Source organism: Syzygium oleosum, unplaced genomic scaffold (assembly GCF_021117445.2).
Source record: "Syzygium oleosum isolate NSW1041296 unplaced genomic scaffold, Sole_v2.1 Sole_v2.10, whole genome shotgun sequence".
NCBI lineage: Eukaryota > Viridiplantae > Streptophyta > Magnoliopsida > Myrtales > Myrtaceae > Syzygium > Syzygium oleosum.
The window spans coordinates 5,724,886-5,796,974 of record NW_026607494.1 but is presented as its reverse complement, the minus strand read 5'-3'; the positions used below and the strand labels follow the sequence as shown (position 1 = coordinate 5,796,974).

The 72,089-nt window shown below is 40.4% G+C and overlaps 2 protein-coding genes and 1 pseudogene across 2 annotated transcripts in view; all 3 read right to left on the bottom strand.

The window, feature by feature from the left end:
* LOC115662961 (wall-associated receptor kinase-like 1) overlaps positions 1–2,688 on the bottom strand; it is a 7,126-nt gene extending 4,438 nt beyond the window's left edge. Inside the window, exons 1-2 of the mRNA XM_056315500.1 lie at positions 1,710–2,688; positions 1,224–1,331 (exon numbers count right to left, since the gene is read on the bottom strand). Of these exons, the coding sequence (XP_056171475.1) occupies positions 1,224–1,331; positions 1,710–2,610 (1,009 nt within the window). The 5' untranslated portion in view covers positions 2,611–2,688. The remainder of the gene's footprint in view (positions 1–1,223; positions 1,332–1,709) is intronic.
* Positions 2,689–26,631: 23,943 nt separating this feature from the next.
* On the bottom strand, positions 26,632–66,690 carry LOC115663314 (wall-associated receptor kinase-like 1; annotated as a pseudogene).
* Positions 66,691–68,329: 1,639 nt separating this feature from the next.
* LOC115692430 (wall-associated receptor kinase-like 1) lies at positions 68,330–71,306 on the bottom strand. The gene is made up of 3 exons (XM_056315499.1): positions 70,371–71,306; positions 70,089–70,202; positions 68,330–69,460 (listed from the first exon to the last, which is right to left on the bottom strand). The coding sequence occupies exons 1-3, from the start codon at positions 71,248–71,250 to the stop codon at positions 68,397–68,399; spliced, it is 2,058 nt and encodes a 685-aa protein (XP_056171474.1). The 5' UTR covers positions 71,251–71,306; the 3' UTR covers positions 68,330–68,396.
* Positions 71,307–72,089: the final 783 nt, after the last annotated feature.

Here is a 72,089-nt window from a genome sequence, read left to right as displayed (position 1 = left end):
AGGATAAAAAGTCCATAAATTACTGTTCTATGTTTATCAACAACCAAATTTTTCCAACAGTTACTAGATTGAAACTTATATGTGATCATCACCAAGCAAACAAACTATCATGTTTGAAGTAGAGGTGAGCAATAGGAACTGCCCGAACCGGTCGGTTCTAGGCAGTTTTCAGGGCCACCATCCGGTTTCCGGTTTCACAAAATTTGAATCGGTAATTTTCAGTACGGTTCCAGTTTTAGGGATGGAACTATCCACTCGAACCACCCGGACCAAACTGGACCGATTATTTTTTTTTATGTTTTTTTATATCTTAAAAATCTTTAAAAAAACAGCAGTGATTGTAAGCCTAATCGCTCTTCCCAATTCCCTCTCACGCTTGCTTTTTCCCTCTCGGCTCTCACGCCTCTTTCACAATCGCAAATGCTAATCGGCTAATTGCTTTTTCCCTCTCTCGCTTGAGTCGCGTACCTCTTGCTCGACTCTCAAAAGGAGCCATCTTCTTTGTAGCGGTCGACGATGTCCTCCATGGTCTGGAAAAGGAGGACCTTCTCGATGAGCTCGGCGAGCTCGGTGTAGTGGGAGTCAAGGAGGGCGACGACGACGGAGTTGGAGTTGATCTGACCCCACGTGGAGTTGGAAGGGGGCCGGTGGGGCAATGAGGAGGAGGGAGGAGACACCACAGAAGCGAGGATCCATGATGGCTCGAGAGCAAGCTCGGAGCGAATTGGAGGTGTAGATTTTTTTTATCGTCTCTCTAAAATGTCGGCCTTGTCATGGTGGTGTTTGTGGAAGGAGGAGGGGAAGCAGGTTTGCGTAGAGAAGAGAGAGAGAGAGAGATGGGGACACGTGGGACCAGACTTGTGGGGAAAGAAAAGTAAATGCGATAGAGAGAGAAACTGAACACTAGTAAGAGATTTAAGTGGAGTTTAGGACATCAGACAGCCTGGAAGTGGGGACCCACCTGGGAAATATGGGACCCACCTGGGAAGCAGGCCGGTCCGATATAGTTTCAAGATCAGGAGGTCCGGTAAACCAAGAACCTGGATAGGACCGGTTCTCGATTCTTGGGTAAAAATCGAAATCGCCTTGAAAATCAATGTCAAACGAAGGATAAACTTATTTCTATACCTTTTCTAATCATAATTTATGAGAATCTGTTCTCTTTCTGTGGATATTCAAGAGCATGAAGTTGTCCAAAGTTCTAGGTTAAAAGATATACTTACCAATAAGAATGAATGTAGCTTTCTTTCTGCCATCGACGCATTTAAAGCTGCCCGGTATGTTGATACAAGTTCCAAGGCACCGATAGGAACCTTCACATTCGTCAATATCTGATGACAAATGAGAAACAAACATATTAGCAGCGAAACGCATCTCCTTGAGTATAATTAGCGAGACTAGTAGGTCTCATTTCCTCATAAATTGTTAATTCTATGGCTAAAATATTGTGCTTGTAACGAAAGGACTATCCCGTTCCCCTCTATTTCCAGTAAATTCTTATCAATATAATCCATTCAATTTTTTTTGTTTGAAAGTGCATTCACTTTGTACAATCTTGGGAAGAAGAAACGGAAAAAGGAGGCAGAAAAGCATGTATGTGATCATTAAACATTGTGAATGCATGTATTTCAGAGAAAAATCTGGGAATGAAAAAGCCATTGCGCTATATAGTATGTAAAAACGAAATGTGATAGCACAAAGTATAATACCTAGGCACCCTCCAAGAAGATAGGGGTTACCACGATAACCTGTTCCACAATAGCATTGCGTAAATGGCATTGTTTCACTTGAATGATACAAATTCTGGTCGTAGAGGTTGTATCCGGTACAGCTGAAATTTGCTTGAACTTGCCCGATAAGCTCAGGTGCATCTATGGTAGTGTTCGGAATCCCCCATTCCAACACCACTCGAACCGTATCTTTCAATCTCAAATCATATAAACCTGTCGAGTTAGATCTCAAGAACCATGATCTATCTGCCAAGAAAGCATAATTGCAAACCTGATGTCCACCTTCTTCCTTGAAATCTATACTAATGCTCTGAAGGCTAGAGGGGAGTGTAGTCTGGCAGCATCCGTCCCTGCCAGAACAAGCACTATCTAGGCTGATATTTGTTCCAGCACATTTCGACCTACAACCAACAACTGCTGATTCTGTACTATTCACTGTCGCCAGGGTGTTGCAACCAACCGATATAAAGATGTTCCATGTCTTGGAGAAGACAAATTGACTTCCTTCTAAGCTCACTGGCACGCCATATCCATCGCCCCCACAGCTTACATTTGAGTAAATTAAAGGAAGCCTCACGCTAATCATGCCGTTCATGGATCTATAGTAATTGGGGAGTGAAATGTTGAGAACTGGCAATTCAATCTTCTTTAGTATGGGAACCATGCCGCTTTGTTGGCAGTCAATCTCGTACCACTCATCCATGAAACACCCAGCTCCTATTCCGAAGGGGAAGGGAATGTTGATGTTCCCGCATGTATCATTGCAGCCAGGCTTTGCAAGTCCAGGTGCAGCTCCTGATGCTTGTACCGTGAGGGAAACCAGAAGTAAAAGAATTTCAAACACAGAGTTCGACATGATGTTCACGTTTCGTATTTGCATGAACCTAAAACCTTTGGAGAAGGGGATATGGGCTGAGTCCCTTGTTATATAAGTGGAAGGGAAGAATTTTCGTGTATTGTGGGGGTAATTTTATATCAGTTCTGTTACTTCCAGGTATATCTGGGGATGCTTCCTTGAGGATGGAAATATCAAAGCTTGATAATTAGGGGACACCAATTTAAGCAGCCAGGTGTGACTTTTCCCATTGTTGGGACTTAATGTCGTTATGATCTTTCTCATGAAAAAGACTTGCAGCATGACCAAATATGGATGACTTTTTAAGACCATTTCTCGTGAACGCGTTAAGCACATTAGAATTGAGCCAGAAATAAAGATGGTGATGCCGAAACGCGATAGAAAATTTGACTGAACAAGAAAATTCGACAGAAGAACAATTCGTCCTCCAAATATGATTATCAAATCAAAATATTCAAAGTCTACTCAAAGGAAACCCTAAAACAAGCTTATATATCCCCAAACCTAACCCTACTAGGATTAGTAAACATCAAAACGCAAAATTACGAAACTGCCTTCTTCTAAATTAACCCATAAAAAAATACTAAAAAAATAGAAAAATTCATCTAAACAATCTCGAATCGCGAAAATCCATCGTTAATCACGGCCAAAGGCGGTGAGTATTGATCAGCACGCCGTTTCGCTTCAGCCGACCAAATTTGAACTCAATCTAATATCGTTGACTTCAAACCCGCCGATTCGTCCAGTCGCATAACTGGTCCACCAGTCTCCCCCTAGGTGCATCATCCTCCCTTGCTAGAGAAAGATTCGTCCTCGAATCTGCTTCGCCTTCATTGTCGTCGTCAATCTCCTTAGGATCTTCTTCCTCTTCAGGGTAGTAAGGTGACAAATCTGCTACATTAAAAGTTCCGGATACATTATACTTACCCGGCAATTCGATCTTGTAAGCATTGTCACTAATTCGCTCCAAAACTCTGAAAGGTCCATCAGCTCTAGGTTGAAGCTTGCCAAACCTACCCGTTGGAAATTGTTCCTTCCTAAGGTGAATCCAAGCTAGATCACCTTCCTTGAAGACAACTCTTTTCCTGCGTATATCCACGTGTTGCTTATACTTCATGTTCTGCCTGTTGATCTGATTATGGACCTGGGAATGCAGCTCTTTGATATGCTTTACATGTTCTTCAGCTTCCGAACTTAATTACTTGAGAACTGGTATCGGTGTGAGATCTAAGGGAGTAATTGGATTACGCCCATAAACCACTTCAAAAGGAGTCTTGCCAGTAGTTCGGTTCTCTGACCTGTTATATGCAAATTCCGCCTGAGGCAATGCCAAGTCCCACTGTCGCGGATTATCTCCAATCAAACTCCGCAGCAAATTCCCTAAGCTTCGATTGACAACTTCTGTTTGACCATCAGTCTGAGGATGATGAGATGAACTAAACTTCAAACTTGTACCCATGTACCTCCAAAGAGTGCGCCAGAAGTGACTTACAAACTTCACATCACGATCTGAGGTAATGGACTTAGGAATTCCATGCAGCTTAACAATCTCCTGCAGAAATAATCAAGCAACATGTGAAGCATCATAGGACTTGCTACACGGGACAAAGTGGGCCATCTTCGAGAATCTATCAACAACCACCATTATTGAATCCTTACTCCGCTGCGTTCTTGGTAAACCCAAGACAAAGTCAAGACTGACATCCTCCCACGGCGCAACTGGAACAGGTAGAGGCATATACAATCCTGCATTAGTACTCTTGGTCTTTGCCACATGACATACCCTGCACCTCTCTATAAAACGTGTCACGTCACGCTCCATCCGAGGCCAATAAAAGTGTTCACTCAACAAGGCCTTCGTCTTATCCACGCCAAAGTGCCCAGCTAAACCGCCCGCATGTCCCTCAATAATAATAGATTCCCTCAAAGAACATTGAGGAATGCACAATCTGTTACCTTTAAATAGGTAACCCTTCACGATCTGAAATTACTGAAAAGACTCCGTTTTGCTCTTCCTCCAGATATCCCCAAAATGAGGATCATCAACATATAAATCTTTAAAAGTGTCAAAGCCTAGAACTTTTACCTGTATCGTAGACAGCAAAGAGTGTTTTCTGCTCAATGCATCTGCTACACTATTTAGCACTCCTGCCTTATGCTTGATGGAAAAACTGAAAACTTGAAGGAACTCCACCCACTTTGCATGCCTTGCATTCAATTTGTGCTGTCCATTGATATATTTCAAGGCTTCATAATCAGAAAATAAGATAAACTCTTTCGAAATAAGTTAGTGCCTCCAATGCTCCAAACTCCTCACAATAGCATAAAATTCTTTATCATAAGTTGAATATTTCCTTTTCGCCTCGTTCAACTTCTCACTAAAAAATGCCACAGGTTTACATTTTTGACTTAGGACACCCCCAATACCAACACCTGAAGCATCACAATGCACCTCAAAAATCTCATTAAAATCAGGAAGCACGAGAACAGGTGCTTCAGTCACCTTCTTCTTTAATAATTGAAAGGCAGCTTCTGCCTCCTTAGTCCACACAAATTTACTTCCTTTCAGACAATCCGTCAGAGATGCAATAATAGTACTGAAATCCCAAATAAATCTCCGATAAAAAGACGCAAGCCCATAAAAGCTACATACCTTATGAATATTTTTCGGAATCTCCCAATTTGTAATAGCCTCAACCTTAGCTGGATCCATATGAATGCCTTTCTTAGTTACTATATAGCCCAAAAAGGTCACACGATCAGTCAAGAAGTGACACTTCTTGGTATTAGCATATAATTTCTGTTCCCTCAATGTCTCGAACACCATTCTCAAATGCTGCAAGTGTTGATCAGTCGATACACTATAAACCAAAATATCATCGAAATATACGACGACAAACTGGCCAATAAAAGGACGAAACACCTGATTCATCAATCTCATAAAGGTGCTCGGTGCGTTAGACAACCCGAAAGGCATCACCATCCACTCATACAGACCATCTCGAGTTTTAAAAGCGGTCTTCCACTCATCTCCAGGACGCACCCTAATCTGATGATATCCACTCCTCAAATCTATCTTTGAAAAGATAGTCGCTCCATGCAGTTGATCAATTAAATCATCAAACCTCGGAATAGGAAAGCGATACCTGATCGTGATCTTGTTAACAGCTCTGCTATCCACGCACATTCTCCACGACCCGTCTTTCTTAGGAACCAACAAAGCTGGCACTGCACAAGGGCTCATGCTCTCTCGAATTGCACCTTTTTCTAATAGTTCCTGCACTTGCCTCTGCATCTCCTCATGCTCCTTAGGATTCATTCTATAAGCTGCCTTATTAGGAATAGTAGCTCCTGGAACGAGATCTATACAATGCTGAATGTCCCTCATGGGTGGCAATCCAGGTGGCAATTCCTCTGGTACGACATCAGCAAACTCCTCAAGTATAGGCAGAACTTGAGTTGAAATTTCTGGACTATCAAGATTCTGCTTCACGACTACGACAGCAAAAAGCTCTGGGGCATTCACCGCCTCCTCCTGGAACTCTGATTTGGAAAGCATATTACTTTTCCCTTCTTTTCTCAAATCTGAAGGACCCGGAGTAATGGTCCGGCCATCCTTCTTGAAGGTGTATGTATTTTTTAATCCATCATGCTGTGTTTTCCTGTCAAACTGCCAAGGCCTCCCCAACAGAATATGACAAGCATCCATTGGAACTACGTCACCCCACACTTCATCAGTATATTTCTTCCCAATCAAGAACTGCACTAAACACCTCTTGCTCCTTTTTACCTCATTCCCCTTCCTAAGCCATGACAGCTTATATGGCTGAGGATGTTCGACAGTTTTCAACCCCAACTTTTCTACCATAATGGTAGATATTACATTCTCACAACTTCCCCCATCAATGATCATACTGCACACCTTTCCCCCACTAGTGCACTTAGTATGAAATATATTATGCCTGAGCCACGATTCATTATCTACCTCAGCAATATTTAAAACCCGACGCACAACTAAAGACTCACCAGAATCGGCATAGACAATGTCCTCCGGATCTGGATCTGCATCTGCTTGCTCGCCTTCAGATTCATCATAAGTTGGGTCTTCATCAAAAGTTGGATTATCTACAAGTGTCACAAACTGTCGGTTCAGACAATTAGCAGCAAAATGCCCGAGTCGTTGACACTTAAAACATCCCTTGCTTGCAGCTCCTCCCCTGCTAGATCCAGCACTACCCTGCTCTCCTTTTGTTGCAGATTTTGAACCAGCGCCCTTAACTGCTGCCGGAGCTGAAGAACTCCCTGCTTTCCCCCGGGACTCTTTATCTGACCACTTGGAACTGCTGCCTGTCCACTTAGAACCGCTGCTAGACCACTTGGACTTACTGCTTTTTCTTTTAAACTGCCCCTCCACCTTTAGGGCTAGTCCGCACACATCCTCATATGTCCAATCTCACGCAATTGGACAACATCGTAGATCTCATATCGCGCCCCGCCGATATCGTGCAATCGTCTGCTTCTCGTCTTCCTCTGCCACATCACAACGCATCCGCAAGCGATCAAATTCTTCTGTGAATTCCTCAACTATTTTATCATCTTGCTTGACGTTATGATATTCGATAAACGCCTCTTGCCTATAATGGGTAGGCAAAAAAATTTTCTGCAATAACTTTTTCATCTTCTCCCAGCGATCCACCTTCGGCTTGCCCTCTCTAGCGCGTTGTTTTTTTACGTGTTCCCACCAAATCGAAGCATGTTTTCGCAGCCTGATAGCCACTAACTTCACTTTTTGCCCCTCAGTTAGGTTTTTAAGATCAAAAATCCGTTCTACCGTAAGCAACCAATCAATAAACTCATCAGGATGAGCCTTACCATTAAACTCGGGAATCTCGATCTTCATTCCGAAATTTTGTGAAGAACGCTGATTTCCAGGTCGTACTTCTTGATTCCGCCCCTAGTTCAGAACCCCGAAAGGGTTTACGTTCTCCTCTTCATCATCGGATGAATCCTCAGATTCCGCTCCTTCTTCGGATTGAACGCCCAACCTCGCCTCCGCAAGTTGTCGCTCCAAATCCTGGATTCGTCTTCTCTGTTCTTCAATTTCTACGTCTCGCAGATCTCTTAGACGCAGTTGGTCGTCTACTTCAGGAACGCCTCCATGCCCCCGGCCACCACGAGCCTGCTGGCCACGACCGCGATTCTGTTCAGCCATTGATTCAAGCAACATGTGCTGTGATACCAATTGATGCCAAAACGCAATAGAAAATTTGACTGAACAAGAAAATTCGACAGAAGAACAATTCGTCCTCCAAATATGATTATCAAATCAAAATATTCAAATCTACTCAAAGGAAACCCTAAAACAAGCTTATATATCCCCAAACCTAACCCTACTAGGATTAGTAAACATCAAAACGCAAAATTACGAAACTTCCCTCTACTAAATTAACCGATAAAAAAATACTAAAAAAATAGAAAAATCCATCTAAACAATCTCGAATCGCGAAAATTCATCGTTAGTCACAGCCAAAGGCGGTGAGTATTGATCAGCACGCCGTTTCGCTTCAGCCGACCAAATTTGAGCTCAATCTGATATCGTTGATTTCAAACCCGCCGATTCGTCCAGTCGCATAACGGGTCCACCGGTCCCCTCTAGGTGCATCAGATGGTGCTTGAGAATTTTTAACACTTGGAAGCAGAGATATGTTTAATAAGTTTGACTCTGTCAAGATGAACACAAAAATCGAATCATTATCACAAATGAACTTGGATGACCCCGCTCTCATATTCCTACTTTTTGTTTCTCCCTTTTGGACAGAGAATTATTTTCTACAATAGGAATCTCTTTTGGAATGGTCGTAAAATCATCCAACAAATTTATATGACGACAACCAAGATATTTTTCCTTGACGAGTGAAATGGGTTTTGGCATCTTTTCAATCTAGGAAAGTGAAAGCAAAGCTCACTTTCATTAAAGCAAAAGTGGTTACTTTCTACTTTCTTTAATCGTAGTGCTCATGTTCGAGTGTCGTAACCTCTCTCATTATTGAAGCAACATCAATTTCATTGTTCTCGAGTGCGGTACATCGTGTAACAGGTCCAATGCTTTATTTGCGCAAGCCATCAATAAAAGCACTTGGGAATATTGTTGGCCCCCCGTAAAAGAAGTGGAAGATGTACGTGAATCATGTGGCACGTTTTTTGCTTCCATAATGGAAGGGACTGCGTCCCATGCACTGGGATTGAAGAAAACTGAAAGATATTTTCGCTTCAAATGGTCTAATCAATTCACTAATCCTGGACTAAACGTGATCATGCTATGAAAAATATTCTGAATTCTTGGCACTGTTTTATTTCTTCGCTGAAAATTAATATAGCAAACTGTCCATGGTACCAACAAGGGGAAAGAGAGACTAGAGAGCCTATGTTTCGAAAAAAAAATTAGACCTAGTTTAATATCCCTACCCAAAGATATATTTGGACCAATATCCAAAGAATGTTCAGTCACCAAAATTTGTGCACTGTGAACATGAGTAGTCTTTCGCTCAAGGAAGGACATTATCAAACGAGGTATCTAGAGTCCATATCTAATCAGCGTTATCATCTATGATTTTTTTATTCCGCTGGTTTAACTTCGTACATAGGAAAAGAACTTGAAACAACAAGTTCGACACGATTTTCACGTTTGCATGTGCAGGGACCAAACCCAGGGAGACAGGGGAAATGGGTTGAGTCCCTTAATTATTGTTATTTAAGTGGAAGTGCAGGCTCATATGTATTCTTTGATGATGCACTTGTTCATAATTTGAGATATGCCTGAGATTGATTACTTCAATAAAATTGACTTCATCGTGTTTCTAAAAGTGAAATCAAATCACAGCTCTTTTCTGTTGAGAAAAATATGTGAGTAGTAGTTTATAGTTCTTTGACACTTTGACGGGTGATCGCAATTACTATCTTTAAGGCATTATTTGACCTCATTATTATTGCTGCTGGGTTTAAAGCATATATGCATCCAAGATGTAAACCAAAATCACAGAGAAACGAGTTCAATAATTATTCAATTTCCCTTTTAGAGTTTCATCTTGAATGTATTGTCAAATTTATGTGAGGAAAGAAAAGAAGAGAGAATGATGAATAAGAGAATGTTGTGAAAAAGAGAAAGTTGTTATGAACAACGTGTGATTTGGTTATAGATAGCCAAACAGCACATCTCTAGGGAATAGGTGCCTTATTGGGAACCATCACCACTTCTGATGATCAACGATCACTTTTCTTCATGTCAATATTCACTTCTTTTCATATCCAATTCAATCTCTTCTCTTAATTATTTATGGATAACAAATTATTTCGATATTTTCAACACTAAAAACTAACCAGTGAGTCCAAATGGCTAAAGGTTGATACAAGTTGGATGCATGTTCCCAAGAGTACAAGTGCAACCCTAATGTAATACTATTCATGGATCCTAAGCCGCGATAATCCCCTCATGGTACATGAACCGAAAAAAAAAAATCTATCTTGTTGACTTGTCAAAAAAGCAAGTTCCCCTTATTTGTTGACTAGGCCACGAGGTTTCTTCGTTCATCCCCCCTCAACGAAGAGATTGGCTTCTGTCCTGTTAAAGAGCTCAACAAGGACCCCTGCAAAGCTGTGCACGTCGCTTTCATCTGTAAATTTACTTGTTTGGAAGTACTCACTGGTCTGTGCATTTATAGCTAGAGGTTCCTGTGGGCGATAATGACGAAAGAGCTGCTTCACCATGTTTCAAGATGGGTTGAGTGGATGCAGATCTGCAAACGTAGCTAAATTGTAGTCCACAAAATAAGACTTGTTATATTATAGAGATATCAAAGTTTTGAGGACGTCAAGTCCTCATTGACTTAGAGCTAAAGAGCACCACTATACATATGTTTGATTAGATTTGGAAGTCATCTCTCTATCCCCTTTTTCCAAGAGCCTTCCTTGTGCCAGCCAAGATGTAACCCGGTACGTTTGATCGGTCATTTTAGAAGATTTCCACACCTATAGCATAGTTATGGTTTAGCAGGAAAGAAAATTAAAGTCTTATTATTAAGGAAAAATGACACAAATAGTTCATAATCTTTGGCTCAACGTGTAATCTCATCCTTGAACGTTTAATTTATTCAATGTGATTTTTAAACTATTTTTAAATGTTCAATCTAGTTCCTCAACTTTTTATAACAAAATCATATTAGTCCATTGGTACTATTCACAATTTTTCATAATTACACTATTGCCCAGATTTTAAGAAAAATTCAATTTATCTCCTAAATCAGCAAAAAAAAAAGGCTATCTTTTTATTACCTTTTTGGTGTATAGAAATATTACTATAGTGCCATTTACGTATATTTTAACTTATAATCTCGTGACAGTAAAAAAATTACCTCATTTAGAGTTATATCGAATTCATATTCTTATTATTTAAGAAATAAAGTGTTTTCATGAGAATTTAGTGACGATATAAATTATCTATATACTTCGCGTACTTCTATTAATCTAAATCGTGTTCCTTATTTTTTAGATAGATATAATTTTCAAGGTTTTGTATTTTGTGTTTTCTTAATTAAATTTAGTTAAATCTGTAAATTAGGAAATTAAAATAGCATGAATATTAACCCAATACAACCCTAAATGAGGTTCCACTTTTACTATCATAGAGATCATTAGCTAAAATATACTCACATGGAACTATTGTAATATTTACAAAGAACAAAAGGTAAAAAAGTAACAAAGATAGCCATATTTTGTTGTTGATTTAGGAAATGGATTGAAATGAAAAGATATCATACAATCCAGGCAATAGTGTAATTATGAAAACTTTTGACTTTTTGTGGAAAGTTGAGGGACATGGATTGAACAAATAAAAAGTTTAAGGACTAGATTAAATATTTAGGAATAGTTCAAGGACCACATTAAATGAATTAAAAGTTTAAAATGACATTGCACATTGGGACAAAATTTAGGGACTATTTGCGTCATTTTCCATCATTATAATGATCTTTATATTGTTATTAGTATAATACTGGTTTGAATTCTTAGTTATTGCCACAAAGCAAACACACATAAAATTAGATAGAGCAGTGCTAGGTAGTCGCATCACATGATATAAATAATGGGAAATATGTCAGAAAAGTCCTCAATCTATTACATTGATGCTAATTTAGTCCTAAACCTTTTGATATAGTGGCTAAATTTGACCGGATATTGCTGATATAACATCGACATAGTGCCAATTCAGCTCTCGCCCATGTAACATGGTCAGTTTGATTGGCCGGCTAATTTTGGCCAGATATTCTGGCTAATTTTTATACTAGCAGAAAGTAGCTTTTTCTTAAATGCTCTAACTAGCTTCATTGACCAAGGTGAATCAAAAGTTGTAGGTAACTCAAATATGAAATTGTTTATACTTGGTACTAGGTAATCTATGAATCAAACGGGTGATGCCCAACCGTACACATAAACCAAAACTTGGAGATCTTCCTGGATCCCCGTCCATTGGCCTAATATGCAATCACAGCCGGTGAGCAAGTGTGACTCTCGTATGGTTTCCACATGCTTAGCGGCTATGATGGATGGGGTCCATGTAGGACTAGATCCGAACAATAATTCTGCCCAAAACCTGTGGAAAATAGGTTAACTTAATTTTCCATCTATATGAAACCGACTTGCACGTAAACAAACTTGGAAAGACCGATCAGGTATGGTGCGAATCAATGGATAACTTGGAAAGAGAGACCACTGGCTCCGGTGATAGCACAGAGAGACTATTCCTTCGCTAATTACTGTGCTGAAGATGACTTTCCTTAGTCCACAAGCTTCTTGCGGATGTCCACTTCCTCATTGACTTGACTTCTCCAAAGAGCACCACAATACATTTTATTAGATTTGGAAGTCGTTTGTCTTTCTCTATTCTTTTTTTCCAAGAGCCTTCTTTGTGCTGTCCATTACGTAACCTGGTCAGTTTGATTGGTCATTTGGGAAGATTTCCACACCAATTGCATATTTTGGACTGAATTGTGTTTTAGCAGAAAAGAAAACCAAAGACTTGATCGTTTCTTTTTAAGGATCTTTATATTGTTAGTAGTCTGTTAGTGGTGAGTTCTCAGCCACAAAGCAATCACATATACAAAATAGATGGAGAATTGATGGAGGATGTATCGCATGATATAAATGATTGTATAATCAAACTAGATTTGTGGAAAGTAATTTTTTTTTCTCTGAAATCACTTTACCTTGATGATCAAAGTAGATTTTTAATAGGTAATTTTTCTGTTCCTTCCTGACCTCATAACGAGGAAGTCTTCCCTTAAGACAAGTATAAACGTAATTGCTTGGACAGCGAGATCTCCTTTGCTTCTGGGATTTGCCAATAAACATTTTGCAATTGATTATAACTGTGACAAGTTTTCCTCATTGACTCCTATTTTCTTTGAGTGAATTCGATCGCGATCCATCATTTCTTGTCCTTTTATTATGTTTCCTCGATTTTGCTTACTCAAAATCTTCATTTTTCCGAGTCTTCGGAACTTGTAACTTGCAACTTCAGCCATATCAAAGCTAATGCCATGAAAGTGAAATTTAAGCAGCAGTTAGTATAAAAATCAATGTTTGCATACAGAAATAGGAGTCATCAATGTAGACCAATTTGCACGGAAACAAACTTGGAAAGACCGGCGTGGTGGGAACCAATGGAAGACTTGGTGATAGTGGCCCCTGTGGTCTTCAAGACCGTTTATCTCCTAAGAATCTCATATCAAAACAGGCCATTGACTTATTAGTCTTAGTCTCTAACGGTGACAGAATAGAGAGAGACGATCCTTCCTTTGCCAGCTATAGCGTTGAAGATGACTTTCCTCTGTCCACAAGCCTCACGGCGGTGGGCCACCACTAACCTTGGTTGGGTCAGTGGTCTCATGCCCACCAATTGTCCACAAGATCAAAAGTTTTCGCTATTCAATGATCGAGTTTCTAACAAACTTGTGCTCATGGGTACTGTTACATTATATGGAGAGAATTATGGACTGTTCACACGACGGTGAGGCTATGTTGGCAAGCTCAATTCTAGGGTCTCGGGTGGTACATAATAGCTATAACTCAAATCTAATATTCTGTAATGAATGCAGAACTTCTATGATGAAATCTAAAAGATAATAAACAATTGTTACTTGTCTAATCAACCTCTGCGTTCTTACAATCACTGTTCCGAATTTCCGAGTTAACACAAGCACTTTCACCACTTGATAGATTAAGAGATAATGAGTTGGAACCGGAGAAACATCTCACCTCTTCCGAAAAATTCACATAAAAAATATCGCGACAAAGGACAAGTACATTTAATGAAAAAGAGGAATGGAGTAGCATGCCACTTGGGCCTAGTACAATGTGAGGGTGAGCACCGATCCTGGGTCCACCCTAGAAACGGACTGAACTGGTCGTTACTGACTGGTTTTGGTCTGGTTCTCATGGAACTGATTCGGTTCTTGATTGTAACCGGCTAGCTATTACCTATCCGGTTCCCGATTCAGAGTGTGGAATCAAACTGAACCGGAGAACCGGACTGAGATAACTTTAATTCTCTCTTTTTACTCCTGCATTGCATTTCACGGCTACTTTGTCATGCCTAGACGACAAAGTTATAAAAATCTTTGGCTAACTAAAGAAAATAGATATGGCATAAAACAAGGGAAGTTGCTAAGAAATTAGAAGAATATGCCAAAAAGATGTTTATTTGTGAGAGACCTGAAATTGATGGGTGGGACCCATATTTTCATGATCTGTTTAGTGAATAAAACAGTGTTTATTAATGATTGAGTATGGAAGCATTGAGATCATGTTGGTCACCAGTCATCATTAGCTTTTAACTATGTAGGTGAATATTTTAAAGAGTGACCAAAAAAAAAAAAAAGGAAATTGGCCGATTCCCGTGTAGACCCGAGAACCCAAATCGGAAGTTCAGTTCTAGGGTCTATAGGATAGGGTCTAGGATCCAAAAATTGGGAACCGGTCTTAACAAGGTAGGTTCCGGATTTTAGGTCTGGAACCTACTCACCTTGAAACCGCTCACACCTAGTACATTGTGCAACAAATCAACTGAATTTGATCAAGTTGTAGTTTTGGATGTGATTATTAAATAAACATAGAATCTAAACATTGAGATCAAGAAAGGAAAAATACTATAGGGTGAAAAAGATATTTACAAACAGAATTAGATTAACTGAATAGAAAAGTCCTTACTTAAATTACAGAGTTTGAGATGAAAATACAAGAAATATACAACTTAAGGAGAGTATCTAAGGGAAACTTATCTTGTGGACAAGTAGTGTCCGGGACTACGAAACGATCCATAGTTTAACTCCATGATTTTATTATAAAATAAAAACTCTATATTTTGTGCTTGATTTATAATTCAATGTCGAACATAAAACTAATTTAAGATGCTTAAGAACTTTGTATCAATGAACAACATGACTTTCGTTCCTTGAGAGTAAATTAATCAAACACTGGCGGAATTACTTTTTCTGATCAAAGCTAGTATTTTACTATAATGGCAAGATCAATGGAAGTATGAAGAAGAATAAGATCAAAAAAGGGAATATAAGACATTACATACCATTCGGGATGAAATTCTTGTCTTTGTTTTGCTAATCCCTGTTCATGATCTTGTTGTGCAGATTATATAGAACGAATGCGCAGATCCAAATCTTACCAGTTGCCCTTCAGAGTGTGTCAAACCGGCTTGGCTTAGCTTGTGGGTGTGGTGGAAAGACAGAAAAATTCATTCTTAGTGGTACTCGAATATTTTGCTAAGTTATAGATTGCTTTCCAAACCTTAGCGAGCATGTGACCATCGTAAAAAGAAGGACATATCACTATTAAGTGGTTATTAGATATAGCTTTTCTGTAGCTGCTTCAGCTGAGAATATATGTGTCACAATTTTAATAAGGTGCTTGACAAACATCTTATGCTACCCACCCATGGGTAGCTCAGTTGGTTAGGGCGTACTTGGGATTGTGTGGTTAGGCGCACTGGTCCCAGGTTCGATTCCCCAGCTGAGCACTTGTGATTTAAGTGGGGGGCCATGGCGGTGGGTTGCTATGCTAGTCTCCCCCGAGGAATAATCGAGATGCGCGCAAGCTGGCCCGGACACCTCGGTTACCAAAAAAAAAAAACCATCTTATGCTTGTAGCACCTTCATAACCGTAGTAACTTACAACATCTTTTAAAATTGCACTCAATCATGCCATAAAACATGAAAAGTACTGTTTATTTTCGTAGCTTACAACCACATGCCATTGAAGTGCTCGACAATAGTCTACCAAGTTGCTTAGCAAGTTAATTTTGTAAATCAAGGATATGGGTGCTACTAGTATAAGAAGGGAAGAAAGTTAAGGATATGGGTGTTTTCTTCGGTCCTGTCACATCCTAGACAATAGAAACATTTAAGCTTTGATAATTTGAGGCCTCTTTTGTTTAAGCAGCCAAGTGCGACCCTAATAATGAGAAAGTCTTCCGTCGAGACAAAGACAAACATAATTTCTTGGACAGCGAGATCTCCTTTGCTTCTAGGATTTGACAATTCAAAATTGATGGAAATGGGTTGGAAATTCACCGGGGTACATCTGCATCAAGATGATGAAACTGTTCCATGGTTTCATCTCTTCCTGTGACCCCTATGATAGAAATTTTGATCATGCAACTGCCCATAATTTGAAGTAATCATTTTTGTGTGACTGAAATTATAACAAGTTTTTCTCATAGAATCCTGCTTTCTTCGATTGAATTAAGATAATTGCGATGCTTTTTCTCAATTTCAAGTCCTTTTTATTATGTTTCCTTTATTTTGCCCTCTTAGAATTTCCGTTCTTCAGTGTCTTCGAAACTTGTAGTCTGCAACTTCAGCGATATCAATGCTCATGCAATGAACAAAAATGAAATTTGAGCAGCAGTCGGTATAAAAGCAATGTTTGCATACAGAAACACAAGTCATCAACGTTCACTCTTTAAATTTATTATGCTTTTGAAACATTAGGGGAGAAGAGCCACACATAAATGTAGTTTCGCTTGGAAGAATATATCGGATTTGATCACGATATAGATCGAAACATATTTCTTTTGCATTCTTGTCAATAAAAATTGGATCAAGTATCAGAAGGCCAAGACAGCGACGGCCACAAAGTATCAAGAGGCCAGGTTAGCGAGGGCCACTGCCTGCCCCCTTAGGTTCGTCCCTATGTTTACATGTCCATCATATTCAGAAGTCTCAAACAAACAAAATAATTCATTGGCACCCAAATTATGTACAAGGGACGTTCATTTAAAAGAGTAGAGGTGTCGTCAACAACTACTCGACACTCAAGTAATTTCCTTCTTTTTTATAACGAGGAAGCCTATTTTAAATAAACAAATATTGCATTTAAGAGATGCTACAACTAGCTTCATTGATCAAGGCGAATCAAAAGTTGGATGGTGACTTAATTATGAAATTATTCATACATGGTACTAGGTATACATATGCATTAAACGTTCTATGCCCAACCCATACACATAAATCAAAACCTGGAGAAACTATTGTGTGGATCCCAATTCATGGACCTATCTGCCTTAGCAGTCGATCAAGTGTGACTCACGAATGGGGTTAGTGACTGTGATGGATCGGGTCCACATAGACTGGATCAAAGCAAGAATTTTGCCCAAAACCTATGGAAAAGAGGTTAACTTATCCCATCAATATGGGAACCGAATTGTACGTTAACAAACTTAACTTGGAAAGACCGGCATGGTGGGAACTAATGGATGACTTGTTGATAGTGGCCCTCACAGTCTTCAAGGTAGTTATTAGCAGAGAACTTTTATTAAAACAGGCTATTAACTTGATAGCCATCAGCGATAGAATGGAGAGGCGATTGTTCCTTAGCTATTAATTCCACTGAAGATGATTTTCCACAAAATCACAAGTTCTCATGGTCACCTATTGTCCACAAAATCACAAGTTCTCGCTATGTCATGATCGAAATAATGACAAACTTGTGTTCATGGGGCACTATTACATTATGTGGAGAGAATTATAGATTTATCACACGCCATTGGGGCTATGTTGATAAGCTTGTCTCCAAGATCTCATGTGGTGCCAAGTAGATGTAACTTAAACCTAATATTTAGTAATAGATGCGAGACTCCCGTATAAAGTACAGAGAATAATAAACATTGGTCGCTTGTCTAATCAATCCTCTCGTTCTTATAATCATTGTTGAGAACTTCTGAGTTAACACAGTTTCTTTCAACACCTAATAGTTGAAGAGTCTACAAATTGGAAATGGAGAAACATCTAGCAAATGGCCTCTTTCGAAAACTCCACATTAAAAAAGTATTACAACGAAGGACAAGAACATATTAGGAATGGAGTAGCATGCCATTTGGCCCTAGTACAAGGCCCAGCAAAACAAATGGCATGCCCGGGCATTTGATCGACTGAAACAATCAAACTCTCGTTTTTCGTATTTCAATTCGATATTGTGAAGCATTAGGTGGGCCAGGCTTTGCTAGTTCCTTTAAAATTTGAGACTTATGAAGGGGGCCCTGGCTGCAAGAGAGGCCCAATTAGGTGGACAGTGAACTTTGGGAAGAAGATTTGGGGTTTTTCGAGTAGTAAGCTGCGAGCTGGATGACCCTTTATAAAACTTTCCATTTAAGATAAGGGTTCCAAACTTACGAAAAATTAAGGATTCAACGAGAAAAAAAACAAATCCCAGGGTAAAAAAAAAAAGAAAAGTTAAGGTAAAATGAAGCCAATATTGGTCATGATCGGCTTTCTAAACATTGGGATTATGAAAGGATAAATATATCAGTCGAGGATCGCCAGGGAGACTTCGGTAAGGGCGTTTTATGACTCTGCTTGGCAACCTTCAGCGACGTTGAATTCCTTCCTGAGCTGGTCGGATTCACCGCCTATTTTCGTGGATGATGTTCCGGATGAACTGACATGGGCTCCCCCCCCTTCTTCTGGATCCTTCTCGGTTTCGATCGCCTGGAACCACATCAGAACAAAGGGACGTCCAGCCCCTTGGCACTCATTCATTTGGGATCATCACATTACGCCTCGCCATGCCTTTCTTCTATGGTTAGTATCCCTTAACTGTCTACCTTCCCAGGTATTCCTCTTACAAAACCGCAGGATTGACTCCGCCATGTGCGCCTTCTGCGGGTCTGTACCAGACTAGGCCAATCATCTCTACTTTCAATGCACGTCAACTAGAAGGCTGGCTTCTTTCTGGGCGACAAAATGCTGCCTCCCATGGCGCAACTGTCCTTGGCACGAACATATTACTTGGGCTATGAAAGTGTGCGGTGGTCCTTCTTTTGCTCACCGTATATCCAGGTTCTCCTTTGGCGCCCTTTGCCATATCATTTGGACCGAAAGGAACAACTCAATATTCAGAAACAAGGATGTCTTCATTCCGGGTATTCGCTCACACCTTTTCAAAGTGGTGAAAGATAAAGCTATATCCATGGGGACAATTGCCGACATTCCTAGAAACCGCAAGCTACAACGGAATTGGGGTCTTTCTCCTTCAATCTTTGAAGTGACTCGAGCGGCTACCTAGTTTAGTGTTTACCTTCTTTGCTTTTGCTTGGCCTTTACATGGCTTCTTGTATAGATCCTCCCAAGCCACCCATGACCCTATTTGGACATCACCTTGTCCTTGTTGGGTCAAGGGTTGGTGTTGGTTTTAGGTTGTATTTGGTGTTTTGAAAAGTTATACATATTATTACCTTTACCAAAAAAAAAATAATAAAGTAAAGGAATAAACTTTAAAAAGATCACGTTTATTGATGTTTTTCAGCAAACAGGTTTAATGAGCATGTGAAAATATAATCAACTGAATAGAAAAGTTATTACTCAAATAATTTGGCATGTGTGAAGTTTAAGTCGAAAATGTTCAAGAAATAGACAACCCAATGAGAGTATCTACCGGGGCAAGCAATGTCCAGGAAAATTCGAACTACGAAAAATCAATGATAAATCTTAGTTTGAGTGGTGAAACAAGTGAGACCCATACTACAATAGTTGGCATTTTTAAGCATTCGATAGGAAATTGCTACATCAATTAGTAAAAAATTTTAGCGCGATTGCCTAGTACAAGTAGCATTAATTTCACTTAGAATACCACTTGATCCAACATAAAAAAACGAGAGGACTGCTGGATATACTTAGGACTTGTTGACTAACTTGATTTAGTAAGTGATGAGACATTAGTGGCAATTTAAATTATTGGACCTATTTGAGCACCCAACACTACTCCGTGACATCATTTGGTAGACAAATTTAGAGACTAGTACATTTAACACTAGTTAAAAGCAGAAAAGAATTATAATGTCATCGCAGTTTGGATTCATTTTTCTTATTGCCCTGATAAAATACGATTCGGTTAACTTGAATTTCATTTATTTTAAAAGTGACATGGTATCTTTTTCACCGGATGCTCAAGGAAGCCCCGTCGGTTTTGTTTTAGGTGACACGGTGCGTGAGGAACGGAAACTTGCGGCCTTCACCTGTTTCTTCTCTGAAACTCACACCCAGTTCCTAAAGGTTTGAAGGAATCCCTAGCTATTGGCAACACCATCCCTTCCCGGAACAGTTGCTGTACGTAATACCAGCGTCGGTTCTGTCACTATTACAATTGGACTCTCAGCTTATCATGGCCGATTCCGATTCCCCGCTCCTCATCAGAGCGAGCACACCACACTCAACCGCGACGAAGTAATTCTTTGTCCAGGAGAAGTAGAGTGGGCTCCCTTTTATTAAAAAATCGCGGTAGTATTGTCAATTTACTTATGTCAGTAAAATTTCAGAAGAGTTGGCAATTTAGTGCTGAATTAGAATAACGACAAATTCTTCACAGTAGTGATTAGTTATTTACCACAATGGAAAAATTTCAAGAAGTTGGGAATTTACCACTACTTTAATATGTTGGTGGAATCCTGATAGTTGATAATTGTTTACCATACTAGTAAACTTTCAGAGTAGTTGGCAATTTTCTTTTTTATTGGAATGTTGATAATTTTCTAAAAGTGTTGGTAATTTATTACCGATTCTTGACAAGCCAATTACCAATCATACTAATTTCCAACATGATTGAAAATTTACGGTAACTATGAAATTCATCCCATACGGAATTTTTCCATTTTTTTAGCCGACAGACCGTAGAATTTTCTATTTTACCTGAAACTCAAATCGTATCACACTTTTCACAACACGGGATAAAGGTTGACGCAATTAGAGCGCTTGTTCCCAAAATTACGCGTGCAACTGTAATATTGTTGAGACTACAGAAAAGGAACAAGCAGTGGAAAGCTGAAGCTCAAGAAAGAAGTAGAAAGCTGAAGCTCAAGTCTTCTATACGTATCAACAATGTTCTGCATAACTGATTTCTATTCTTAGAACTAAGGAAAAACAGAGTAGTTGACATTCTGTTTGTTCAGTTCTGTTAGTTCAGTTGTACAGATTTGTTTCTTCTGTTAGTTTAGTTAGATTTGTTTCTTCTGTTAGTTTAGTTGTATTTTCTGGTATGTGAGCTGTAAACTTGAGTGTTATTTGTAGCTGTATGAACTGTATAAACAGTGAGATACACAAGAGAGAGAGTATGCTCTCAGATGAAGTTTTGTTTGAAGTTTCTCTGCATAATCTGATGAATAGAAGTTCACGTATCTTCAACTATAGTTTTCCTTCTCCTTTCTTCCATTTCTCAAATTCTTCACATGGTATCAGAGCCTTCTCTGAGAACGAAGCTGTGAATTTTGATCTCATTCTCTGAGAACACAACAATGGCGGCAAGAACACCGAGATATCCTTTTCCTATTCATGTCAACATTGCTAACTTCATTACAATCAAGCTTGCTGAAGACAACTTTTTTCTCTGGCAAGCTCAGTTTTATAGATTCCTTCGCAGTCAAGAGCTATTTAGCTTCGTCAATGGAGAAATTCCATCACCTCCTCAGACAATACAAGATGAAGTTGACGGGAGAGAGACTGAAGTAGTCAATCTTGATTACACTGATTGGGTGAAAACCGATCAACTGGTGTCTTCATGGATCAGTGGTGCTGTTTCTGAGAATATCCTGGGGCTAATCATCAGCCTGGAAACATCCTATGAGGTATGGCAGACCTTGCTGAATCGATTCACACATAAATCAGTAGCTAGGGAGTTTGAATTGAGGGGGAAATTGCAGGCATGTCAGAAATGAAATAGACAACTATCTGATTATCTTAGAGAGTACAAACTGATTTGTGATCAGTTAAATGCAATAGGAAAACCTGTGGATGAAATAACTAAGGTTTTTGGCATCCTAGAAGGACTAGGATCTGAGTATGAAAACTTCAAAACAACCATGTATTGTTTGAAACCTCAACCTGATTATGATGAGGTGATATCTCAGCTAGAAAGATTTGAAACAAGACTGCAGAACTATTCCTCGAATCAGTTTATTCCTAACTTGGCATATTATGGAGAAAGAAATATAGAGATGGAACCGAAGGTAGTAACTAGCAAAGAATTTAATCAGCCTAATCTGGCTTTCATGGGACAGAGAGGTGGTTTCAAGGGAGGACGTAACTATGGCAGAGGTCGTTCCTTCCACAATCGAGGTCGTGGTTATGGTTATCAAGGAAGAAGTCAGAATTATAGACCATTTAGTCTGAACCAGGATCAGGAGGTTCAGCGTTTTAAACCACAGACTAACACCTATAGTGCAGGCTCTGGTTTTCGACCACATACTGATTCATCACAAAGGTATCAAGAGACTAAGTCTTATCCCACTCAAAACTCAGCAACTTATAAGGATTTGCAGGTTGTGAAAGCAACAGATGGAGTTCGCGTAGCATATCAAATCTGCAAATGACCAGGGCATGATGCACTTCGATGCTGGTATCGATTCGACAACTGTTATCAAGATGAAACTATTCCTCAAGCTCTAGCAGCAATGCATCTTGAGGATCCTACAGGCAGTGAATGGTATCCTGACACAGGAGCCACAGCCCACATCACTGCCAATCCTGGTATAATTCATAACCCCTCCAAGTATACTGGAAATGATACTGTCATGATAGGAAATGGATCATGTATTCCTATTACTTACACTGGTAATGCATTCTTACATTCTGAGCTTGATGTGTTACCATTAAATGATGTACTAGTGGTTCCTGAAATCAAGAAGAACCTCCTTTCAGTTTCAAAACTGACTGATGATTTTCTCTGCTCTTTTGTGTTTGACAAAAATGGTGTCTATGTAAAGGACAATCGCACCAACATCACAGTGATGCTCGGGAGAAAAGTTGGGGGGCTCTACCGAGTGGATCAACAGGAAACTAAGGCTCTACTTACACAGAGGCATAAGGCAGTCGAAGAAGAAATATGGCATCAACGACTTGCTCATAGCAACTCACAGATCTTGAAGCATCTTCAACAACACCAGATGATCTACTGCAATAAGAAAGCACCACCTGTGTGTGGTAGTTGTCAACTTGTCAAAAGTACTTCACTACCTTTTCCTTTCTCTGATTCTGCAACTGAAGTTCCTCTAGAAAGGATACATTGTGATATTTGGGGTCCATCACCAGTAACTTCACTTCAGGGATTCAGATTTTATGTCATCTTTGTTGACAATTTCTCTCGCTATAGTTGGCTTTATCCCATGAAGCTGAAGTCAGACTTCTATAATGTTTTTCTTATATTTCAGAAGTACGTGGAAAACCAACTTAATCATAAAATCAAAGTTTTTCAATGTGATGGGGGAGGTGAATTCACTAGCACCAGATTTCAGAATCACTTGGCAACTTGTGGTATTAAACAGTACTTATCTTGCCCCTACACCCCTGAACAGAATGGGATTTCCGAGAGGAAACACCGTCATGTAGTAGAACTGGGTCTAACTATGCTCTATCATGCTAGAACTCCACTACAATATTGGGTTGATTCCTTTTTGACTGTCAATTATATCATTAACTTACTTCCAACTCCCAAGTTGCAGATGGACTCACCTCACAGTAGGTTGTTTAAACAAGTACCGAGCTATGATCATCTTAGAGTCTTTGGCTGCGCTTGTTATCCCTGCCTCAGACCCTATACACAACACAAGTTTGATCCTCGATCTCTTACATGTGTTTTCCTGGGATATAGTGAGCGTCATAAGGGGTATCGCTGTCTGGTCCCTACTGATGGTAGAATATATGTCAGTCGACATGTGAAGTTTGATGAATGTTTCTTTCCTTTTACCAAGAAATTAAATAGTCACTATCCTCACTATACCTCTCTGTATCGAAAATGGGTTGATGAGGTAGACTTTCTGGATTCTAACAAGCTGAGTCCCGTGCGACACCCTCCTATCTGTACCACTGGTCATTTACAGGAAACTGGAGTTCTGAAGGTTGGCCAAATTCGTGTCCCATACATCACAGAGCAGTGCCAACATATGCCTTTGTCATCCTCACAGCCTTCTACTGATCTTGAGGTCTCAGGATGCTCTGCTCCAGATAATACAGCACCAATAATTCCTGTTGATGATCAAGACCATCCAAGTTCTTTTCCTCATCATTCCCGTGATACCGTTATTCATCCTATGCAAACTCGACTCCGGTCTGGCATAGTTAAACCAAATCCCATATATGCTTGTTTAGCTGAATATAATGTTCCAGCTGAGCCGAAATCACTTAAATCAGCTCTAGCTCATAAGGGCTGGACTCAGGCCATGCATGACGAAATGGATGCCCTGCATATGAATCAAACTTGGATATTAGTTCCAAGAACAGCTCAGATGAATATCATAGGCTGTAAGTGGGTGTTTAAAACAAAGTTAGCACCGGATGGCAGTCTTGACAGGTTGAAGGCTTGTCTGGTTACTAAAGGGTTTCACCAAGAAGAAGGAGTAGACTTTTTTGAAACCTTCAGCCCCGTAGTGAAACAAGCCACACTCCGTATTGTCTTATCAGTGGCTATGGTAAAGCACTGGCCTATTCGTCAGCTAGATGTCAAAAATGCCTTTTTACATGGCACACTCACTAAATCTGTCTATATGGAGCAACCCCCTGGTTTTATCCATCCTACTTTGCCTCATCATGTATGTTTACTCAAGAAGTCTTTATATGGTCTTCGACAGGCTCCACGTGCATGGTTTGAGAAGTTCAACAACTTTCTTCTTGAATTCGATTTTTTATGCAGCACTACAGACCCTTCTCTCTTTGTGTTTCATCGTGGCACTGACACAATCTTGTTGCTTCTGTATGTTGATGATATTGTGTTAACTGGTAACTCACATCAGTTGCTTGATGATTTCATCAAATCTCTGAGTATCTCTTTTCACGTGAAAGATTTGGGCTCACTTCATTATTTTCTGGGGATAGAAGTCCAACGCACTTCAGTTGATCTTTTTCTCTGCCAAACCAAGTATGCTCTTGATCTTCTTACAAGAGCACACATGCAAGATTGCAAACCCATCGCAACTCCACTACCTGTAAGGCCTCTTCACACAACGGATGATGACATCTATCTTGTTAACCCACTTGAATACAGAAGTTTAGTTGGAGGGCTTTAGTATCTCACCATAACTCGCCCAGACCTTGCTTACGCCACTAATCTCCTATGTCAGAAAATGCAGCGACCAACCATTGCTGATTTTCATAAACTAAAGCGAGTCCTTCGATATGTTAAGGGCACTGTGAATCTGGGAATCTTCCTACATTCTCAAAGTTCTATGACCTTGTATGGCTTCTCCGATGCTGATTGGGCTGGCTGTCTTGAGACCCGACGTTCCACCATTGGTTTTTGCACATATCTTGGTTCCAATCTCATCTCCTGGTCTGCTAAGAAACAATCTACTGTCTCTCGTTCATCTACTGAAGCAGAGTATCGAGCTCTTGCATCTGCTACTGCTGATCTTACATGGATTAGTTTTGTCCTACGTGATATTGGCATCTCTCTTCACTCTCCTACAACTCTGTTTTGTGATAACCAATTTGCCATCTCCCTTACTACCAATCTTGTCTTACATGCTCGAACTAAACATATTGAAATTGATTTTCATTTCGTCAGAGAAAAGGTTTCCTTGGGATCTTTACGAGTTCAGTATGTTCCTAGTCATCGCCAACTTGCTGACATTTTCACTAAGGCAGTGTCACGCCTTGATCATTCCACTCTTAGAACCAAACTGGGCTTGGGATTCAAACCTGCACCCAGTTTGCGGGGGGATGTTGAGACTACAGAAAAGGAACAAGCAGTGGAAAGCTGAAGCTCAAGAAAGAAGTAGAAAGCTAAAGCTCAAGTATTCTATACGTATCAACATTGTTCTGCATAACTGATTTCTATTCTTAGAACTAAGGAAAAACAGAGTAGTTGACATTCTGTTTGTTCAGTTCTGTTAGTTCAGTTGTACAGATTTGTTTCTTCTGTTAGTTTAGTTGTTCAGTTGTATTTTCTGGTATATGAGCTGTAAACTTGAGTGTTATTTGTAGCTGTATGAACTATATAAACAGCGAGATACACAAGAGAGAGAGTATGCTCTCAGATGAAGTTCTGTATGAAGTTTCTCTGCATAATCTGATGAATAGAAGTTCACGCATCTTCAACTATAGTTTTCCTTCTCCTTTCTTCCATTTCTCAAATTCTTCACAAATATAATCCTCATAGTAACTGGGTTAAAGACGAGTATTCAAGGATCCTCCGGATGGAATAAGCCACTTCATCATATATTAGCAGGATGATTTTGCAGCTCGTTCTTTTTGGCAAATAAACAGCATTACAGTACTTACGTCAAACTCGGACACCGAGCCAGAGAAATCTTGAAAAAGGTACTGCTTAAACACTCTTTTGATCCCATCACCAGCAACAAGGAAACGACTTTAAAAAGCTGTCTATAATTGACTAGTCGAAGGGCAAGGTCCCCTTTATTTGTTAAGGCTAAGAGATACGGGTAAAGAGAAATGGTGCAGTTTATCATTGGCCTCTGCATGTATAGCTAGAAACTGTTGCGGATATGATGCCAGAAATTGCTGCCTTCACCATGATTCACAATGTGCGAGTGGCTGCACATCTGAAAATGTAGTTACACCTATGTCCATGAAAGATTTGCCAGATGTGAAAATAGAGTCACGAGATTCAGCGGCCTCGATCTTTTCTTGATTTTGTTGGAAGCTCGAAGAGCTTCGGAGCTTCCTTATTCCCTCCAACTCCAATGCCACTACTTTCATTGTTGGCCGCTTCCTCCCAATCGAGCTCAAGCACCTTCTTGTGAGGTTAGCAACTGTGGTAATCTCTTCTTTCTTGCCTTCCTCCATAACTCGAGGATCAGCAATGTCAAACAAACAATTCTGCCTCATTGAATTAATAAAATAGTCCGCGAGGTTCCTTCCTTCTTCCCTAAGCCGACAGATTGGCATTTGCCCCGTGAGGAGTTCAATGAGGACCACTCCTAGGCTATACACATTGCTTTTGTCAGTAAAATGACCTGTTCTGAAGTACTCTGGATCCAAGTATCCAAAAGTCCCCCGCACCAATGTGGTTACGTGAGTCTCGTCGAGGGATACAGACTTGGAAATACCGAAATCTGCGACTTTAGCACGATGTTTCTCATCCAAGAGGATATTGGTGGTCTTGATGTTGCGATGATAGATGGGTATAGAAGCCGCCGAGTGCAAGTAAAACGAGGCTCCTGCGATTTCGGTTGCAATTCGTTGGCGTGTGTCCCATGATACGAGAAGGTCTTCATACGGGTCATGCAAATACTTGTAAAGAGTCCCGTTTGGTATGAACTCATAAACTAAAAGCAGGATTTCTGTTTCCAAGCAGCACCCCATTAGCTTGACCACATTCCTGTGATCGATTTGCGAGAGAATGATGACCTCATCGATGAACTCCTCAACCTTTTCCTTGTCCATCATTTTCGATTTCTTAACGGCAACTATTTTTTCATTAGTCAGCATTCCCTTGTAAACAACACCTTGTCCACCTTGGCCGAGTATCCTATCTTGGTTGAAACGGTCAGTGGCCTTCTCTAAATCCTCGAAACAGAATAATTTGCTCTTCGCAACATTGCCTTCAGGTGATGAAGATAGATGTTGTTGCAACAAGAGTCCCCACTGCGTTTTGAAGCACTTCTCTTTTTGCTGAATTACTCTTCTTTTCTTGATGATTTTGTATATCCACCGAGAGAGAAGGAACACTTGCACTAATCCACCAACGCCCGCTCCGAGGCCTGCAGTCCGGAAATTTAGCAAAGGACAGGGTCATAAAAAGCACCTGCTGTTAAAAATGTATAATGTTGTGCTAAACTATGCATCTAGGAAAAGAGTAATTTGGAAGCAGGAAATCTATTATTCTCACATTGATTCATGGATATTCTTTCGCAATTTCTTCCCATCATAGGAAGCCACCAACTATATATGGGAAAATTTGGATTACGAAATGAGGTTGTATTAAAGAAAGCTTTTTAGCAAAATTGAATGCAATAAAGTTTACTGGATGTCGTGTAAACCATCTAATGAAATTGATGATTAATTTTTAATGGTATCGCATAGTAATCTCACTCTTACTAAACTTATCTCACCATCGGCACCACAAAAAACTTCATCATATAGATTAACAAAAGTTCTATTTCCGAGGAAAAATAATCATCTTATGCAAATAACATAGCTTGGAAATTGAATTCGACACTTCAATCAGATCATGACATGTGGAAGATTAGAACGATACGTCAAATTGAAAGAGAATAGACAATCCTCTTAGAACGAGGGGTAAGGTATAATTTATTTCCGTACCTTTTTTTAACATATTTTAGGCTATGCTGTTCCTTTTCTAACAATAATCTAGAGCATGAAGTGGTCTAAAATTATAGGTTAAAAGATCTACTTACCAATAAGAATAGGAATCTTCCTACCAGCGACGCAGTCATAGCTGCCCCGTTTGTTCACACAAATTCCGGGACACGTATCTGGATCTTCACATTCATTAATATCTGATGCCAGATGATAAAATAAACATATTAGCAGCGAAACCCATCTCCTTGAGTAAAATTAGCGAGACTATATGGTCCCATTTCCTCTGAAGATGTTAAATCCAAAGCTAAAAAATTAATATATCATGCTTGTAACGAAAGGACTGTCCTGTTCTCCTTTGTTTCCAGTAAATTATTATCATTATAATTCATTCGATTCTGTTTGAAAGTGCATTCACTTTGTATAATCTTGGGCAGATAAACAAGGAAAAGAATGCAGATAACCATGTGTGTGATCACTAAACAGTGCGAATGCATTCTGTTCAGAGAAAAATCTAGGAATGAACAAGCCACTTCTCTGTATGGTGCCCTTAAATACACAATGGGATAGCATGAAGTATGTTACCTTGACGCCCTTCAATAAGATAGGGGTTACCACTATACCCCCATCGGCAATAGCACTGCACAAATGGCATTTCACTTGCATACGATCCATAGAGGCTGTATCTGGTACATCTTAAGGGATCAAGAAAATTCGAGTTATAGCCTTGCATGATAACCTCAAGTTCGTAGTTGGTATTGTTTGAAATCTCCCATTCCAACACCACTGGAACCGTATCATTCAAATGCAAATCATATAGACCTGTAACGTTAGACCTCAAGAACCATGATCTTTCTGCCAGGAAAGCGTACTTGCACCCCTGAGGTCCACCTTCTTCTTTGATTTCCACACTAAAGGCCTGAAGATTTATGGGGAGTGTAGTCTGGCAGCATCCGTCTTTCCCGGAGCAAGCACTATACCGGCTAATGTTGGTGTTGGTTCCAGCACATTTTGATCTGCAACCGACAAGAGCAGATTCTGCACTATTCATTGTTGCCAGGGTGTTGCAACCGACGGACGTAAAGACGTTCCATGTCTGGGAGAAGACAAATTGACTTCCTTCTAAGCTCACTAGCACAACAAGTCCTTCGCCCCCGCAGCTTGCATTTGAGTAAATTAATGGAAGACTGACCGTAGTCATGCCGCCGATCATGGATCCACTATTATCGGGGAGTGAAATGTTGGGAACTCGTAATCCGATCTTCTTTAGTATAGGAACCATGTTGTTTTGCTGGCAGATGATCTCATACCAGTCATCCAAGAAAGACCTGGCTCCTACTCCGAAGGGGAAGGGAATGGTGACGTTTCCACATGTCACGCCCCGCACCCTGATACCCTAGGTTCGGACGCGCGACACCCCTCTTACATAGGTCATTTAATTGCGACGTCCCAGGAGGCGTCGCCGACCCATCGCGTTAACTAACAAGTAAGCACATGCGTAAGCAAATTCTAATATCACCCAACCAAACAGCACAATAGGGATAGCATAAGAAACACATTCATCAAAAGCATGCTTCATATATATATGCATCAAGATGATCGGATGTTAGCTAAATACAAATCCGTAACTACGGGCCTTTATCCGATTCGAACAAAAGGGATCGGGGTTAGACCTATCTCCTCTATCTACGAGGGCCTCCTCAAAAAGACACAACTCCCTCATACTCGGATATGCTATGGCTCCTCTACGGGGTCGTAGTTCGGGTTCGACTCGGGATCACTGACGAGACCGTCGGGGACATTCAACCCCGAAGCATCCCACGAAATTGCGCCAGGCACACCCGGCGGTCCGTCAAAGCCTCGGAGAGGTCCAAAACGCTCATCCCCGAACCACACATACCACGCTTTGAAGCGATAAGGAACTAAGTTAGGAAGCCCCTCGTAAAAAAAACGGTGGTCGTGTACTCCTTGTATGTCGTGTCCATCCCCGGTGCAACATACTCAACTATCTCAACGCCTTGGTCCACCGGGACCCCAAAACGTAGTATCCGTATATGCATACTAAGGGCTTGAAAAGAGGTGAATAATGACAAATGAGAAAATCTCAATAAGCGGAACCGCTAAACCTCGAGTAGAATGAAGCCTTGCTTCGGAAAGACGAAGGGTAACTCATCAACTTCGCATGTCACAAAACCATCAATTAAACACTCATACTTCTTACCTTCTGACGGCACATCAAATTCACATAACTATTCACACGTGAAGTCTTGCTTTCAATCGATATGCGACAATCATGCATATTAATCAAGGACACGTAATACCACATAATTCATGCACAATGCATCCACACGTGTTCCGATTATTACGACCGCTTAGGGCCACGACCAACACTCGGGTTGGTGGTCTTCCGGTGTAACCGGGCATCGTCCCGCCCCATTAGGCACGGCTTCATCTCAACCTCACTCGAAGATGGCATTCAATTAAGAGCATCGTTCCAACCTCCATCACGAACGGCAACCGAAATCCATCGGGCATCGTCTCTTGCAATCATACGAGTACGAAACCATTTATGTGATCAAGCAAGCATATCAATCACTCAAGCCAATTATTATCATCCACTTAGGCCAATGCAAGAGTGTTTCATGCTCACGCTGTAACATTCTGAATTTTTTATCCTTTTCCCGGGATTTATAAAATGAATATTTTGGCCAAGGCACTTATAGTGAGATCTCACCCGGAACCGCGCATTCTCAGGATGCTAACCTTAGGGGTAAGGCCATCACGGGATTGAGTTCGCACGACCAAAGAACTCGACCTAGGTTCAACCTTCGGCCATAAGGATTGACGAGAGAATGTTTTAGGCCAACAGAGAGCGATCTATTTGATTGATCGTGTCCAAAGGGAACTAGCGACAGACCCTCGCAATTACATGACAATCGAGGTCGCCCTGGTTCGAGCAAACTTAAACGTGATTTGACTTAGTGTCGGTCACGGGTCGAGAGCGCGTAATCCTAATGAGCCACCCGTTAGCCAGAGATAAGCTAAAGTTGCGATTGTTCGATTCTAGTCATTTCTTGGAATTCGGGCCCGGGAATCGAAAATTTTGAAAGTGACAATTTTGAGCGGCCGATGACGTTTTTGGCTTAGCCAACCTTGGGGCCACCCATTTCTGCAAAAAAAAAATGGATTTCGGTTCGGGACCGGAAAAATGACCATTTTGCCCTTGGACCTTGTGCTGGGTATTCCGAATTTTGGACTAGAAATTTGGAATTAATTAAGATATGTTTTCAGCTCAATTATTGGGGCTAATGACCATAATACCCCTCAATTATTGGATAAGATTAAATCCAAGCCTTTGGATCAAGGGCATTTTGGTCAAAGCAATGGAGATGATGACACATGGAATCCACTCACTAGTATTTGACCCCTTTGACCTCTCTCTCTCTCTTCACATTTTTCTTTCTCACGAAGCAAGTCCCTCTCTCTCATTTTCCTCTCCATTTCCCACCGGTCATCCCCTCCTCCGTCCGGGCGTGATCACCGATCGCCGAGCACGCCGCCGCCGCGCCGCCGTTCGCTGCCTGGCCGCCGGCGACGCTGCTACTGCTGCTGCTACTGGGCCGGCTATTCCAGCCCCTTGTCCAGCCCGTTTGTCCGTTTTTCAAAGTAAGTGACTTCCCCAAACTCTCCCTAGGACCTCGGGTATTGTAGGACGTGTTTAGGGCTCGGTTTAGGTGAATTGTGTGATTGTTTTGGGACTTGGAGAGAGGCTCGATGTTCGGTAGTCGTGGACTGAATTGAGGGGTGGAAATATGAGGTTTGGGAGGTTCGGATAGGGCCGTGATGATATGGAACGATTACGGTTTGAATCCGTGAGATTTTGTGTGATTCTCGGATTCGTGACTACTGTACCCGTCCGGTTTACTATTTTTGTGGAGAATTTTGGGGGCCGAATTTCAGGAATTTTTCTTCATGAAAGTTACTTCCAACATCTTGAAGTATAACATATTTTAAATTTGGAATTTTTGGAGGCCATTTGGGTCGCACGAAAACCCATTTTCAGACCGTCTTAAAACTGCCGGAACACTGTTCATCCCGACCTTTTTGTCTTACCGAATTTTTATAAAATTTTCCAGATTTATTTTCAATAAAATTCCTTCACAAAAGTTGTTGGTGACTTTCTTTTCTATAACATATAAAATTTTTAAAGCTTTTCAAGGTGATTTGAGTGTTGAAAGAAATGTATTTTGAGGACAAAACAGTCTGTTAGAGCGAACTGATTTTGGTCTGATTTCAAGGAACAAAAAGGCATGGTTACATATTGAACCGGATTTCATGTTATTCATAAGAAATGTTTATCAAGATGTTTTTTATGATATATCCAAAATTTAGAATTTTTGGAGTTCGATTACTAGTTATTTTGATGGGATTTCGGTCATTGTGTAAACTGCCCAGATTTACCATGATTCTATGGATGTTCATTTTTATGAGCGGAATGGTGGGGGTGTCAAGGTTGAATAGTTGCTGCCCTCGTGACGGGAATTGATGCCTGAATGTGTATCTGCATGTTCTAGGGGCTGAATTGAAATGGTTGAATTGGGTGCATTGAATTAATGTTCGGGTATGTGTGACCGTGTGGTGTGATTGTGTGATGGTGAAATGTATGTGGGGCATGTGATTGTGTGGTGGTGTGATATGTGTTGCCGCGCGGCTCGTGTGGTACGATGATACGAGATGATTGGAATGGTTGGAAAAGTGGTACCCTGAGGCGTGTTCGTTTACGCGGGGTAGGATCCGTCCTGAGGCGTGTTCGTTTACGCGGGACGATGCCGTCCCTGACGAGGTGACGATGCCCGGCCTGATAGGGTGACGATGCCTGACGAGGTCAGAAGACCGTTGGCCTGATGCGTTTTACGCGGGCGCGGTAGTGAAGGCAAGTGAGTGTAGGATTCCGTCCTGAGGCGTGTTCGTTTACGCGGGACGATGCCATCCTTGACAAGGTGACGATGCCCGGCCCGACGGGGTGACGATGCCTGACGAGGTCAGAAGACCGTTGGCCTGATGCGTTTTACGCGGGCACGGTAGTGGTGGAAAAGTGGTGATTGACTTGATGTGTGAGGGTTGCGAGAATTGGCGTATGGCGTGAGTTCGTGTGCGAGTGTGATTTGTATCGCGTATTGTGGTGCTCGATTATGGGGTAAAAACTGCTCGGCATGGTATGGGACGTGTCCGAGTGGGTTTTGCCTTATAATCGAGGCACGCGCGCGGCTGTGATGCATTATTGTGGCATGTTGGCTGTGTTATTATCTGACGTGCAGGAACGTGCATGATAGGTTCCAGGTAGGATCGCATGTGATTGTTAGTTTGGTTAATTGTTATGTGTGTGCGTGTTCCGTCTGGCGGTACGTGAGAGCCTATGTGGGGTTTGGGGTTGTACACTTATTGAGATTCGTCTCATAGTTGTATAATCCACAATTTCAAACCCCCAACCTTAGACCCAGGAGACCCGCCTCCTCTTTTTGGAGTTTGAAGAGCCGCCCATGGTGCCTCAGTGAAGCCGCAGGCAATGTCCAAATGATCCTCCGGAGTACAAGCCAGAAGATCAGGAGCAGATTGGGAGGAGGACGACCAGTAGATTTCCCTAGGGTATTTTAGGGGCTGCGTAATATAGGTCTGACCAGTAACCTTTTGATAGATAGGTCGACCTATAGTGAAGTTAAGTTAGCCAAGCCACCTGATCTCTTTGTTATGTCGGTGGTTGTGAATGTTCGTTTGTTAAGTTTGGTTGTAACATGACGTTTGTTTGTTCGGTGCTATGGCGTTGTATATAGATGAATGTTGATGTTCCTTGATTGTCCTGTTGATCTAGCCCATCGTCGTCTTTTTAGTCAAGGGTTTTGTATTCGCTTCCGCATGTGTTTTCGATGTTTGGGTTGGGTCGGCGATGTTCCTGGGACATCGCAATAATTCGACCAAGGAACGGGATGTCGCGAGCTCGATGGGATTCGGGGCGTGACACACGCACTTAGAACATCTAAATTCCGCACACATAAAATGTACTAGAGTGATTGCACATGAAAGAAAATAGTGCATATATGAAATTGGGGTAAACTTGGGTAGATTACACAGTAACCGAAATAATTCCAAAATAAATAGTAAATGTACTCCAAAAATTCTAAATTATGGATATGTTATAGAAAACACCTTGATAAACATTTCTTATGAATAACACAAAACCCAGTTCAATCTAAAATCATGTCTTTTTGTCACTCAAAGTCAGATCGAAATCAGCCCGTTCGAACCGACTACTCGGTCCTCAAAATACATCTCTTTCAGTACCCAAATCACCTTAAAAAGCTTCGAAATCTTTATATGTCATATAAAGAAAAGTTATTAAAACTTTTGTGAAGGAATTTTGTTGAAAATCGATCTAGAAAAATTTATAAAAATTCGGAAAGACAAGAAGGCCAGAGAAACAGCATTCCAGGGCAGTTTAAACATAGTTCGAAGATCGGCTTTCATGCGACCCAAATAACCTCCAAAAATTCCAGATTTAAAATATGTTAAATTTCAAGATTTGAGGAACAACTTTTGTGAAGAACACCACTTCAGATTAGGCCCACAAAGGTCTCTAAAAAAATAGTAAATCGAAGAGGTACAATAATAACAAATTCAGGTTTCAAATCAAACTTCAAAGATTCAAGCCCCAGTTGATATCCACCAATCTTGAGCCCACAAAACTCATTCCACCAGGTCCAAATCATCATGCAACAGCCACTTGAACATCCATAAACACATATGAAGAATCAAGCTCAACCAAGACTAACCTAGGACCGATATGCATAAAATAACGCCCTAGTCAAGGTTTAGAAGAACCACTTACTAAACCATTGGAACTACGAGCGAAGATGGACAAATGGCGACAACGAATGAGCAACGACAGGGCACGGTTGGTGGCGGTGAGCGTTGAGTGGGTCGGCACGGCGTGAACGGCTACAAGGCGACGAGCGGCGTGGCACGGTGGTGGTGATGGCCAGCGGTGCTGGTGGTGGCGAGCGGTGGTGGTGATGGTGGTGGCGTGAGTGAGGGAGAGAAGAGAGGGAGAGGAAGGGAGAAATGAGAGTGAGAAATAAGAGTGTTATCCTAAGGTGTTCTTGCAAAGGAGAGAGAGGGAGAGAGACCAATAATACACTTACACTTATGGCCCTAGGTTTAGGCTAGCTTAGTCTTTAAAATATGTCCATCACGTCCCAACCCTTAGGTAATCATACCTACTAAATTAGGCACATACAAGAAGTTCAAAGGGAAGACAATTCTAGAAGCTAACAAGTGGGCCCCTTTCTCTAACCCCTCCCTCCCCCCCCCCCCCCCCCCAAAACAAAAGTGGCGCCCCAGCCATTAGGATGAGACAAAAAATTTGTCTCCTCTCCATCGAGGCTTCTAGAAGTTGCACATAAATGAAAACTATAGGTTAATCAAACATAGGACACCAATCAAGCACATTGCACAATAATGTGCAACATTCAAAAAATTAATCAAGGTCCAATGTGGTAGGATGGCCTTACCTTCTTGATTGGCGCCTAAACGAGTCCGAATAAATCCAATATCGTGTAATTAATCGACGTCGGATTAAGGATATCACAACTCTTCCCCCCTTAAAGAAATTCTGTCCTCGAAATTTGCAGAATTACTTGATTCTTTGAATAGATAGGGGTGTTGGCGCTTCATCATCTCTTCACTTTCCCAGGTCACTCCTTTTGTTCCATGATGTTGCCAGATGACCTTGACTAAGGGAAAACCTTATTGCATAGCACTTGCTCATTTCTATCCGTGATCCGCACTGGCTTTTCTACCTACGGCATTCTGTCATCCACATCGATCTCTTCAAAACTAAGTATGTATGCCGAATGGGGTACATACCTCCTTAGCATGGATACGTGAAACACGTTGTGAACCTGAGTAAGTCTAGGCGGCAATGCTAGCTGATAGGCCAAAATCTCTATTTGTTCTAAAATCTCGAAGGGTCCAACAAACTTGGGGCTCAGCTTCCCTTTCTTGCTAAAGCATGACGTTCCTCTCATAGGTGACAACTTAAGGAAGACATAATCATCTACTTGAAATTCCAAGGGTCTATGCCGTCTATCCGCATAACTTTTCTGACAGCTTTGGGCAGTCTTAAGTCTTTCTCTGATAATCTTAACGGTGTCCACTGATTGTTAGACTAACCCTGGGCTAGTAATCCTTCTTTCATCAACTTCGTCCCAACAGACTGGAGTTCTACAGACACGACCATACAATGCCTCAAATGGTGCCATTCTGATGCTCTGCTGGTAGCTGTTGTTGTAGGCGAACTCGACAAGATGTAGTTGCTCTTCCCATCCTCATTTAAAATCCAAAACACAAGCTCGCAACATATCCTCGAGTGTTTGAATGGTCCTCTCGGATTGACCATCTGTCTACGGATGATAGGTGGTGCTATACTGAAACTTTGTTCCTATGGTAATCTGAAGACTTTTCCAAAACGTTGCTATAAACTTGGATTATTGATTAGAAGTGATCATCACTGGCACTCCATGGAGACGAATTATTTGCTGCACATTCAACTCAACATATCTGTCCATTGCAAAGTTCTTTCGCACAGCAATAAAATGTGCCGATTTGGTTAGTTTGTCGACTATGACCCAAATAGAATCATTATCTCGTTGGCTTCTCGGTAATCCCATCACAAACTCTATCGCGATGTGCTCCCACTTCCATTCTGGAATCTCTAGCTGTCACATCCCGATTTTTGGGCCTGGGAAGCCGCAGGTAAATTGTAATATCCTCAATTTCAGTTCCTGGGAAATGACTATGGTTTAAGTTTGGTGGTTTTCCAATCGGAACTAATATTTTTACTCTTGTTTTGGAAAACCAGTTTTGGATCCTTTGTACCCCTTCGTTTTGTTATTTTTATGGAGACTTTTGTGGTCCGAATTTCCAAACACTTTCTTCTTGAAAGTTGTTCCAAATATCTTGAAGTTTTATATAATTTAATTTCAGAATTTTTGGAGTTGATATGAGTGGTACGATGGCCTGATTTTTGGACCGTGTGAAACTGCCCAGAATGGGTATTTCGGTGATGTTCACACCGTCTTTATTTTCTACAAGATTTTCTGGGCCGATTTTGGAAAAGTTTCCTTCACAAAAGTTGTTGAGAACGTCCTTTTCTATAATGTATATAAATTTGGGAATTTTTCGAGATGATTTGGATTCTGGACAGAGCTTACTTTGAGAAACAAGAATTCTGTTCCAGCGAACTGTTTTTAGTCTGTCTTTGAGCTACCAAAACTGGTGTATACAGAGATATTCAGATTTCATGTTCTTCATGAAAAATGTTTGTTAAGGCCTCGTTTATGACATATTCAAATTTGAGAATTTTCAGAGTCCATTTACTATATTTTCAAGTCTGATTTCGTGAACAGTACAAAACTGTCCGGTTTTATCAGATTTCAAAGATTTATAAATTCCTATATGAGAACGTTAGAATCTCGACTTGATGTCTTTTGGTGATATTTGAGGCATATTTAGAGGATTTCCCACACCGAACCTCGGGTTGAATGGGATTAACGAGCATGTTATATTTTGGGAAAACCATCGGAGAATAAGTTAGATGTTTATGATGAGGGTTGTGATTGTAGTGCCGATTAGCCTATTTCGTGTGACCCGATTGGCCCGAGTCATTTGCGTGAGAAACCGGCAAAGTCGGAAGGTTCTAGGGAGTCCACGGTCGGGAAATTGATATAAGAATCTAGAGGATAAGGCCTTGACCGAGTCAAAGCTTATCCTCCAAGCTTCATGATGGCTTGCATTTATTAAAATTGGACTTTGGTGGCCTTCATCATGACTCGCAATAAATGAATCAAGACTTTAGGGCCCCTCTATGACACGTGCGCTTACCTCATGCTCCATGATAACACGTGCGCTTACCTCATCCAAACTTTGGCCCCAAGTTTTGTCTCTCTATAAATAGAAAGAAGGCCATTCGGCCAAAGAGAAAAAAAGAGAGAGAGGGAGAACCTCACGTGAAGCCCCCCCCCTTCCTCTCCCTCACGCCATTTCCACGCCCCGAGAGCTCCGGCCAACCTTCTTTCTTATTTCTTGCTTTGTATTCATGACCGAGAAAGAGAGAAAAAGAAAGAAAGAAAGAGAGAAAAAGCTTACCGACTAGCCCGTGTCTCTCTCTTGTGGTTTGATCGAGTGAGGAAGCCTTATGCAAGGCCCGAGTGTTCGTGTTTAAGCCCGAGAACCACCAAGAATCGCCCGAGAATTGCCGAGACTCACGTGTCCTTCACACGCCTCGTTTTCTCTAGTTCTTGTTTAATTGTTGTGTAAGTGAATTCCCTAATATCGGGAAAGGATGTTGAGATGCGTTGTGACGTGGTTTGCTTGGACTGTTTCTCGGTCGTTTGGTTGGTCGTAGTTGGTTCATTTTCTCGATTTGATCATGTTTGATGTTGTTTTGAGATAGAACCGAGTCTTGATTGGTTATCTCTTTGGCATGTTTTATGTTTTGATGTTCATATCTCGAGATAGAAGCCGGAATTTGGCTAGTGATGTTCACGTGTTATAGCCATGCTTAGAGTTCTCTAGTATTTATCGGCATGAACTTTGCTATTGATCTGCCATTGATGCGGGTGCGGTAAGGGCCGACTTATGTTAACGGCGATTGATATATCCTCGCTTGATATTAGTGTTTTTACTTGCTGAGTCTCCCCGACTCATCCCCCGTTTTTCCCTCTCAGGTTCATAGGATGGTCGAATGGACAGCGGCGACAGGGGGAGTTTGAGCCATGTTGGAGTTCGGGGAAAGCTCGGAGCTGTGAACCCGAAGTAGTGGGCTTAGGACACCTAAGCCATAACGTTTGTTGTATAAATGGCTAAAATCGGCTAAGTTGGCTTGTAAAATATGTTTGCGTGTCTTATAAATATAAGGTTTGCTCATGATGCTGTTTGTCTTAATCCCGCTGTTGTTTTTAAATGTGATTGTCCCGAGATATGCTTCCGCTTGTATTTAAAGAAAGATAATAATGAACGGGACGTCACGTTTATAACCCCGAGGTCGGGGCGTTACACTAGCGGTCGCAGAAGTCCACCTGATTTGCAGTGTTGCGCTTTTACTTGTGGGCACGTCAAGAATTTGGCTATATGCTTGGCAACATCTATCTTTATGCCATTTCACTAGTAATATTGCCGAAGGTTCTAATACATTTTCGTGCTACCTAGATGTATGCTGTAGTTGCTTCTGTAAGTTTCTGACAGAATTTCTTCCTTGAATTCTACATTGTTGGGTACGCATAGCTGTCCTTGGAATTTTAGTATTCTGTCTTCTGCCACTTGAAAATCTGGTTTCCTCTTTTCTACGCTTTCTTGCAGAATCCTTCGGATTGTTGGATCCATTGGTTGCAGTGCCTTAATCTTTGTCTGCACTTCTGGTTCAATTATAAGGGTAGCCAGAAGACTAGAAAGATAGTTTACCTCGAATTTAAAATCCGAGTCCCGTACTCCTTCGAGAAGAATCTATTCTTGAACCATCAATTGCGCAATGGTTGACTTCCGACTGAGTGCATCTGCTATATTGTTGGCCTTTCCCGGATGATAAAGAATGTCACAGTTGTAATCCTTGAGAAGTTCCATCCAGCGTCGTTACCTCATGTTTAGCTCCTTTTGAGAAAATAGGTACTTCATACTTTGGTGATCTGTGTAGATTATGAACCAATCTCCGCTCAAGTAATGTCTCCAAATCTTCAAGGCGAAGGTGATCGTTGCCAATTCCAAGTTGTGAGTCAGATAGTTCAGCTTGTAGGGTCTCAGTTGCCTGGACGCATAGGCCACCACTCTTCTATGTTGCATTAAGACGCAACCTAGTCCCTTATGAGAAGCGTTGCTGTAAATCTCATAACCTCCGAGACCAGACAGTATTGTCAACACTGGGGCAGTAGTCAATTTCTGCTTAAGTTCTTGAAAACTCCTCTCACATTTATCCGTCCATTCAAACTTCACTTCCTTCTTCAATAGTCGCGTCAGGGGCGTAGCTATTCCAGAGAATTTATGCACGAATCGCCGATAATAGCCAGCTAGGCCTAGGAAGCTTTGAACCTCTATCACTGTCGTAGGTCTTGGCCAATTCATGACTGCTTCTATCTTCGTTGGATCCATTGCAAATCCTTCACTGGATATTACGTGACCAAGAAAAGCTACACGATTAAGTCAAAACTTGCACTTACTGAACTTGGCGTAAAGTGCATGTTCTTGGAGGGTCACCAATACCATCCTCAAATGTTGTTCATGCTCCACCAGACTCTTCGAGTACACCACTGTGTCGTCAATCAACACTATGAAAAATTGATCCAAGTATGCTTTGAACACTCGGTTCATTAAATCCATGAAAGCAGCTGGGGCATTGGTCAAACCAAACGGCATCACTGTAAACTCATAGTGACCATACCGAGTCCGAAATGCCATCTTTGGAATATCCTCCTTCTTGATTCTCAGCTGATGGCATCCCATCCTCAAGTCTATCTTGGAAAATACCGACGCTCCTTGAAGTTGATCAAACAAGTCGTCGATTATCGGTAACGGATACTTGTTCTTGATTGTCACTTGGTTGAGTTGTCGATAGTCGATGCATAGACGCAACGATCCATTTTTCTTCTTCACGAACAAGACTGGCGCTCCCCAAGGGGATGTATTAGGGCGAATGAACCCTTTATCCAGCAATTCTTGCATCTACACCTTCAGTTCCTTCAGTTCTGATAGCGCCATTTGGTAAGGGGCCTTTGAAATAGGCTTTGTTCCACGAGCTAGCTCGATCACGAACTCTATCTCTTTTCTTGGAGGCAATCCTGGCAATTCTTTTGGAAAGATGTTGACAAAATCTCGCACCACAATGATGTCTTCCATCTTTGGTTCTTCAACGGACATGTTAACCACGGTCGCCAAATAACTTTGACAACCTTCCTCCAGTAGTTGAGCTACTTCAAGAGATGAAATCAAAGGTATCGAAAGTCCTCCCCCGTTTCCTACGAACTCGTAGCTAGGACTATCAAACGGGTTGAATTGAATTACCTTACTATAACAGTCCACCGTAGCTCGTTGCTTTTTGAGCAAATCCATTCCAATAATGACGTCAAAGTCATATAGAGCCAAAACAACTAAGTCTATGGTTTCCTTCCGTCCACTTATAACTATCTCACACCCTTGACAACCTAACATAGATAGTACCTTGTCCTTCATCGCGGTGGAGACACTAAGAACCGTTCCCAATGGTTTCGATTCCAACCCCGCTAATCTAACGAACTGCTCAGCTACAAACGAATGCGTGGCTCCCGTATCAAAGAGTGCGTAAGCAGCATGTTCGTATAAGGAGACCGTACTGGTGATTATGGCCTGAGAGTCCTTCGCTTCCTCGATGGTCACAGCATACACTCTTCCTTGGGCTAGGGTTCGATTGGGGTTGCTTTGCGGCATGGTTCCGGCTTGCTGTCCCACGTGCATTGGTTGAGGTTGCATCCCTGTTGATTGGTGTAGGCAGTTCTCAGCTGATGGCCTTGTTGGCCATACCCGAAACATGCTCTAGCCTTGGTAGGGCATGGGGCCGTTTTGTGTCGCCTTCCACAAGCTTGGCATACGCCGTTCGGGGTGTACACCGGTTTCCCGGTGCCATTCTTCTTGTTGGGGGGGATAAAGTGTCTTCCCCCGGTCATCGGCCTCTTCTCCAACCGATGGTTGTCTCGTGCAGAAGGATACCTCGATCTAGACGCGGCTGCCCTTTCCTCCAAATCTCTCTCGATCAGTTATGCCCGCTCGTATAGCTCATTGTAGTCCTTCAGGTTCAAGAGCACCAACTAACTTTGGAGCCCTGGCTTCAGACCATCCCGGAACCTCTTTATTCTGTCCACCGGATCTTCGACCATTCTGGGCGCGTACATTGACAGTTCCGCAAACTTGGCCTCATACTGATTGACTGTCAGATGATTCTGGCGAAGTCACAGGAATTCTGCCATCTTCTCCTCACGTGCACACTTGGAAAAGTACTTTTAGTTAAAGGCTTCAACAAAGGCATCCCAAGTTGGGACTATGCCTTTAGGAAAGATCCTTCCTTGGGTGGCCTCCCACCAATTGCTAGCGTTACCCTGTAGTTGGTAAACAGCTAGCATCACCTTATCTTCCTTTGAGCACCTCAAGAGTGCGAGAGCTTTCTCCAATTCCTTAACCCATAAGGTCGTTGTCTCGGGATCACCCGTTCTAGCAAACTTTGACGGCTTCAGCTTCAGGAACTGTTCAACCAGTCTGGGCATCTATCGTTCATCATTCCCGTTTCCAGCTAATAGGACATCATTGCGAGCGGCAGTAGCAGCAACTTGATTCTGAGTCTACTGTCCCATTAGATTCCCCATGGTTTCTAGGGCTTACAGAAGCCTATCGAGTCGATGATCCTCTTGTGCCCTTCCTATGGCACTTGCTTGGCCTCTACCTGCTCTTGCTCTAGGAACACTTGGGTCTGGGTTACTCATCTTACAGGGATTCCAGGGAGAGCTCGTTGTACAATTCCCAACCAAAGGTTAGGAATCCAGAAAATCTAATCAAGAAAACAATCATCATTCACAAGCATAAGGCGTTTCCTACTAACTATCCCAAAATCCCAATGCACCTTATCACTCCAGGTAATGACCATCCTCTGATACCAAATAACCAGGGATGTCGCGCCCCACACCCTAATCCCCTAGGTTCGGGCACGCGACACCCCTCTTACATAGGTCATTTAATTCCGACGTCCCAAGAGGCATCGCCGACCCATCGCGTTAACTAACAAGTAAGCAAATGCGGAAGCAAATTCTAATATCACCCAACCAAACAGCACAACAGAGATAGCATATGAAACACATTCACCAAAAGAATGCTTCATATATATATGCATCAAGACGATCGGATGTTATAAAATACAAACCCGTAACTACGGGCGTTTATCCGATTCGAACAAAAGGGGTCGGGGTTAGACCTATCTCCTCTATTTACGAGGACCTCCTCAAAAAAACACGACTCCCTCATACTCAGATATGCTATGGCTCCTCTATGGGGTTGTAGTTTGGGTCCGACTCCGGATCACTGACAAGACCGTCGGGGACATTCGACCCCGAAAAGTCCCACGAAATTGCGCTAGGCGCACCCAGCGGTCTATCAAAGCCTTGGAGAGGTCCAAAACGCTCCTCCCCGAATCATACATACCACGCTTTGAAGCGATAAGGAACTAAGTTAGGAAGACCCTCGTCAACCCAAACGGTGGTTGTGTACTCCTCGTATGTCGTGTCCATTCCCGATGCAACATACTCAACTATCTCAAAATCTTGGTCCACTAGGACCCCAAAACGTACTATCCGTGTATCCATACTAAGGGCCTAAAAATAGGTGAACAACGACAAATGAGAAAATCTCAATAAATGGAACAGCTAAACCTCGAGTAGGATGAAACCTTACTTCGGAAAGACGAAGGTTAACTCATCAACTGCGTATGCCACAAAGCTATCAATTAAACACTCATACTTCTTACCTTCCGACGGCACATCAAATTCACATAACTATTTACACGTGAAGTCTTGCTTTCAATCGATATGCGACAATCATGCATATTAATCAAGAACACGTAATACCACATAATTCATGCACAATGCATCCATACGTGTTCTGATTATTACGACCGCTCAGGGCCATGACCAACACTCGCGTTGGTGGTCTTCCGGCGTAACCGGGCATCGTCCCGCCCTATCGGGCACGGCATCATCTTGACCTCACTCGAAGATGGCATTTAATTAAGAGCATTGTTCCGTCCTTCATCACAAATGGAAACCGAAATCCATCGGGCATCGTCCCTCGCAATCATACGAGTACGGAACCATTTATGTGATCAAGCAAGCATAACAATCACTCAAACCAATTATTATCTTCCACTTAGGCCAATGCAAGAGTGTTTCATGCTCATGCACTTAGAACATCTAAATTCCGCACACATAAAATGTACTAGAGTGATCGGACGTGAAAGAAAGTAGTGCATATACGAAATTGGGGTAAACCTGGGCAGATTGCACAGTAATCGAAATCCTTCCAAAATAAATAGTAAATGAACTCCAAAAATTCTAAAATTTGGATATGTAATAGAAAACACCTTGATAAACATTTCTTATGACGAACACAAAACCTAGTTCAATCTGAAATCATGTCTTTTTGTCACTCAAATTCGGACTGAAATCAGCTCGTTTGAACAGACTACTTGGTCCTCAAAATGCATCTCTTTCAGTACCCAAATCACCTTAAAAAGCTTCGAAATTTTTATATGTCATATAAAGAAAAGTCATTAACAACTTTTGTGAAGAAATTTTGTTGAAAATAGATCTGGAAAAATTTATAAAAATTCGGAAAGATAAGAAGGCCAGAGAAACAGCATTCCAGGGCAGTTTAAACACGGTTTGAAGATCGGCTTTCGTGCGGCCCAATTAACCTACAAAAATTCCAGATTTAAAATATGTTAAATTTCAAGATTTTAGGAACAACTTTTGTGAGGAACACCACTTCAGATTCGGCCCACAAAGGTCTCTAAAAAAATAGCAAACTGAAGAGGTACAGTAATAACAAATCCGAGTTTCAAATCAAAGTTCAAAGATTCAAGCCCTAGTTGATACCCACCAATCTTCAGCCCACAAAACTCATTCCACCATGTCCAAATCATCATGCAATAGCCACTTGAACATCCATAAACACATATGAGGAATCAAGCTCAACCAAGACTAACCTAGGACCGATATGTATAGAATAACGCCCTAGCCAAGGTTTAGAAGAACCACTTACTAAATCGTTGGAACTACGAGTGAAGATGGACAAATAGCGACGACGAACGAGCGACGACACGGCATGGTCGGCGGCGGTGATCGTTGAGCGGCTCGGCACGGCGTGAACGGCGACAAGGCGACGATCGGCGTGGCACAATGGTGGTGATGGCCAACGGTGCTGGTGGTGGCGAGCAGTGGTGGTGATGGTGGACGGTGATGGTGGTGGCGTGAGTGAGGGAGAGAAGAGAGGGAGAGGAAGAGAGAAAATGAGAGAAATGAGAATGAGAAATGAGAGTGTTATCTGGTGCCTAAGCCATTAGGATGAGACCAAAAATTTGTCTCATCTCCATCAAGGCTTCTAGAAGTTGCACATAAATGAAAACTATAGGTTAATCAAACAAAGGACATCAATCAAGCACATTATACAATAATATGCAACATTCAAATAATTAATCAAGGTCCAATGTGGTAGGATGGCCTTACCTTCTTGATTGACGCCTAAACGAGTCCGAATAAATCCAATATTGCGTAATTAATCGGCGTCGGATTGAGGATGTCACACCACATCTTTCAGCACAGTTGGGACTTGCAAGTCCAGGTGCAGCTTCTGATGCTTGAACCGTGAGGGAAATTAGTAGCACAAGAATTCGAAACACCGAGCTGAACATGATTTTCACTGTCTCGTGTGTGCATGGACCTAAACATATGGAGAAAGGTGATATGGCCTGAGTCCCTTAATATTGTTATTTATGTGGAAGAAGGGAAGAATTCTGATGCACTCAACGCATAAGTTTATTCCAGCTCTGCTGCTTCCTAGTATCTCTGATGATGCTTCCTTGAGGATAGAAATGTCAAAGCTTGATAGCTAGGGGACACCAATTGAAGCAGCCAAGTGTGACTTATCCGAGATGATTTTGTCATCATCTTTTTCATGAGAAAGATACGGAGAGTTGTTAAGCTAGACGAGATTTCAGGACCCTTTGTTTTGGCCCATGTTAAGCACATTATAATTGAGATATTTATTACTTTCCTTACTGACTTAAATTGTTTTGTGTACGCGTCAGTTTGTTTTAATTTATCCTAGACCAAAACTGGATGAATTCTTCCTCTTCCACGCTAGATTAAATATTGTTCCACGTCTTTGGTTATTGTCACAATTTCACATTTCATTGCCAATCTTTTTTGCTTAGAATTGAGAAGCTCTCTGTCACTTACAGTTCCTGATTTAACATGAATATGGTCTTTCTGTAAATTTTGAATATTAGTCTGAGTTTAGCATTGTTTATGCTATTTATTAAATCAATTTCTGAGTTTAACCTCGGTTAGAGGCCTCGAACTTCACCATGTTTCACGATGTGTGAATGGCTGCTGCACATTGAGTAAATTACAGGAAATTATTGCTAATCATCCCCATCTATGTTTCCAGAGGAAGTGAAATGTTGAGCAATTGTAATCCAATCTTACTTGGTGTAGGATCCGTGTCCCCATAATTTAGCTAGGGGATTTCTTGATATTTTCATGCTTTGTCCAACAAAAAAACTCTAAAAATTTAACATGAAGAGACTTGAAGATATTTTCTTTTGTTCCTCATCGAAGTGTCTCCTTTCAGAAATTCTCTCCAGTCATTTTCAGATTGGAGGACTTTGAAGACTCGTTTTTTCTTCTGGACACACATTAGGACAACGCTTGAAAGGTACTGAGAAATGGGAACTTAGCTTTCTGAGTTAGAAAAATCGGAAAGTTCAAGACAACTGAACCGCACAGGTGATCTTTGACCCGCACCTGAGGCATTGAGGCCATTCCAGTTGTGGCATCAGCGGAAAGTCCAAAGTAAATTGCTTTTCCGAGCCAAATTCTTTGACCGAGAGAAGCAGAAGAAGACTTGTTATTACTTGGTTCCATGCAGATTTCAACATCGAGATAACCACAATTTAGCTGCAGAAATATTGCGGAGCTTGTTATTACATTTGATATGCAGTTTTACCCCTTTACATATAACTTAATTCAAGATTTTTGCAAACCAAGTTCAACCAAAACTGGAGACTAAACGGGTTCTCATCGTTTTTGTTGATATATAATATGAAGGGTAGTTATTTGACGGTGTTACAACGACTGAAAGAACAAATTCATGCATATATAGTACATGTTTAATGGGTTTTGGAAGATTTGTAAGAATTCAGTGTTTCAGTTGGTGAGTTTGGTTTCTTGAGTTCTTTTGAGTTCAAACTATTGAGTGTTAAGGTGGCCCATCAAGTACGACATACACAACCGATGAAGTTTCTTTTTTACCAAAGATATAACCATTAAAACCTCAAATTTCTCTCCATATATGGTTAATATAAACATGAGATCTATGCTAAGAGCACACTTCCACTTTAATGAAGTTTCTAATGCTATCAAGAAGAGGAAGGAAGCCATGACTATCCTAAGAATGCAAAAACTTCATAATCACTGGAAATTCTCTAACTAACAAGCTAGCATTTACAATTCCACCCTAAATAAATGAATATTTATAATTTGAAAGATTAGTCCTCTCTGCATGAAGATCCCTATGCATTAATGTCATGCTAACGAAACACCCATACATTGCCACAAAAGATGCGACGATATTTCATTTTGAATATTGTTAAGTATATGTCTGAGGATGCTTCCTTGAGGATAGAAATATCAAAGCTTGAAAAGTAAAGGACACCAATTTAAGCAGGCAAGTGAGACTTTTCCCATATTGGGGAGATAATTTTGTCATCATCTTTCTCGTGAGAAAGACCTGGAGCATTACCAAGATGGATGACTTTTCAGAACCCTTTATCGTGGACCCCGTTAATCACATTAGAATTGAGATATTTATTCATTTCCTTACTGACTTGAATTGTTCCTTATACACATTGGATCCTTTTAATTTTTTGCTAGACCAAAAGTTGTGTGAATTCTTCTCTTCCACATTGGATTAAATATTTGTTCCACGTCTTTGCTTATTGCCAAAAAATTTCACATTTCATTGCCAATCTTTTTTTTCTCGTATTGATTAGCTCGGTCACTTATAATTTCTGATTTAACGTTAATATGATCTTTCTTTAAAATTCTGGATTAATCTTAGTTTAGCATTGTTTATGTTATTTAAGAAATTAATAAAACCTCGTTTAGTGCTAGTGTTTTAGGTTCTTAGCATTCTGTGTTTATAATTTGTTAAAAGCTTTTAATTTTGTTAGTTAGATGTAGTTTAGTTGTAATTCTGATGTTTTAGTTCGAACTTTGTGCATGTCCTTTTGTCTTAGTATATGTAATTACTTTCAATTGAATCATTTTGGTGAAAATGTGGCTAGAAGCCTAGAAAGTTTAATTATTAATCTTTTTTCCGACTTAAGAATAGCAATGATGAAGCTTTCTAATGTCATTTTTCTTCTAAAGATTTTTTGAATATATTTTCTTAGAGTTTGTAGAAAGTCAAAAAGAGGAAAAAAAAGTTCGAAATGGAGGACACATGTCTTAGTATATTAAAAACTTTCAATTGAATCATTTTGGTAAAAATGTGGCTAGAAAATGTTATTGTTTTCCCATTTCCTGCTCAAGTAGCTTCTAAGGTTATTAAAAAAAATTGAATTTTTATTTTAGAGTTTGTGGAAAATAAAAGAAACAGAAAAGAAAAGTTCCATAGTGGGACATGTGTCCAAAATAAAGACGACCACAAGTCAAAGTCGTCGTTGACTTCTCCAAAGAGCACCACAATTCATATATTTCATTAGATTTGGACGTAGTTGTCTCTCTCCCCTGTATTTCCAAGACCCTTCTTTGTGCCTGCCAAGTCGTAACATGGTCCGTTTAATTGGTCATCTTAGAAGACTTCCACACCAAATTGCACTTTTAGGACTCGGTTATTGTTTAGAAGAAATGAAAATTAAAGACTTGGTCAACTGACTTGAGAATTAAGATAATCATGATACCTTTTCTCAATTTTAGTCCTTTTATTTATTTCCTTGATTTTGCCCTCTCGAAATCTCCATTTTTCAGTGTCTTCGAAACTTGTAACTTGCACCTTCAGCCATATCAATTTTAATGCCATGAACAAAAAGTGAAATTTGAAGGGCAGTCGGTATAAAAAAACAATGTTCGCATACAGAAAGACAAGTCATCGACTTTCACTCTGTGAATATATTTTGCTTTTGAAAACATTAGGGAGAAGAGCCAGACATAAATGCAATTTCACTTGAAAGAATATATCGGATTTGATCATGACCTAGATGGAAACATATTACTTTTGCAGACTTGTCAATAAAAATTAGACCGAGTATCAGGAGGCCAGGGCCGCATGGCCACTAGCTAGTGATGGCCATTGCTCGCCACCTTAGGTTCGTCCCTACGTGTACATGTCCATCACAGGTCGCACATAAGGAAGTCTATCTTAAATAAATGAACCTCGCGTTTATGAGATGCTCCAACTAGCTTCATTGACCAAAGGCAAATCAAAAGTAGGATGGTGATTTAATAACGAAATTGTTTATACCTAGTACTTGGTAATATATGAATCAAACGTGCGTTGTCCAACCCATACACATAAACCAAAATCTGGAGAAACTATTGCGTGGATCTCAGTTCATGGACCCAATATGCAATTGTAGTTGTTGATCAAGTGTGACTCACAGATGGGGCCCGCATGGTTAGCGACTGTGATGGATCGGGTCCATGAAGACCCGAATCTAAGCAAAAATTCCCCCAAAACCTATGGAAAACAGGTTAACTTATCCCCATCTATATGGACACCGATTTGTACGTAAACAAACTTGGGAAGACCGGCATGGTGAGAACCAATGGATGAGTTGTTGATAGTGGCCCCTGTGGTCTTCAAGACCGTTATCAATAGAGAACTTATATTTAGAACATGCCACAGACTTGGTTTCCCTAAGTGATATATTAGAGAGACTATGATTCCTTAGCTATTAATTCTGACTTTTCTTAGCCCACAAGCTTCTTGGTGGTGACCCACCCATAAGCTTGGCTGGATCGATGGTCTCGTGCTCGCCTATTGTCCACACGATCACAAGTTGTCGCTATGTCACGATTGAACCTCTGGCAAACTTGTGCTCATGGGCACTGCTACATTATGTGTAGAGAATTATAGACCGTTGACATGCCAGTGGGGCTATATGTTGATAAATCCGTCTCGAGGATCTCCTATGGTACTAAGTAGCTGTAGCTGAAACCTAATATTTAGTAGTGAATGAATAAACATCGGTCACTTGGCTAATCAATCCTCTATGTTCCTATAATCTCTGTTCTAAACTTCCGAGTTAGACACAAATTCTTTCAACACCTACTAGTTGAAGAGTTTGCGAATTGGAAATGGAGAAATATCTCTACTAAGGACAAGTACATTTTGATTGAACGAAATTAAGAAATGGAGCAGCATGCCATTGGGGCCTAGTACAACGCACAGCAAATCAATGGCATGCCCGCGCTTTTTATCGACGATTCGTATTTCCATATGAGATTTCAATTCTTTTTCTTTGTCGTTTCTAGTTCAGTATCATGGGAATCGAAGGCGAGTGGATGTGGGCTACACGAGCTATGAGCTGTGTGACCATTTATAAAACTTTCCTTTTCAGATAAGGGTTCCAAACTCGTGAAAAATAAAGGATTTACAGAGAAAAAACAAATCCTTAGAGTTAAAAAAATGTTAAAGGAAAAAAGAAGCGAATATTGGTCATGATCCCTCTTTCTCACTTGTAGTTTTGGAGGTGATTGTAAAATAAAATAAGCATAGAGTCTAAACATTGAGATCAAGAAAGGAAAAATAAGACAGAAAATGAAATTTGAGCTGCAATCGATATAAAGCTGTTGAGGTCTAGGAACGACCCCCTAGTGAAGTGACCTTGCAATGGGGAATCGACACCGTTTACAAAACTCTCCTTTTCAAATAAGGGTTCCAAACTTATGAAAATTAAATGATTTACAGAGAAAAAACAAATCCTTAAGAGTTAAAAAAGTTATAGCACAAAAAAAAGCGAATATTGGTCATGATCTCTCTTTCTCACTTCTAGTTTTGGAGGTGATGATTAGATAAACATAGAGTCTACACATTGAGATCAAGAAAGGAAAAATATGATAGGGTAAAAAAGATATTCACAAACAGAATTTGATCAACTGAATAGAAAGATTCTTACTCAAATAATTTGGTATTTGTGAAGTTCGAGACGAAGATACAAGAAATATACAACTTAAGCAAAGTATCTAAGGGGAACCGGGAAAATTTGAACTACGAGAAAATCCATAGTCTAACTTCACGATTTTGTGCTTGATTTATAATTCAATAACTAAAACATAAGACTAATCTAAGATGCTTAAGAACTTTGTATCGATAAACAAGCATGACTTGCGTGCCTCAAGAGTAAATTAAACAAACATTGGCGGGATTACCATTTCTGGTCAAAGCCAGTATTGAATTATGAAGAAGAAAAAGATTTAAAATGGGAATATAAGACATTACATACCATTCGGGATGAAATTCTTGTCTTCGTTTTGCTAATTCCTGTTCATGATCTTGTTGTGCAGAATTTATGGAACGAATGTGCAGATCCAAATCTTAATAGTTGCCATTGAAAGTGTGAAATCGGCTGGGCGGCTTAGCTTGTGGGTGTGGTAGAAAGACAAAAATTCATTCTTGAAGGTACCGGAACATTTTGTTAAGTTGTAGATTGCTTTCCAAACCTTCGCAAGCATGTGATCACTAAAAAAAGAAAAACGACGTATCATTATTAAGTGGTTATTAGGTATAGCTTTTATGTGGCTGTTTCAACTTTGAAAATATGTGTCACTACTTTTGTAGGGTGCATAACAAACATCTTATACTTGTAGCACCTTTACAGTTGTAACAACTTACAACATCTTTTAAAATCGCACTCAAAAGTTATAAGACATAAAAAGTACTGTTTATGTTAATAGCTTACAACCACATGACATTGAAGCACTCGACAATAGTCTACGAAGTTGCTTAGTAACTTAATTTTGTAAATCAAGGATATGGGTGCTACAGGGATAAGAAGGGAAGAAAGTTAATGGTATGGGTGTGATTTTCTTCCGTCCTGTCACGTCCTAGACAATAGAAACATTTAAGCTTTGATCAGTTGAGGCCCTTTAGTTTAAGCAGCCAAGTGCGACCCTAAAAAGAAGAAAGTCTTCCGTTGAGACAAAGACAATCATAATTGTTTGGACAGCAAGATCTCCTTTGCTTCTAGGATTTGACAATACAAAATTGATGGAAATGGGTTGGAAATTCACCGGGGTACGTCTGCATCAAGATGATGAAACTGTTCTGTGGTTTCATCTCTCTTCCTGTGACCCCTGTGATGGAAATTTCGATCATGCAACTGCCCATAATTTGAAGTAATCATTTTTGTGCGACGGAAATCGTAACAAGTTTTACTCACAGAATCCTGCTTTCTTGGAGTGAGTTAAGATAATTGCGATGCTTTTTTCTCAATTTCGAGTCCTTTTGTTATGTTTCTTTTATTTTGCCCTCTTAGAATCTCCATTTTTCAGTGTCTTCGAAACTTGTAGTCTACAACTTCAGTGATATCAATGCTCATGCCATGAATGAAAATGAAATTTGAGCAGCAGTCGGTATAAAAGCAATGTTTGCATACAGAAACACGAGTCATCAAGCACTTGGCCATTCACTCTGTAAATTCATTATGCTTTTGAAATATTAGGGGAGAAGAGCCAGACATAAATGTAGTTTTGCTTGGAAGAACATATTGGATTTGATCACAATATGGATTGAAACATATTTCTTTTGTATTCTTGTCAATAAAAATTAGATCGAGTATCAGGAGGCCAAGGCAACAACAGCTGCTGAGTATCAAGAAGCCAGGGTAGCGAGGGCCATTGCCCGTCCCTTTAGGTTCATCCCTATCTGTCGCGACCTACCTCTCGAGAGCCGAACTCGATGAAGCGGGTTTAGAAATAAGTGTTCATAAGACGGTCCATATGGTATATCATAAAAGACGGCTTACTAAAGCATCGATCTTTTGGTCATCCATACGGTTCATTGATCATGAATGTGGATTTTCTCTAAATCCATACCTCGCGTGACAACGGATCGATTTTATCTTTTTTAGGAGTCACCACTAGCCTAGGTCGGGGGTCGGCTAGAATATCCAACCGAAACGCGGGAGTTTTGTTTTGGTTTCTACGAAAACCAAAGATCATGAGTTCGAGGACTAGCTTACGTTAATATTTCTATTAACACCCTTTCGGTACCGCTAAACTTAATATGACTGTTATCTAAGTTGTCATGCATTTTTTTTTTATCATTTTCATGCCAAAGTCTTAGTCCACTAAGTGATCATGCATCTTGTTTTTGTGTTTTCATTTAACATTCTAAACTAATCCTATCTTGGTCTCGAAAGGAAAGAAACAAACAATTGTATTGAAAAGCATTGTGCAAAGTAAACAATCAAGGTATTAAAAGGACGAGCTAATTCTAAGTGCAAGAAAGTAAAACCCGTAACTCGTCGGGTTTTTATTACAACACAAATTGAAAACCCGAGACATGATTGGGAACGAATGAATTGAATAACAATTGAGACCAGATTGGACATCGGTCTATCACCACCGTCAAGTGAATACAAATTGAGACCGGATTGGACATCGGTCTATCGAGTGTCGGTATTTATATCCATAAGATACATTCACGACAAACAATGTGCAAAGGAACAACCAAAGAAAGGTAATGATGCAAACAATTCACTAATCAAACACAGGCCTCGGGATTGGCCTTTGCTTTACATGCATTTTGATTCACCCACTCACTTAATCATCTAACATTATTTGATTAATGGTTAACGATAACGGGCTACTATTTGCATTCACAAAACGGCAACTCATATCGATTAACCCCTAAAGTCGGATTCTAAGTGACCATAATGGGCTACCCACCGAACATGCACTGGGCCTAACATACATCTAACAAACACATGCATAGTAATGAGTAAAGCATGCATTCAGGCCCATGGGCCTTGTTTCTTAACCAATCAAGCAATGAGAAGTGAGCCTCATAAGAGGACCACTTAATCAATCATTAGATACTAAATTCGGACCCATTCTATTTGAGTATGATTAATCAACCTAATGATGTCAAAATGAAGTGATTCAGGTGTCATTAGAAAGCTTATGTCATGAGGATAAAAAGTCAAGAAGACCACTTTTACTAGTTCCCCACCGATTTTCACGAAAAAGACAATTCTACCCTCTGTGACAGTCTGGACTCGGTTTGAATTTAAATTCATAAAAAATTGCGGGAAAAATAGTGGTTGTTATCAAAATCCCACAAAAAAATTTAGGAAGTTATGATTCTCCGTGTGTGACAGTTGTCATGTTTTGAGTGTTTTCTGAAAAGCCTTCCAAATTTTTGTAAAATTCAATTTTCACCAAGGACTCGTTTGCAAATTAAGTTTAAGCCCAAGAGGACCTTATATGAGACTTTTAGCAAATTGACCCCATAAAAATTGCTATTAGGCCCTAAAAATTTCCAGTCTACATAATGAGACCCTAATGAACAACTTTGTAGTTTTGAGTTTTCGCAAAAGAGAACTCAAAGTTTATCAAATTCGGAGAAACATATTTTGGATTTCAAAGAAAGAAAAATTAGATCTGAACATGGATACTGACTAAATCATAAAAATTCCTTTGAAAATCCAAATGAACATCAAAATTTGATAAACTTTGGGTCACTGGAAAGCTCTCGATCTCAGTGTTTTTTTCATGAAGAAATTTTTTTCATATTTTTAATACACGAATTTATAAAAATCGAAAAACACATGAAGGTCATTTAGAAACTCATCTGTCACCAGAACTATGCCTAGATGACATTGCTAATCGTCATAACCTAACATGCTCCATCTTACGAACAAATCATATCACAAATGAAGGCCGAGGTTAATCCTAGCTCCTCTTCGTCATCCTCCAACTTACGGACCTGAAAAGAGGAAAAACAACGGGAGATGAGTCAGGGAGACTTAATGTGTAACATCCTCAATTTCAGTCCCTGGGAAATGGCTATGGTTTAAGTTTGGTAGTTTTTCCATGGAAACCAATTTTTACTCTTGTTCTGGAAAACCCAATTTCGGATCCTTTGTACCCCTTCGTCTTGTTATTTTTGGGGAGACTTTTGTGATTCGAATTTCCAAATACTTTCTTCTTAAAAGTTTCTCCAAACATCTTGAAGTTTTACATACTTTAATTTCAGAATTTTTGGACTTGATATGAGTAGTACGATGGCCTGATTTTCGGACCATGTAAAACTGCCCAGAATGGGTATTTCGGTGATGTTCACACTTTATTTATTTTCTACAAGATTTTATGGGCCGATTTTGGAAAAGTTTCCTTCACAAAAGTTATTGAGAACTTCTTTTTCTATAACATATATAAATTTGGGAATTTTTCGAGATGATTTGGACTATGGACAGAGCTTACTTTTAGAAACAAGAATTCTGTTCCAGTGAACTATTTTTAGTCTGTATTTGAGCTACTAAAAAGGGTGTTTACAGAAATATTCAGATTTTGTGTTCTTCATGAGAAATGTTTTTTAATGTCTTGTTTATGACATATTCAAATTTGAGAATTTTCGGAGTCCATTTACTATGTTTTCAAGTCCGATTTCGTGAACAATGCAAAACTGTCCGGTTTTGTCAGATTTCAAAGATTCATCAATTTCTATATGAGAACATTGGAATCTCGACTTGATATCTTTTGGTGATATTTGAGGACATTCCTGCACCAAACCTCGGGTTGAGCGAGATTATTATACATGTTTTGTCGTGGAAAACCCTCGAAAATCATGGAATTGATTAAGATGCGGGTTTGCGATTTAAATGTCGATTAGTTGTTATTGTGCAACCCGATGGTGCTGAGTTATTGTGAGCCGAACCGACATTTCTAGTAGGCCAAAATAGGCTTCGCGTTGGTTTTGTTGGGAAGAAACTAGAAGATAAGGCTTTGACACGGTCAAAGCTTCTCCTTCAAGCTTCATTTATTAAGGTTCATCATGACATGCATTAATGAACGAAGACTTTGAGGCCCCCTTCATCATGACTTGCATTAATTAGTTGGACTTTGGAGGCACCACCATCATGACATGCATTAATGGCCATAAGACTTTAGGGGCATCTCATCACGTTATTTTGTCCATTGTCCATTAATGCAAAGATTTCCAAGATCAAGTTATTAATGGCATTTCATGATGATATTTTGACTCTTATTTATTAATGCAAAGATTTTCAAGATCATTTCATCATGACTTTTGACTCATATTCATTAATGGCTAAGATTTTAAGAAGATTTGGTAATGATGGCCAAATCTAGCCATTAATGAAGGAAGATTTGATAATGATGGCAAAATCTAGGAAGATTTTGTAATGAGGACAAAATCTAGGAAGATTTGGTAATGATGCTATTTTGTCTCTTCTTTGCTTGGGCTATTATAAATAGGGAGAAAGAGAGAGAGAGCTCTCACGCCACTTCTTCTCCATTCTCACGCCACTCTCTCCTCATCCTCACGCCACCACCATCTTGGTTCTTGCTTTCTTGCTTCTTGGTTCACGCCAAAGAGAAAGAGTGAGAGAGGAATAATCACCCAAGATACGCCAAGATCCGTTTGGTCACGTGTTCAAGCCCGAGAATTGCCGAGACTCCCGTGTTCCTTTCTTGTTCTAGTTTTATTCGTTGAGTAAGTGAATTCCCTAATATCGGGAAAGGATGTTCAGATGCGTTGTAACGTGATTTGCTTAGACCGTTTCTCGGTCGTTTGGTTGGTCGTAATTGGTTCATTTTCTTAGTTTGATCATGTTTCATGTTTGATGTTGTTTTGAGATAGAACCGAGCCTTGGTTAGTAAAGTGTACATGATGTGGCCATGCGTGATGTTCTCTTCTTTGAACTTTGCTATTGATCTGCCATCGATGCGGGTGCGGTAAGGGCCGAATTATGTTAATAACGATCGATATATCCTCGCTTGATATTAGTGTTTTCACTTGCTGAGTCTCCTCGACTCATCCCCCGTTGTTCCCCCTTTTTCAGGTCCGTAGGATGGCATCTCCCCCAGCCCGCGTTGGCAATCCCGTGGAGATGAGAGCCGAAATGCTCACCGTGATAGATGTCAAAGAAGACCGCGCCTACCGCCGAATCACGATGCTTGTGATGTTCGATGAGGGCCTAACGGACTTGGTGCCTCATCCGTACGTGACGTGGTATCACAACGCGAACGGAGAATGGGTTGATCCCTATGTGGGTTCAACGGTGCTTTGGCGGTGTGGGCAGGCCGGCTCCGGGACAAGGCCACAGGTGGGATGTGAGATGGCCAGGTGGATGGGACCGGGGTGGAGATGAAGAAGCAAGGAGTGAGAATCCGTAGTGGGTATAGGATAACCCAAGTCAAGTTTTGCTATCCTTAGTTGGCATGTATTTAATATGTTCGCATGCGTTGTAAATATAAGGTTTGCTCATGATACTTCTTGTCTTATTTCCGCTGTTTGATTTGAATGTGATTGTCCCGAAATTATGCTTCCGCTTGTGTGTAACGAAAGATAATAATGAACAGGACGTCACGTTAATGACCCCGAGGTAGGGGCGTTACACAATGAGTAAATTCACTAGTACTCGTACAGGATGATGCCTCGCCATTTGTACTAATGCATACAAATATTTTCCCCACCTTATGTCGATGGCAAATCAATAGCAAAGGCTTTGACCTTGCCCTTACTATGTTGACGTGAAAACTCACCTTTATCCGGTCACATAAACACACATATCAGCACGCATATAGACTTCATTTATCACATACTGGCACACATATAAACTTCATGTATCGTCATCCTGGCTCAACTAGAACATCCCGGCTCAATCGAGGCATCCAGCTTCATGATAGGCATCCTGGCTCAACCAAAGCATCTCAGCTCAACCGAGACATCCCAGGACTAGCTAACCCGAGGCATCCAGGCTCAACCCAGGCATCCTAGCTCAACTAGGGCATCCCGGCGCTAGTTTACCGAGGCTTCGCCGCCAACGCTATGTGACGACGGTCTTCTTCTTTTTATTTAGTGATCACACATCATGGTTCACACAAGCCGATTTATTATCTTGATTTCACTAGTCCATGCAATCAAACCCAAAGGCGTGCCGTGCTTGTGTAATCATGATCTCTAGAACATTCGCCTAACATGCGGGTTGCGGTCGAGGGCACGTGGTTCAGTCCGCCATGCCGAGCATCGGCTCGGAGACGGACTCGGCCTGGATCTACACATCCCAATGTAAACCCACACCAAGCCGAACTCGTTCCGTGACGCCACAACATGAGTACGAGACCATACGACATCCCGTTTCGTGACTCGTACGTGCCTTGACTTATGGTTATGAAGCAAAATAAGAAGCATTCATGCAAACATCGAGCATCACAAACACGATCACTACGCAAGCCAAACTCATAACACTGCGTCTTATCCTCTTATAAATCAATAAGCATGGATGAGAACATCAAGAATGGTAACAAGCGATGTGTGCATCATTGAGACAAACAACAACACGCAAGTCTCAACAAAGGTTCGGGTGAGAACTCAAGCCAACAATGCATCATAATTTCCTATCTCGATATTAGGGAATCCACTTACATGCTGCGTTCCAACCACGTAACACACCACCCTATCCAAGCGTTAGGGAATTCACTCACCTATACTCACAAGAAAACTTCTACGGCGGTCGACGGCGGCAAATGGTGAGAGAGAGAGATGATTGGCGTGATGGTGAGGGAGAGAGAGAGACGTGAGAGTGAGATGTGTGCAAACTAAGGGGGGGAACCAAGCCTATTTATAGGCAAACCAACTTATTCCCCAAGTTTAATCATGAAGAAAAGACAAATGACATAATGAAATAGTCCATAAAGTCAAGTGTCATCATGACTATGATCTAGAAAATCTTGATCATTAATGACATTAATGGAGAAGAGACAAATGACATTAATGAAATAGCCCTAAAGTTAAGTGCCATCATGACTATGATCTAGAAAATCTTGATCATTAATGACATTAATGGAGAAAAGTCAAATGACATTAATGAAATAGCCCTACAGTCAAAGCTTCATAATTAAGCTTCTTGTGCAAGCCAATTTGAGGCCATTTATTTCCAACTTGGCCTCCAAGTTTCTACCTTAGGGTCATTATGCCCTATTCATTCAAGGCCTAAATAATCATGATGATCTCTCTTTCTCTCTCTCTTTGGCCGTGAGCCATCTTGTTAGGCGTGAATGATGGTCTTGGTCCTTAAGACTCAATTATAGAAGCCTTCTAGCCTTCCAAAAGAACACATTTCAGCTTCTGCCACCACATGTAAAGCCTCAATTACCCCTTCATATGACCTCCAGTAAAAGTGTATCATATCTCATTTGAAAGCTTAGAATGAGCACATTAAATCACCAGAAGACATCAAGTCGAGATTCCAACGTTCTCATATAGAAAATGATGAATCTTTGAAATCTGACAAAACTGGCAGTTCTTGGACTGTTCTAGAAATTGGGCTTAAAAACATAGTAAATGAACTCCGAAAATGCCCAAATTTGAATATATCATACAAAAGACCTTAATAAACATTTTCCATGCAGAACATAAATCTGAATCTTTCTGTAAACACAGATTTTAGTAGCTCAAAGACAGAGTAAACTCGGTTTTCCGGAACAGAATCTTTGCTTCGCAAAGTAAGCTCTTTCCAGAATTCAAATCATCTTCAAAAATTCCCAAATTTATATATGTTCTATATAAAGAAGTTCTCAACAACTTTTTGTGGAGGAAGTTTGTTCAAATTCTTCCCAGAAAATTTTGTAGAAAATCGAGAAAATGTGAACATCACATAAATACCCATTCTGGACAGTTTTACATGGTCCGAAATTTAGGCTATCGTACTACTTATATCAAGTCCAAAATTTCTGAAATTAAAGTATGTAAAACTTCAAGATGTTTGGAGAAACTTTAGAGAAGGAAGTGTTTGGAAATTCGGATCACAAAAGTCTCCACAAAAATAACAAAATGAAAGGGTACAGAGGATCCGAATCTGGGTTTTCCAGAACAAGAATAAAATTGGCTTCGATTGGAAAACCACCAAACTTAAATGGCAAAAGAACACTACAAGTGCCATAACTTATGTACGGCGCTCACTTTGGTGCCATAAGTTTTTTTTTTTATCACTTTAGTGCTAAAAATTTTGAAAAACGATCACTTAAGTGTTAAAATTTTTGAAAAACGATCACTTAAGTGCCAACTCCAGTGCTGTACACAATTTTTCGCCGGAAATCCGATGTGGCATTTTTTTATTAATTTCTGAAGCTGACGTGGCTCGCCGAAGATTGACACTTAAGTGATCGTTTTTAAAAAATTTTAGCACTTAAGTGATCGTTTTTCAAAAATTTTAGCACTGAAGTGATAAAAAAAAACTTTTGGCACTTAAGTGAGCCGGCGAAAACTTTTGGCACTAAAGTGAGCGCCGTACATAAGTTATGGCACTTATAGTGTCCTTTTGCCAAACTTAAATCATAGCCATTTCTCAGGGACTGAAATTGAGGATGTTATAATGCAGATATTAGTATAGAGTCCCGTTCGACATAAACTCATATACTAAAAGCGAGACTTCCGTCTCCAAGCAACACCCTAATAACTTAACCACATTTCTACGGTTGATTTGTGAGAGAACGAGAACTTCATTTATGAACTGTTCGACCATTCCCTCGTCTATCACTTTTGATTTCTTAATAGCAACTATTTTTCCATCTGTTAACATTCCCTTGTAAGCAATCCCTTGTCCACCTTGCTCGAGAATCCTATCATCATTGAAATTGTCAGTGGCCTTCTCTAAATCCTTCGTGTTGAACAAACTGCTTTTCTCGACATTGCCTTTTGGTGAAGATGGCTCTCTTTCCAACAAAAGACCGCCATTGCGTTTTAAGTACTTCTTTTTTAGCTTTATTTTCTCTTCTTCATGTAATTGCACAACCTCCAAAAGAAAGACACAAAAGTAGTGCCCCAAAGCCTGCCCCAACCCCTGCATTGCAAAAAATTAAGGGGCAAAAGTGAGAAAAAAATGTACTCTGCTTATCAGGAGTCTATAATGGCACTTACCATCAAGAATTTAAGTGAATATGATTAAGAGGAAAACATATAAGAGTGATTCACCCGAGCCTCCTTTCATGTGGATTTATCTAAACAACCATGAAAAGTTAATTTTTCTCCTGTTTGAGTTCCATTGAGTGAAATTTTTATTCATTCATCCACACTGTGTAAGTGATCTCCCTTGCAAGGAATTTAGCAAACCATTGATGAAACTGAAAAAAATTTCTCCCAGTGTCAAGAGTGTAAAAATTCCAATGCCAATTAGGACGAGAGGATGGAGATGATTGTTAACTGCATTGGACATGCTAAAGATTAGGACAATGATAAGAGAAAGAAAAATCAATGAGGAGCTTCTTCAAATGTCTCTAAGTACTATGGATAGTATAACATTTTGCAGAAAATTTGTGAAGGATCCTGAGAACATTCGTCTCTTTCTTGGATTTCACGGAGACAATAGGAAGATATTTGTGGAAATGTTTCTCCAAGAGATGATAGATGAGAATGGCTGATGATTTGTTCTCTAAATGTGCTATTTCTTGTGAAGTCTGGAGCTTGGTTTTATAGTTTTGGTGGTATTCAATGAATTAGGCAGAGTTGGAGTGATGAGTCGCAGTGGATTTGTATGAGTTGGAAGGGGAAAGTTGTACCTAATTTTGTCTATAAATAATAGGTCTCTTATGTAGTCCTTTTATTGTTTTATGACAATGAACAACATTGGAATCATATGTTTTCTAAAGAGATAAGTGCACTAGAAGTCCTAAAATTTGTCACGAAAATGCAATTGAGTCCTAAAACTTTCAAAAAGTACAAACAAGTCCTAAAACTTGTTAGGAAAGTACACTTGAGTCCTAAAACTTGTCACGAAAGTGCAAACAAGTCCTCAAACTTTCAAAAAGTACAATCAATGGAAGGACTTGATTGAATCAATTTGACAAGTTTTAGGACTTGTTTGCACTTTCGTGACAAGTTTTAGGACTTGTTTGCACTTTTTGAAAGTCTTAGGACTCAAGTGTACTTTTGTGACAAGTTTTAGGACTTATTTGCACTTTTTGAAAGTTTTAGGACTCAATTACACTTTCGTGACAACTTTTAGGACTTTGAATGCACTTATCCCTTTTCTAAATGTGCTATTTCTTGTGAAGTCCGGAGCTTTGTTCATAGTTGTTGTGGTATTTGAAGATTTTATCAGAGTCATAGTGATGAGTTGCAATGGATTTGTGCTAGTTGGAAGTGTAAAGTTGGAGCTAATGTTGCTTGCAAGATTGCGTAGTGTGCTGTTATTTATCTCATCTGATATGAGATGAATCGAAAGTTTCATCATCCAAACCGGGTGATGAGTCATAGTGATATTATGTCCAGAGTTAAACGGGTGATGTTTTGTATATAGGCTTGCATCATCCAAACCGGCAATTCTTTTGTTCAATCTCGGAGTAGCCAAATTTATAGTAATTATGTAGTAACTGGACACTCTTAACTTGAGTTGTTGTATTTCTTGAGTTTCGATTGCAAGCCTTTCTTTCCTTCGTAGTAGGATTCACCTATTTTGTTTATTTGAATAAAACTCACTTACCATTGAGTACACTTACATAGAGAAGTACCTCTTGTTGAAAATCCCAATATATTATCCAGCTAACGATGAACAACAAGCCTTATTAATCCATTTCTTCAACAAAAAACACTTGTTATTTCGGCTCTTTAATTAATTTTGACCCAAGTTTGAAAACAAATAAATTAACTGCCCTCGTAAACATATCAACAAAAGGAAGTGCAGTTTTTGTCATTTTTTGGGTACAAAGAATAGTTTATATAATGCTAAATAACGCAAAGAATAATTTAAATATATTGGTTTGTAAGTCTTCTTTTTTTTTGCGCCAAGGTTTGCAAGTATAATTAAGTGTGCATGTTTTCAAGTATACTTCTACATGAGAATGATACTTTTATGATGATAAGATCAATATTATTTCATGGGCACTGCGCAGGGACATATATCTCATTTATATATTTTTTCACCAAATAATGGATATGATAGGATATAAAAATATCCGACTTTAAATCTAAAATTTACCAAACAGTGAATAGAATATGACAAAATTCTTGAATTTCTTATCCTATCTTATTTAGTTCTATCCTTATCAGAGACCCAGACAACCAAATGCAACCCTTGGGTATATAGATATGAAGCGACGACATTAGAAAAGTCCGAATGTTTTCTTATGTATGTAAAAAAAAAGTATTAGTGTCCATATAAAGTTTCGAGGTTGTTTTGATTAAAACTTGACTATAATCATCGCTGGGCGAATGGACAAGATCATCTTAGAATGATTTGTGAGGTGAAACTTATTTTTGTAGCTTTTCTGAGCAAAATCCATGCTATACTGTTCTTTTCTAACGGTACTCCAGAGCATAAAGCGGTAGAAAATTAAAAGATCTACTTACCAATAAGAATGAATTTAGCTAAGATTTACTTACCAATAAGAAGGAATTTAGCTGTCTTTCTACCATTGATGTATTTATAGCTGCCCACCGTGTTCACACATTTCGCATGGCACCTGGTTGGATCTACTTCACATTCGTCAATGTCTGATGACAAAGGACAAAATAAATATATTAGCAGCCAAACCCATCTCATTCTCCTTGAGTAAAATCAGCGAGATCAGTAGGTCGCCATTTCCTCATAAGTTGTTAATTCCATGGCTATAATATTATTCTTATGATGAAACCCATCTCCAGGAGTAAAATTAGGGCAGTCCCGTTCCCCTTTATTTCCAGTAAATTACTATGAATGATATAATCGATTCGATTTTGTCTGAAAGTGCATTCACTTTGTATAATCTTGGGCAGAAAAGCATGTGTGTGATCATTAGATAATGTGAAGTATGTTACCTTGGCATCCTCCACTGACATAGGGGTTACCCTGATACCCCGGTAGGTAATAGCTCTGCATAAATGGCATTGCATTTACATACCGATACACGCTGGAGAGGCTGTATCCTCCGCAGTGAGCAGGATAGTTCAAGATGTTTGATCTTGCTGGATAAGGTAGGTAAGGTTTGCAATCCCCCATTCCAACACAACTGGAGCTGCATCATTCAATCTCAAATCATATAAATCTGTAACGTTAGACCTGAACCATGATGTATCTGCCAGGAAGGCGTACTTGCACCCCTGATGTCCACCTTCTTCTTTGAAATAAACATTAAAGCCCTGAAGGTTGAAGGGGAGTGTAGTCTGGCAGCAATCATCCCTCCCGGAACAAGCACCAGACTGGCTAATGTCACCAGGGTGTTGCAATTCACCGATATAAAGACGTTCATTGTCAGGGAGAAGACAAATTGACTTCCTTTCAAGTTCACCGTCGCACGTCCATCCCCCCCGCAGCTTGCATTTGAGTGAACTAAAGAAAGACTGACGTTAATCATGCCATTAACGGATCCAAGGTAATCAGGGAGTGAAATGCCTAGAACTCACAATCCAATCTTCTTTAGAATGACCTCATTGTTTTTCTTGCAGTTGATCACGTACCAGTCATCCAAGAAACAACCAGCTCCTATTCTGAAGGGGAAGGGAATGGTGATGTTCCCACATATTTCTTTACAGCCAGTCTTTGTAAGTCGAGGAGCAGCTCCTGATGCTTGTTCCGTAAGGGAAACCAGAAGCAAAAGGACTTGAAACACCGAGCTCGACATGATTTTCACGTTTGGTATGTGCATGGACTTGAACCTTCGGAGAAAGGGGATGTGGGCTGAGTCCCTCAACAGTGTTATTCAAGTGGAAGAAGGGAGAATTTTGATGTACTGGACGCATACTTTTATTCCAGCTCTGTCACTTCCTAGTATCTCTGAGGATGCTTCCTTGATAATAGGAATGTGAAAGCAGAGAACACCGGTTTTAGCAGCCAAGTATGATTGATCCCATTATTTAGGACATAATCAAAACGTGAAAAGGTGTTGTCATTTTGGAAGTGTTATTTTGGAAGAAGACTCGTGTCAAGTATGACCTTTTAAAAAAAATGGCAATTTTTGCAAAAATAATGAGTCTCTTCACGTTTTACCCATTGCCTCTTTGGACCACACAAAGGATTTTTTGGTGCACACATTGAATTATCATTGTTGAAATATCATGTCTTTTCTGACATATGAAAAAATAACACATACGGAATACTGAGAGAGTCAGAAAGATGGCGAAGAAAATACATCTTAGAAAAGTAGCACAACTTCCACATAAAGAGGACTCAAATAGTTTCAGTTTTAGTTAATAAAATTTTATTGCAAAAATAACCCGTAACATTCTCAAAGCGAAATTATTGAAAGGCTTGTTAGAAACCCGTTTTCAAAGACTAATTCTAGAGCTACAAAAGACAATCATTGACCCAGAAATGTACAGAAAAGTGGAATAAAAGATGGTTCAAAATGATCATTTGCCAAAAGCAGTTCTGTTTGACTGTACTAAAATCTTTTTGGGCAAAGGAAATTGGTAAAGAACAGCAGAGTCAAAAGAATTCTTAGCAAGACGATGACAAGGTTGGATTAGAGAATGCGTGGACATAAGATAAGGTACTTCCCCAAAATTGGTATATCCCGTGTCTATGATAATCGAAAAGCATGTGAAACTTTGCTGGCAGAGAGTTAATTTGCGAGAATCTAGTTCTTCTAAGTTCTTGCGCTAGTTTTTCTTTCAGATGATAATCTACCACAACCCCACAGCATCATCGTCATGCAATGCATTCACACGAGCCCCAGGAGAATCGAGAAACTCGCGACAAGTTCACGACTGCAGAAACCCCGACAGAGCAAGAACGGGACAATCAAGAACCACTAGCAACAAACAGATTCAATAATCCGTCATCAACAAGGAAAACGAGAAACATTAGCGATGGAGTTTCCAGAGACTCACAGGATGAACCCATGCGAAGAATCGAAGAGCCCGCCTCGAACTCACGACATGTTCACGACTGCAGAAACCCCAACGGAGCAAGAACAGGAGGACATCCTGTGAAGCGAGAAACTCATTACATGCTCACGACTGCAGAAACCCCAACAGAGCAAGAACAGGAGGACAATCAAGAACCACTAGCAACAAACAAATTCAATGATGCGTCATCAACAAGGAAAACAAGAAACATTAGCGATGGAGTTTCCAGAGACTCACAGGATGAACCCGTGCGAAGAATCGAAGAGCCCGCCTCGAACTCCATCCAGCAAGCCCCAGAATCCATCGCCGGCACGCTGTCGCTCAGCCTCACCTCCGCTGTTGCCACGACCATTGTCGCCTTCCTCTGCCTCTCTGTACCGTCAACAATGATCCGCCGCACAGGTAGCCGCATCTGGCTCCGGCCCTCTTCGATCGAGCCAAATCAGGCACCGCCAGCTCGACCGCGATTCCGTCGAGAGAGAGAGAAAAAGGGAATGAGTAGACGAAGAACAAATGAAGGAAGCACGGACGAAGCAGAAGAGAGGAGGTGGAGGCGATGGAGAGGGGGAGAGAAATGATCTGACGTGAGCGGAGTCTCTGTTTTCTTGTAGCCGTTGAGAAAGAGAGAGACGAGGCTGAAAAAGTAAATTCATCCCAACGGCTACCTCCCCGTCGCCAATTCAAATTCGAATTCTTAATCAAAAATGCGAAGGCAAATTTTACTGTGGGAAATGATTTGTTGATGATGATTTTTGATATATTAATTAGTTTTCATATAAAACCCGTTTCAATTTGATTAGTTAGGTATTCATTATATTAGTTGATTATAATCATCAACACTTAATAAATACATTGGAATGATATACTAAGATGATTATATTTTCGTTTTTTTACGCTACCATTCCATGTGTTCAGTTTTTATTGTCCAGTACTCGGAGTAATTCTAAATTTTACATTGGTGAGTCATCATTGACCCGATGGATTAAGTTGTAGTCAAGTAGTAGCATGTCATTTGTTTATGCATTTTTTTAATGATGTTGAAAAACACGTTTCCTTAAAGATATCTAAACCGGTGAAAAGACACACTCCTCTCTCTTTCCTTATAGACCTCTGCAACCACTGGCCCCTCCTCATTCCGGGCAACTATCGATGTCGGGCATTACCCTTGTCGAGGAACAAGATGATCAGATCGTGGACCGTGTTGATGTTGATCGAGACACTTTGCCGTTCTTCGCCACAAACGCCATGGCGGCCTTCGTCATTGATCGCCATTCTCACAGTGGTTTGGAGGTGGAGCTGATCAATAAACGCCACGAAACTCGCGCCATTGGTCGCACGAGACGTAGTGGACAGAGTTTTCAGCTCCCCGTACAAATTCATCCGAGAGCGGGAACATCCAACTGGATGTCAATTTAAGCATTACGTAGTCATGCTCGACAAAACTGCCCTTGCGAATCACTGCCAAGCAAAACAAGGAACTGCTAGAAACAAGTCCTTAAGGAGCCAAAAGAATCCGTATAGCGCTGACAAAAGCGATATCTATAGGTTTGGCGTAATCCTTGTTGTACTTTTAAGCGGCAGAAGCCAATCTCTTCTCTACGGGTAGAAGAAGAAGGAAGAAGCCTTGCAGCCTACATTCTAATCTCTATTGAAGAGAATTTTTTGTTCGACATCGTTGAAGCTCAAGTTCTAAAGCAACGTGAAAAGGAAGAGACGATGCCTGTTGTTAAACTCGCAAAAAGATGATTAGATTTGAAGGGAATGAAGCGACCTAGAAAGAAGTGGCAATCGAGTTAGAGGGCTAAGGAAGCTGCAGCATCCTTCTTCCTATTCAACAAAATAAAAAGTAGTGAGGCGATTAGACATTGTGAAAACGTCTGCTTAACTGTTACCATGTCGGATGCTGATTCTGTCCATTGACATTGACACAACAAAATCCTGATGTTCTTCTTAAAGAGTGCGACATACGAAATTAAAATACAGATAGAACTAACTTACAATGATTCACTAAATATGAGCGGTTGCAAGTTCGACAGTGTGGACACCTCAGATTTCGAATGTGTACTAGTCTCACACCTCTTATATATGTCCATGCTTGATGGCAGGATTTTCCAGCATTCTAATTCGTTCGAGTTCAATTGCCACTTCTTTCATTGTAGGTCGCATCTTCCCATGTAACTTCAGGCACCTTCTCGCAAGGTTCGCAAAGGCGACGATCCCTTCTTTCTTACCTTGCTTCAAAACTTGAGTGTCCACGATGTCGAACATGCGGTTCTCGTCCATCGAGAGGAGAAAGTATCTCGCAAGGTTTCTCTCCTTGTCGTCTCCAAGAAATGCGATTGGCTCTTGCCCTGTCAAGAGTTCAACGAGGACCACACCGAAGCTGTACACATCGCTCTTGTCTGTGAACTGACCCAATTGAAAATACTCGGGATCCAAGTACCCAAATGTCCCTTGGACTCTTGTAGTCACGTGAGTTTGATCGAACAAAACCGGCTTGGAAGTGCCAAAGTCAGCCACTTTTGCATGGTACTTGTCATCCAAGAGAATATTAGTAGACTTGATGTCCCGATGATAGATCGGGATTGATGCCGAAGAATGTAGATAGGACAAGGCTCCTGCCACTTCAGTAGCAATTCGAAGGCGCATGTCCCACGATACTAGGTTGTCATGTAAATACTGGAAAAGAGTCCCATTTGATATGAATTCGTACACCAAAAGTGGCGACTCTGTTTCCAAGCAACACCCCAGTAGCTTAACGACGTTCCTATGGTTGATGTGCGAGAGAATGGCAATCTCGTTGATGAACTGTTCGACATTTCCCATATTGATTGCCTCCGACTTCTTAATGGCAACGATTCCTCCATCTGAGAGCATCCCCTTGTAGACGATTCCTTGTGCGCCATGGCCAAGTATTCTGTTCTCGTTAAAATTGTCGGTGGCCTTCTCCAAATCCTTTGAATTGAAAAATTTGCTCTTGTCAACATTGTTCTCGGACGAACACAGTTGTTGCTGCAACAAGAGACCCCCATTCTGTTTGAAGTACCTTTCTTTGAGCTTGATTTCTTTCCTTTTCTTCATGAAATTGTGCGACAGCCATAACAAATGAATCAAGGGTAGTGCCACTAGGCCTGCTCCAATACCTGGTTTATCACACTGGTATGAGCATAACCGAAAGCAAGCATCAAGCATTTGCCTCTGATTTGAAGAGCAGAAAATGCTAATCTGATACTGAAGAGATTTACCTTAGACCTCTCTTGAATATCCATCCATTTCATCAAACAGAACGCTAATGTGATTGGTGCAAAATTAGTCTCCTAATGAAAAACTATGCATATAACAGAACAGCCATCTAGTCAGACGAGCAGCAGCCAGAAAATATAACAGAGTTATTGGTTGATCGAAATTATGCTGTTCATGCCCCAGGGGCATCAAGGGTAAAAAGGAAAAAACCTGGCACTAGGTTTGACATATTGTATGTGTCGATGAGTCGATCAAGTTGAAAAGAATGAACTAATTAGACTACAATTGTGCTAAAAAATATGTACCCAAATCAAACAGCAAAATTGGATTCCGAAGAGCTCTATAGGAATGCCTAACAGCCGATCCACTGTAAATACATTATGCTATATGCTTTTTCTAATTTGTGGATTTTATCACTTATAGGTTAAATCTTGCGTTTAAAGGGTGAGATATTCCGGAATATCTGGGTGCACAAAAGATCAACAGTCCTTGTTCATAACCCATGACACAATGTAGAAATTTGCTTACCCAATAGGATAAACTTGATTGCATGGCTTTCTTCTACACAATCATAGTGACCTGGTCGATTCACACACTTTCTGCCAGGGCACTGATTGTTCAGATCTTGGCATTCATCAATATCTGAACAAAAGATGACAATCAAAATTAGTAGAGCTTTGTCTCTTGATTGGGTGTTTAGGATTGCATGAAAAGCCACTTCAGCCACCAAAGAGCTACTTCTTCTTATCAGTACAGTGTTTCGACGTTATGCTTTTAATGATTGGATTAATAAAATGTTACTGGTTTTACCTTCGCATCCATGTTTAATATAGGGGTTACCGGTGAAGCCCATGTTGCAAGAACACTGCAAAAATGGCATCTCCATCCGATATGCTAAATTGAAGCTGACCGTACTGCACTTATAGAAATTGCTGGAGATGAAGCTTTGTTCGTTAATCTCTAACCCAGGTCCTGAGGATTTAGCTATCCCCCATTCTAGCACTGCTGCAAAACGCCCGCTTGCCCTCAACTCATTGAAGTCCATTGTCGAAGGTATGAACTGCGACCTATCTCCAAAGAAGGCATAACTGCATCCTTTGTCTCCTGCTTTTTTTTTGTCAACCAGGAAAGTGATGGTGAAATCTTGAAAATTTGAGGTAATTGTGGTTTGGCAGCATCCATCGCTGCCCGAACAAGTCTTCCTAACAACGTTGTCATTTGCTTCACAACTGGACTCGCATCCGGTGATAGCAGAATTCGTGTCCTCTATCAGAGCAAACGTGTTGCAACCAACAGCGGCGAAGACGTTCCTCGACTGGGAGAAGACGAACTGGCTTCCTTTCAAGCTCACAGGTGTGACGCTTCCATTGCCCCTGCAGCTCATACTCGGCGAGTAGATTATAGGAAGAATGACGTTGATCATGCCGTTTGTTCCACCATAGTAATCCGGTAGCGAAATGTTGAGCACCCTCAAGTTGGGCTTTTTCAGTATTGGGACGGTGCCATTGCTGCTTTCCTGGCAGACGATCTCGTACCACTCGTCGAGGAAACACCCGGTCCCAATCCCGAAGGGGAAGGGAATGGCGACCCCACCACATGTTTGGGTGCAATTACCCATCACCAGAGGAGCAGCTAGTGATGCTTGTTTATGAAGCAAAAGAGATCCTAGAAGCAGAAGAATCTGAAACATACTTGTTTCTACCTCTTTTGTCAGGAGATCGTGGACCTGATCGAGGAGTGAACAGGAGGCGCAGTTACTTATACTCCTTTCTCTTCTGTTGTCGTCAACCCTAGCATATCCTAGGATGCTTCTCATAGCAAAATTGTCAAAGCTTCAGATCCGTACTGGAGTAATAAGTTCTCCACTGAAGTGGTTGTTTCGATCAAGTTTGCTCTGATGGCAATCGCGAAATATTGTGTTTCTGTCTCAGCTGAGGATATAAGAAAGAGATTAGTCCAAAAAAGAATCTATTAGGAAAGAAACCCTAATAATCACTTTCCTATTTGAATTAGAATTTATCTTGAAGGATTATTAACATGACATGTATAAAGAGACGACTCTTTGGTATTTGTAGAAGTCTCTGTTTGTTGGTCAATAAAAGCGCAAATCTTTATTTTATTTTTTTTGGAAATAAAGAGGTAGATACCGAAAATTATATGATTACTTTCCTAATAAAAATATGATCCCTATGCATTAATGACATGCTAAAGAAACACTCATGAATGGCCGTAGATGACGTGATGATATTTCATTTTGATCGGGTAAGGATTCCAGCTGTTTATTTGTTTGATCGGAGTAATTTTTGGAATTGTGGCTCACATTTGAAATTATGTCAAAGTTGAGTTGTGAAATCTGATTTAAAAGTTGTTGAGCTAAGAAATTATGGCAGAATGAGTAACTTTTCTACTACTAATATGTTGGTAAAGTAATTACCGTCACTCTACACCATCAATGTGATGTTTATTATTATGAATTTAATCTTCACGCATCGTACTCCATGCAATCACGGCTGCAAAAAATCACCCTAA

Bases quoted from the DNA above. Each gene is read 5' to 3' on its own strand.
- LOC115692430 (XM_056315499.1), bottom strand. From the start codon at position 71,250: ATGTTTCAGATTCTTCTGCTTCTAGGATCTCTTTTGCTTCATAAACAA. The intron at 70,203-70,370 runs GTAAAACCAGTA...TCTTTTGTTCAG, and splicing joins TATTAAACATGGATGCGAAG to ATATTGATGAATGCCAAGAT. The intron at 69,461-70,088 runs GTAAGCAAATTT...GTGATAAACCAG, and splicing joins AATCAAGTTTATCCTATTGG to GTATTGGAGCAGGCCTAGTG.